The sequence below is a fragment of the Vigna unguiculata genome, chromosome 5 (assembly GCF_004118075.2).
Source record: "Vigna unguiculata cultivar IT97K-499-35 chromosome 5, ASM411807v1, whole genome shotgun sequence".
NCBI lineage: Eukaryota > Viridiplantae > Streptophyta > Magnoliopsida > Fabales > Fabaceae > Vigna > Vigna unguiculata.
In genome coordinates this window covers 8516379-8588467 of record NC_040283.1, presented here as the reverse complement: position 1 = coordinate 8588467, position 72089 = coordinate 8516379, and the positions used below count along the sequence as shown (strand labels likewise).

The 72089-nt window shown below is 30.1% G+C and overlaps 7 protein-coding genes and 1 non-coding gene across 12 annotated transcripts in view; 6 read left to right on the top strand and 2 right to left on the bottom strand.

The window, feature by feature from the left end:
* Positions 1 to 4511: 4511 nt before the first annotated feature.
* LOC114185551 (scarecrow-like protein 32) lies at positions 4512 to 6437 on the top strand. The gene has a single exon (XM_028073347.1). The coding sequence runs from the start codon at positions 4578 to 4580 to the stop codon at positions 5955 to 5957; it is 1380 nt and encodes a 459-aa protein (XP_027929148.1). The 5' UTR covers positions 4512 to 4577; the 3' UTR covers positions 5958 to 6437.
* A 2768-nt stretch (positions 6438 to 9205) lies between these two features.
* On the top strand, positions 9206 to 12258 carry LOC114185552 (cationic peroxidase 1-like). The gene is made up of 4 exons (XM_028073348.1): positions 9206 to 9483; positions 10664 to 10855; positions 10967 to 11132; positions 11708 to 12258. Exons 1-4 carry the CDS (start codon positions 9247 to 9249, stop codon positions 12091 to 12093), a joined length of 981 nt encoding a protein of 326 aa, XP_027929149.1. The 5' UTR covers positions 9206 to 9246; the 3' UTR covers positions 12094 to 12258.
* A 10069-nt stretch (positions 12259 to 22327) lies between these two features.
* On the top strand, positions 22328 to 24187 carry LOC114185916 (cationic peroxidase 1-like). The gene is made up of 4 exons (XM_028073871.1): positions 22328 to 22608; positions 23011 to 23202; positions 23334 to 23499; positions 23680 to 24187. The coding sequence occupies exons 1-4, from the start codon at positions 22375 to 22377 to the stop codon at positions 24060 to 24062; spliced, it is 975 nt and encodes a 324-aa protein (XP_027929672.1). The 5' UTR covers positions 22328 to 22374; the 3' UTR covers positions 24063 to 24187.
* A 622-nt stretch (positions 24188 to 24809) lies between these two features.
* On the top strand, positions 24810 to 24901 carry TRNAY-GUA. The gene is given in 2 exon segments: positions 24810 to 24846; positions 24866 to 24901. It is a non-coding gene; the product is annotated as a tRNA-Tyr (tRNA).
* A 12816-nt stretch (positions 24902 to 37717) lies between these two features.
* Positions 37718 to 38643, bottom strand: LOC114184069. Its single transcript, XM_028071307.1, has one exon. It carries the CDS (start codon positions 38541 to 38543, stop codon positions 37995 to 37997), a length of 549 nt encoding a protein of 182 aa, XP_027927108.1. The 5' UTR covers positions 38544 to 38643; the 3' UTR covers positions 37718 to 37994.
* Positions 38644 to 47718: 9075 nt separating this feature from the next.
* Positions 47719 to 54709, bottom strand: LOC114183081 (3-oxoacyl-[acyl-carrier-protein] synthase 3 A, chloroplastic). The gene is made up of 8 exons (XM_028069933.1): positions 54295 to 54709; positions 53940 to 54088; positions 49494 to 49630; positions 49129 to 49234; positions 48929 to 49047; positions 48674 to 48738; positions 48364 to 48589; positions 47719 to 48181 (listed from the first exon to the last, which is right to left on the bottom strand). The coding sequence occupies exons 1-8, from the start codon at positions 54450 to 54452 to the stop codon at positions 47960 to 47962; spliced, it is 1182 nt and encodes a 393-aa protein (XP_027925734.1). The 5' UTR covers positions 54453 to 54709; the 3' UTR covers positions 47719 to 47959.
* Positions 54710 to 63381: 8672 nt separating this feature from the next.
* Positions 63382 to 66798, top strand: LOC114183151 (WEB family protein At2g38370-like). 3 transcript variants are annotated; one of them, XM_028070061.1, is made up of 2 exons: positions 63382 to 63826; positions 65103 to 66798. In XM_028070061.1, the coding sequence occupies exons 1-2, from the start codon at positions 63626 to 63628 to the stop codon at positions 66591 to 66593; spliced, it is 1692 nt and encodes a 563-aa protein (XP_027925862.1). In that variant the 5' UTR covers positions 63382 to 63625; the 3' UTR covers positions 66594 to 66798. The 3 variants fall into 3 exon arrangements, with proteins under 3 accessions (XP_027925862.1, XP_027925860.1, XP_027925861.1); XM_028070059.1 differs by having other exon boundaries at positions 63383 to 63826; positions 65097 to 66798; XM_028070060.1 differs by having other exon boundaries at positions 63385 to 63826; positions 65100 to 66798.
* Positions 66799 to 71038: 4240 nt separating this feature from the next.
* The window catches only part of LOC114183229 (prosaposin), a 2559-nt gene continuing 1508 nt past the window's right edge, over positions 71039 to 72089 (top strand). Inside the window, exons 1-2 of one of the 3 annotated variants that reach the window (XM_028070162.1) lie at positions 71039 to 71228; positions 71858 to 71977. In XM_028070162.1, the coding sequence (XP_027925963.1) occupies positions 71863 to 71977 (115 nt within the window). In that variant the 5' untranslated portion in view covers positions 71039 to 71228; positions 71858 to 71862. Of the gene's footprint in view, positions 71291 to 71399; positions 71666 to 71857; positions 71978 to 72089 lie in introns of those variants that run through there. The other 2 variants (XM_028070161.1, XM_028070163.1) reach the window with 2 other exon arrangements.

Sequence of the window (72089 nt, the reverse complement as noted above, 5' to 3'; positions counted from 1 at the left end):
AACAAATATGCCTGAACCACTCTTGCACTAATGACCTGCACGAACTCATTGACAACGACAAAGTTTCCTAGTTACCAACCCTCAAAGTGTTGGACGGATGAAAATAACATGTCTTGAAAAGTCTCACATCGCCCAGGATAACCAAGGGGGTGGGTGTTAGTGACTATGTAATGGACTCTAAGTCCATGATGTTCATTGCCTCAATCAAACACCATTTAATCTTGTATTTGAATTTTCTTATACTCTTGTAATAAAGTGTTGTGATGTTTGAGTTTAATTCTTGCTTTGGAGAGTGTGGGTATACTTAGGATCAAAGGGCATAGGAGGGTAGTCTATGTGTTGTACAAATTTTTACATAATGTTATTCTCTTATGGTATATGGTATTTATGTGCGAGCATTGACTAATATTTATGCAAGGTGTGTGGTGATTATACATGGGTAGTGTGCATGGAAATTCTTGAGATTACTTAATTCGAAGTGGAAATTCTTGAAATGGTTTGATTCTAAGTGGAAATTATTAGGATGGTTTGATTCCAAGTGGACTTTCTTAGGATGGTTTGATTTCAAGTGAAAATTCTTCGAATGGTTTTAATTTCAAGTGGAAATTCTTGGGATGGTTTGATTCCGAGTGAAAATTCTTGGGATAGTTTGATTCCAAGTGAGCATTCTTGGGATAGTTTGATTCCAAGTGGAAATTATTGGGATAGCTTGATTCCAAGTGAAAATTCTCAAGACGAGTGATACTTCTTATGGTGGAATATGATTACTGGTATAGGAAATGAATATGTGTTTATTGTGGAGAATGTTGGACTGATGAAAATAACATGTCTTGAAAAGTCTCACATCGCCTAAGATAATCAAGTGTGTAGGTCTTAGTGACTATATAATGGGCTCTAAGTTCATGATGGTCATTTTTCCAATCAAACACATTTTAAGCTTGTATTTGACTTCTCTTATACTCCCGTGGTAGAGTGTTGTGAGGTTTGGGTTTAATTATTGTTTTGGAGAGTGTGTGTACTTGGGGTCAAAGGGCATGGGAGAGTAGTCTATGTGTTGTACAAAATCAATAAATTATTATTTTTTTTGTTCATTTGTTTATCTTTTATTGTCTAACACTTTTAGATTTATTTTTTATTGATTTTGTTTTAAACATAAATGCTATGCACTAAATTTGTGAGTTAATTTCCAACAAGAGTAAAAAATTGTAGTATTATTTCACTTAAATTCATATGAAATGCATTTGTTATTAAAAGATATTTCTTAGTAATAGAAAAACCGGATTTTGAATTGAAAAACTTAAAAGAGAAGTTTCTGATATTTTATTCGAGTTTTCTTCTTTATATAAAGTTCATGCTTTCTTCGGTGGAATGAATTTTAAAAAATCTTAAAAAAAAAATTAAATATGTTTTTGGTTCCTTAAGTTTATGTGAAATTTGGAATTAATCAATTTTTAAAACTTTTGATCAATTTAGTCCTACATCTTTAAAAATGCGAGAATTTAATCCTTTCAACCAAATTTTCTTAAGTTTATTTGACGTTTCAAACGTATTTTATGATAGTATTTAAATTGTTTACATTGTTTGACACACTTGCATTTTAATATTAACTCAAATAATATCATAAAATGCATTTAAAATGTCAAATAAACTTAATAAAATTTGGTAGGAAGGACTAAATCCACACATTTCTAAAGATGAAGGACTAAATTGTTATAAAGTTTCGAAGATGGACTAATTCTAAAAACCACTAAAACCTGATGACAAAAAACATATTTAACAAAAAAAAAAAAACTCATTTTCTTTCCATTCAAATATAGAGATTTGTGCGACAGAGCTTGCTGTAATATCTATAGCATGTCCATTGACTTTCCAAGTAATTAAAGGAACACCAAAATTCTAAAGTGAAAAAGACGCGTACAAATTTAAAAAATGTAGAGAAAAATAAGTTTTACTTCAATTTGTAAACTAAAATATTCGACTCATTTCAAATCAAGTGGTAATATATTCATAACTTTTGTTTTCTTACTTTAAATGATTTCCCATTTTAGAAGACTTTTTCCTCGTATGCATTATCAAAAAAATCATAGTTTGCATGCTCAAGGTGGGTACTTTATTCTCAAACGAACGCGTTATTGGTCAAGAAAAACAGGGTGAGTGGGTAACAGGTTGATTAGCTCACAAAATCCATAGAACATGTTGCCTTCATTCACCTGCTTTATAGTATATTCTACAAAAGTATATTTAACTTTCCACGTTATAATCCAATCAATGATGGATTTTTACCAAAAATTTTAGGAGGCAAAATAATATATTCAAAATTTATATATTTAATATTATCGTGACTAATTCAATAAAAATGAATACATAATCTAGTATATTTATAATTATAAAAAAATTACACATATATAAAAAAATATCTATCGTTTTTTCATATTTTTGAACTCATGGTAATTGAATTATAATTACATTTTTTAGTTAACTTTTATCGATGTAAATAACCATATTATCTGCAAAATATTCATCTTCCATTTTATTAACATGCATTTGATTCAAAAAATATTCACAAGCTTTCATTTCATTGTTATGCGATAAACAACTATATTATCATGTTTTCATCTTCACTAGTAGTTTCTCTATCAATTTTAAAAAATAAATTTATTCTTTTGTTTTACATTAATATACCTATTTAAAAAATAAGTTTATGACTAAAAAATAATTTATCATAATCTAATCAAAAGTTGAGAGACATAATTACTAAAAAAAACTATTATAATCAAGTTACAATTAAAAACCAACAATGAAAAATCACACAGTATATTGTTTCTTCTTCTATATTAATAAAATATGAATATACAAAAAGGTCATGAGATAAAAAATAATGCTAATTATTAAACAAATAGTTCAATATCAAGTCAGACAAAAAAAATTTACCTTATTTATTTATTTTAATAATGGAAGAGAAAATATGAAAAGATGAGGATAGAAATACTGAGTTTATGTCTAATTTTTTTTAGTAACAAAAGAAAATAAATAAGCATGAGAGAAGAATACAACATATGAACAACTCAAAAGACAATGAGAGAGAAAATAAAAAATATCTTAATAATTTTGTTTCAGTTAATTAGGTCGTATTCATTATTAACATGAATTAACATGAATGTTACATACTTAAGTAAAAAAAGTGTTAACTATTAGCTATAATTTTTATCTAATTAATATTAAATATTTCATGCAACAAAATTAATTATAAGTGTATTATATAATCTAGATGAGGCAATTTTTAGAGGGGTTGGATGCAGGTGAAAAGATATCCAATATCTCTCTCAGATTAGGTTAAAACTAAATGGATCATACTAGTAAAAAAATGGAATTATAAGACATGACATAGAGTTAAATGAAGGTGAATTAGGATCAAACTTGAGATCTCATTTATTCATGAAAGTAAATACGAGTAAGATTAATATTAAGACAATGATATTTTAATATTTAAAATATTTTTACATCCATTTGATATTATTTTTATTATTTTTTATTTTCTTTTTTTCTTTACAAATACAATTTTTTTTATGATTATTTTATTTCTATACGAGTGTCAAAATGGTTTGTCACAATTTTTTTTTCTAAATGTTATATATGCTTTCTTTTTATATTTTGGTCTTTTTATAGTCTTTGTTTTTTCATATCCTTCTTTTATTTATAACAGGATTGGAGTACTTTTAAGTGTTTCACGTGTGTAATCAATTTTTTTTTTCTGATGAAAAATTTATATATTCTACAATAGTTTATAGTTTAGTAGACTTGGACAAATTCATGGTTGGAACAAAAAAACTTCCGAACGTTAATTACAGAAGTGATTCATCAATGTAGAATGTTTTTGTTGACGATTTGTTTTAAAAGGTAAGCTAATGATTTTTTTAAGGAGTGAATCCAAGACACGATAAATTATTCGAATAGTTTATTACGGGAAGTGTTCTGGTTTGTCTTTATTTTTGGCACCGAGTTATATTTAATATTCTATGTATATTAATTATATGCATTATGTAAGAGTCAGGGAATGAAGGCAACAACAAATTCAGATTTGTTGCAGTAAACATGTATTTGATCTTCTTTAAAATAGCCATACAATGAAAACGAATTCGACAAGAGTGGGCCGGCTAGTACACCCCTTTTAACCTATTCATCATCTTCTGTTTTAGTTTCCTTATAATAACCATAATCATTACTACAAAACAAATGAAGAAGCAACCAAATTAGCCTTGCACGATCTTTTCATCACTCCAAAAATGCATGCGCCATTACTTTTCCAACATTCATCCAAAAGGGAAACGAAAGATACAACAATATTTATTCTGAAGAAGAGACGTAGCTGAAAATTCTTCTCTCAACTTTATATAACTAGAGCCAAAGTTTGACCATCCTCAACCCACTTTTGCCATTAATGCACCTCATAATTCACCAATCATGCCACTAGCTAAATCATTTTATAATCATATATATACCATCTTAATCTAGAAACCTGCCTCACTCTTCAACCACATCTTCTCCACTGTTTCTCATTTCACTCCACTTTAGGCTTCATGCACGTCACGTCCTCACACAGCCACATGAAAGCTGAGCTTAAGGGCACGTCCATTTCCTTTCAAAACCCTACCACTCTCTTTAACACACCTCACAACCCTCTCTCTGGAGCACTCAAAGGTTGTCTGGGAAGCCTGGATGGAGCTTGTATTGAGAAGCTCTTGCTCCACTGTGCCAGCGCTTTGGAGAGCAACGACATCACCTTGGCTCAACAAGTCATGTGGGTGCTCAACAACGTTGCTTCCCCTGTCGGGGACACAAACCAAAGACTCACCTCGTGGTTCCTAAGGGCATTGATCTCTAGGGCTTCAAGAATTTGCCCTACTGCCATGAGTTTCAAAGGAAGCAACACCATTCAAAGGAGGCTGATGAGCGTCACCGAGCTCGCCGGGTATGTGGATCTCATTCCTTGGCATAGATTTGGGTATTGTGCATCCAATAATGAGATTTACAAAGCAATAACTGGGTACCAAAGGGTACATATTCTAGATTTTAGTACAACCCATTGTATGCAATGGCCTACTTTTATAGATGCATTGGCCAAAAACCCTGAAGGACCTCCTTCACTCAGAATCACAGTTCCATTTTGTAGACCCCATGTACCCCCCATGGTCAATGTATCTATACACGAGGTTGGTTTACGTTTGGGGAATTTCGCCAAGTTCAGAGATGTCCCTTTTGAATTCAACATTATAGGAAACACAGGACCAACACCTGCGGAATTGAGCGATGAATCATATAGCTTCCATTTTGAAGCAATGTTAAGTCTCTTGAACCCTACTACGCTGAACCTTAGGGAAGATGAAGCTTTGGTCATAAATTGCCAAAATTGGCTGCGTTATTTGTCTGATGATAGAAAGGGAAGCCGCCAAAGTCATTCCCTTAGGGATGCTTTTTTAAATATAATAAAAGGTTTTAACCCGCGGATTGTGCTCTTGGTTGATGAGGATTGTGACCTTAGTGCTTCTAGTCTCACGTCAAGAATCACCACATGTTTCAACCATCTTTGGATACCCTTTGACGCATTGGAGACATTTTTGCCTAAAGATAATGGTCAGAGGGCGGAGTTTGAATCTGACATAGGGCAGAAGATTGAGAACATCATAAGCTTTGAAGGGCACCAAAGAATCGAGAGGTTGGAGTGTGGGGTGCAAATGTCCCAAAGAATGAAAAATGTTGGTTACCTCAGTGTTCCGTTTTGTGATGAAACTGTTAGGGAAGTTAAAGGGTTGCTAGATGAACATGCTAGTGGGTGGGGGATGAAAAGAGAAGAAGGTATGTTAGTTCTCACATGGAAAGGAAACAGTTGTGTCTTTGCGACAGCTTGGGTCCCCTGTGAAATAAGGGATCATGTTGGAATGGATGCAAGTCTGCCATAAACACACTTCATGAGAGGCAAGTTTGGACCTACCATGGAAATGATTCCAATTGCTTAATTCAGTGGTCCAAATATGAGACAGAGGAATTTCATCTCTTTCTCATAGGAGTGAAATTCATCTGCATGAGACAATCAGAAAAAATGGCTGCTTTTTGAGAATTATTTGTGGCAACTTTGTTACGGAGCTGAATACGTTGGATCACATGAAAGGCAAAGGGGAAAAAATGTGTACGTTGTCCTCTTGTATCAGACAAATTTGTCTCTTTCCTATCGTTTCTCTTTTACGCAGCTTTAACTTGTTTCTGCTCAGAGCTCTAGGTATAAGAAAAAGAACCTGTTGTAAGAAAATCCCTCTTTATTATTACCCAGTTCTAACACTAATAATTTTATGATTATCAGCGAAATTTGTGCCAAAATGTATGCATATATAAAGGTAAGGCTAACCATAACATTAACCTAGCATATCTAGTATGAAATGATCCTATTCCTACATTTAATGGCTGACTCAAACACTGTTTCCCAAAGGGCAATTTTCAAATACTACTGTGCAATTTAACCTTTTAAGGTAGTTCTAATATTACTTAGTACGTATCCAAATGCATGTAAAAGGACCACCCAAACTTTAATTTTATGAGTGGTCATGTTCAGTGAGAAGATGTACAGGCTAAGGCCAAAAAGTTATCTTTTCGAGTAGAAGGTGATAATGATAAGTCGTGAATAGCAGCGTCTACACAAATGAAATCCAGCAACTGCATTTAGGGTCCAGAGGGACCTTCTGTAATTTTTGTTTTCTGTTTTCGTGGAAATGAAATTTGATGTTAATCGGGAGGTGAAAAAGGACAACATGGTCCATGAGACAAAACGAATCAGTGCTGCCGGATTCGAACCAGCGATCTAAGGATAACTGAACGTGGTCCACAACACACTCCTCCGTGATGTCGTTGTTTTTAAATATTCCAAGATGTCATTAGGGTTAAAGACCTGATACGATAAATTCACTAGATTGATATATATATACGTGTTTGAAAAGAACTTCTAGATAAATATTAATTCGTTGATTTTTTTATTTTATAAATTTATAATAGGTTGTTAAAAAATGATTTATAGAAGTTATTTTTATAAGATTCTTTAAAATCTTATTTCAATTGATTCCACAATAACAATATTGTTATTGAATTACAGTCACATGTTTTACATGTATGATTTTTATATCTAACAGATTATTATGAATGTCACTATTTAGAATCAGAAAATAGAAATTAAGCAATATTCGCAAAATATATATATATATTTCAACCAAAACCATGTTGAATAAATTGCTCTATGATATGATTGATTTTAAAGATTTAGTGAACTGTATCCTTATAGCCGTGATAAAAAATCTCATATCAAACTATTATTAAGTGATAAAAACTCATAATTTAACAAAGAATTTGCACGCCATGTCAACTTTTGAATGACATCATTAACATGTGTTGGTCACCGTGAATCTAAGAATAAGCATTATATATGAACTTTGAATAACATTATATAAAGGTGTAATTAGTAACTAATTTGGTTCTTATATTTATGTATTTGACTCGTTTTAGTTTTTATATTTGTTTTTTACTTAATTGACTCTTTAATTTATGAAAACACTTATCCATTTTGTTAAATTAATGTTAACAACGTCTAAATTGATTATGTTTCAAAAATTTTGTAATGTTTTAGAATTTTTTTATTTTGATAAGTGTCATCTTCCAAATAAAAATATCTATATTTTGATAAGTGATATTTTCAAATACAATAACGTCAAATTAATGGATGAGTCACATCAAATTTGTTTTACAAAGATACAGACTTAGTTAAGTTAAAAAAAAAATGTATAAGAACTAAAACAAATAATAATTAAATCTGATATACAACAATATATTTCCTTTATTAATTTGATAGTATAGTTATGATATTGTCAAAGTAATACTTAAGAGATAATTATTGTAGTAAAGAGTTAGATAAAAACGACGTTAATTTTTAATGAGACCTACAACTTTATCTATGTAATCCATGTCTTTTGGACTTCAAATTAACTACTTCAACCTGTTCTTGGAAATTATATATTAAACCAGAGACGATATAAATGATTATGTGCATGATTAAATGAGGAATTTTTACACATAATTAGCTTTTATTAAAATAAATTCTTTACAAGGATACATAAGAGAAATCCACCACCTTTAAAGTGGATCGTATTTTTCGTATATATCACTCAATTTTGTTTTTCTACTCTGAGACTAGATTTTAATAGCACTGTTAAATTTTTTTATTAGAATAGAGTAGGAAGACCACTGCTGAAATATGAATTGTTTATATAAGAGACGTATCACTACTTCTAATATAAAATTTTAGATGTAATATTTGTAGGTCTTGTTTTTTTTTTCTCTCTTATATATTTGTCAAATTTTTTCATTTTCATTTTCATTTAAAGTGAAAATTTTAACTCATACTTAAATTCCTAACATTTACTGACACAGTTTTTAAAATAAATATGTAAGTTAACAAATAACATTTTAAAACTGATTTAATACTTAAATTTCTTTTAGAAGTGTATAAAAAGATTTCAACGACACAGTTGATCAATGTCTTCTTTTAGTATTTTGGTTTTAAATTTGTTCAATTATCGTACATCTTATAGATAAAAATTTATGTAGCACTAGAGAGGGATATAGTGTTCCAATACTACTATAAATGTAAAGTTTCACTTTATTTGTGTTAAAAAGTCTTTAACTTTTTTACTGTGATTATCAAATTTAGTTTTATGATTAAACTTTTCCATTATTGTAGACGTTTCCCACGTTTTTTTCTTTATGATTTCACTATATACTTATTTTCTTTCTCTTGTTTCTTTCTTTTTTGGTCAATGATATGAGTTAAATAACGGTAAGGATCTTAAACTCGATTCGGACATCATCGAATTCATTAGAAAACATTTTATTTTAAAATATGTATATTGGAAACAGGGAGGGGACAACAAAACCACACAATTTTAAAATTTTTCTCCGAAATGGGTCACATTTTACAATATTCAATATTTATGGGAAAAATACAGCTAAGCTTTTCAGCCTAAAAAATATATGAAACTCAACGATTAACACTAGATAACACCTACCACACATACATCACACTTTCTTAATAAATCCACTATGGCTGCACATGTTGACTTTTAGAAGCAAATACGAACTAAACTAACATAAATCTCATATATAAATACCACCTCATGCAAACACTACTCATAAACCCTATCTTCTTAGTTTATGTTCTTCAGTTTCAAAACTACAATCGCCATGAACACTTCGAATATCGTAGTTCGTTTTTTCTTACTCTTTTCCCTCATAGGGATAGTCTCAGCCCAGTTATCCGCTACCTTTTATGCAAAAACGTGTCCTAATGCACTTTCAACCATTAAAACAGAAGTCGTGTCTGCTGTTAACAACGATCGTCGCATGGGAGCTTCCTTGCTTCGTCTTCATTTCCATGATTGCTTTGTTCAAGCAAGTCAACTTTTACTTTCTTCTTTTTTTCTTTTGTTTTTTTGCTTGCTCTTTCCTACCATATATACATGCTTGAAGGCTTAACCTACTATATATATTGCATTTATTTAATTAATATAAATATACATGCACGTGTTTTTCTCATGCACAAAAATTAATCATTTTGTTACTGAAAACAAAATATATATGACAGGTTCACAAATTTTCTCTTTTCTTTTGACATACATATTACTATAGAGTCATGATAAAAGTTCACATAGCACATGCTTAAAAATAGAGATATTAAGAGTTGCTTATATAACAAAAGTAACATTTTAATTCGAGTTTTACTAACATGGATTCTTTTAAATTGAAGATAATTCTTATGAAAAAACTACTTTTAATTTTAAGTTTTGCGAGATTTATTTTAAATTATTTTATTCATTGATTATAAATTTATGTAAGTAAATTCACTCTAATTGAGCTTGAGTTTGGTTTCTTCTGTAGTATTTAGCAAAAATATTTATTTGCCTATAGAGTAAACCACCCAACACTTTATCAGGAAATTTGCCTAATATTGTATTGTATCTTATGTGATTTGACAAAAGTAACATTTAAATTAATGTTGGGTAATTACTATGTTAGGTAATATAATTTAACTAATCATAGGTCAATGATATATTATATTACTCCAAATAGTGTTCGGTTTCACACGAAAAGGATCCGAATTTTTTCATGTCTTTAGAAAAGTAAGGCAAATACTCATAAGATTTGACTCTGCTTTTTTTTTTAAAAAAAGAAAAACACTTCGGTTAAATGGTAAGTATTTTTAGTATAATTGTTCAATCAAAATTGACATTAATATAGTAATTTCCAAGATAAAAGATAAAATGTCATTTCTTTTGTAGTAGAACATCAACATCAACAATACATACATTTAATACGTTTTGTTTACTATTATATGAAGTGATCAACCCATTAGAATAAATAAATTTCATATAGAAATTTAACGTCACTTTTGATAGCTAAAAGTTGACTTTTATGGTAACAAAGTGATGTGAGACGAAGTCCAAATCATTCAGCATAAACAGTAAGAGAAAACTTGGCAATCGTTCAATTATACAAATAATAATTAAATGGATTTGTAAAATGTATAATTGTCATTGTGTTCATACCTAATATGGTTGTTATTATTGTGCAGGGATGTGATGCTTCAGTTCTCTTGGATGATACATCAAGTTTCACAGGTGAGAAAACAGCGGGTCCCAACGCTAATTCCCTCAGAGGCTTTGATGTAATAGACACCATAAAGTCTAAGGTGGAGAGTTTATGCCCCGGTGTTGTTTCTTGTGCTGATATACTTACCGTAGCAGCAAGAGACTCAGTAGTTGCAGTAAGTATATTTGTAAATATATTTGAATCTAAATTAAGATATTAATTATTAATTAATAGAGTAATGAAAAACATGGATATAATGAAAAAATTAATTTAATGTAATTTTCAGCTTGGTGGAGCTAGTTGGACTGTGCCACTGGGTAGAAGAGACTCAACCACTGCAAGTTTAAGTTCTGCTAACTCAGACTTGCCTGGTCCCTCTTCAAGCTTAAGTGCTCTCATCTCTTCTTTCTCCAACAAAGGTTTTACAGCTAAAGAACTAGTTGCTCTCTCAGGTAATATAGCTATATCTGAAACTGTTTATGACACATTTTTTTGTTCATATTTAAAAATAAAATTATTATTAGTTCAATTCAAATGGGACTTGGGAGTATAGGTTATTATTTCATGTAGTGAAACTGCGAGTGATGATAAGGGTCGGTTATTATAATTTGATTCTCTTCTCACTTTTTTAAGAATTTTTTTAAATAGGATGCTTTTCACACTATTCAATAATTAATCTCTCAGTCAAAGCTATGAATTTTTTAAAGTTACGTATAAAATAGATATTTTAAAATTAAAAAATAGAGACGGGTAAGAGCTGTTTTCTCATCTTTCTTTATTTTTTTCTTTAAGTATTCAGAAGATAAGCTTTAGAAAATATACTCAAAAACAACCATTTTTAGTTACATATAGAACACTTTAAAATATACTTAAAGGACAAACAAATTAAGAGAGAAAAAAACCATGTTTTTTTAAAGCAAATCACAAACGAGTTCTAAGTAAAACACATTTCTTGTGGAGAATTAAACATAAAACTGATTTTATAATGCTTATACATGAACTTTATTTGTTTGTAAACCCTATTTAGGATCGCACACAATTGGGCAAGCGAGGTGCGTAACTTTCAGAAGAAGGATTTACAACGACACGAACATAGATTCCTCTTTTGCAACATCGTTGCAAGCAAATTGTCCTAGCACAGGTGGTGACAGCACGTTGTCCCCTCTAGACACGACCACCCCAAACACCTTTGACAATGCATACTTCAAGAATTTGCAGAGCAAGAAGGGTCTTCTGCACTCAGACCAAGAGCTTTTCAATGGAGGATCCACCGACTCTCAAGTAAATGCTTATAGCACCAACCCTGCAGCTTTCAAAACTGACTTTGCCAATGCAATGGTTAAAATGGGAAACCTTAGCCCACTCACTGGCTCCAGTGGCCAGATCAGAACCAACTGCAGGAAGACCAACTAAGGTTTTTGGCCTTCTTCTATTCTACTATATATAAGTCAAAATTATGGGCTATTTTAGATATTGTAGCCATTGCAGTTTAGGAGCAAAGCAAATGATTCCTTAATTGTAATGATGATAATGTAATATCGGAATATTAATGTCAGAATGTTTCGACTATTAATGTAAGAAAGAGGTTGGTACCAACCCCTTCTTGTCCTAAAATTTCATCGCTCATGTCTGCAATCGTATGACAAAAAAAGTCGATCGAGAAGAAAATGTTACAATGTTAGAAGGGGAATCGGAAAATAAAATAATAATTTCACACACCAAAATTGAAGAAACACTTACTTTTACAACGTATTTTAACAATATATATTATTAGTTTAAATTAAAAAAAATATTAATATTGAGTTATTAAATAGTTTTTCTTTAGATGTTAAAACACAATCAAAATCGCTAGTCTTAAGTACGTGTTGAAAATATCATAAAAAATTATCTACAGTAAAAAACGTAGTGAATTTCTGCATTGAGTCCATTTGTTGGACTTGAACAGTATTAATGCTGAACAGACCAATAAAATTTCGGCATTTTCTTCCATCATCCGTACAAAAATAGAAAATAAAATAATTTAAAATAAAATAAATTCACATTTAATACATTCAAAATTTTAAATAAATTGTTAAATATCTTATGTAAATACTTTGTATAGAGGTGTCAATTTTACTATGGTCCATGGGTTACTCTTAACCCACCCTAATAAGTTCTATTCTATAAGACTAATAAATGAAGGGGCACAAACAAGTTTAAGTCTCAAAGATTTTTAAAGACTTCTGTGAAAGATTTTTTTTCCCACTCCCCTAACCTAATTTTGGATGCTATCACATTTTTCTTTATAATTCCTTTGTCGTACTATTTCTTAAATCTGATAAAAATATTATTGATGACATTTAATTTATCTCAATCCAATTAAGTTTTATATTAATTTTAAATTTTAAATTTTAAATCTTCACTTGCTATAATCAATTCAGATCTTGTTTTTGTATTTTAAAATTTGCGTAAATTCCAATTTATATGTAACATTTTAAATTAAAATTTTGACTCCCTCTCAGCTTTTAATATTAGGATATGTTTCAATCTATCATCAATCTCATCTGTTGAATATGTATTCACATTTCTCAATCAATCAATCTAAGTTAGTGAAAAAGAAATAAGCGCGTCTTAAAGAAGCACGTCAAATTTATTTTATAAGATTCTTTTAGTGAATACAAATATCATTAGTATTAGTCATATAATTTCATAATAAAATTGCACAAATAACTTTGTGACGTTTTCAACATCGCATTAATCTTATTTATTGTTTGCAATTCTCAATCAATTTAAGTTAGTGAAAAGAAATAAGCGCGTCCACATAATTAAAGACAACACATCAATTTTCATAGAATTTTTTTAGTGAATAGATTGTGATATTTTCAATCTCGCATTAATCTTATTTGTTGAATTTATGTTTACATTTATTAATTAATCAATCTAAGTTATTGAAAAAGAAATAAGTGAGTCTTCATTAAAGAAAACATATCATTTTTTTTTTATAGATTTCTTTTGGTGAATACAAACATCACTGATATTATAGTGTGATAGGTGTAGTGATGACAAGTAGGAATGGAGGAGTAAAAGTCATTTGTTCTTTAAAATCAAAATTACTCATTAGGTATGACAAAGTATGACATTTCAACCATTTAATCTAGTGGGTCTTAATGCTAAAAGAAATGGAATTTAGAGGCCAATGTGAATTGTTGTAGAGCGAAATTATTTTCAAAGATAAAAAGTATAATGTAGAGATTTTTAGTAAGGCTCAATTGAAAGTTTGGGTTCACTAAAGCACAAAAATCCAAAAGTAATAGTATCATGTAAAACTAGTGTGAAAAAAAAAAAACCTAACCTTCGGTCTTCACTCATTGTCACTGTTAAAAAAATCTTTTAACATGTTTTTTTAGTTTCAAATCCTCACTCCCTAAATTTTGATGGTAAAATGATATAATATAATGTAGAAAAGAGCATATTTGATAACACACGTAAAATTTAAAGAGTTCTATGTCATAATAAATTGTTGTTAATTATATGGGATTACGATATCAAAATTTATGCAATAATTATAAAATTGATTGACAAATATACAACATCTATGAAAATAATTGACGAATATCTCATTATCTTATATATCACATATTTGAAAATTTTCCAACATACACCCGTACAGGAAAGAGTTTTTACTGTGGCTATTTTGGTTATTTGGCGTTAGTTTAAGACCCGAGACATCTAGTTGAGGCAAAAACGGGGTCACCTTTCTGCCTCATTTCTTAATCGAGGCATATCTCATCAATACTGCCTCGGTTCTGATGGCAACCGAGGCATAATATGCATTAAAAATAAAAAAAATACAAAAACTCCTCTACCACCTTCTTGAGCCTTCTTTGTTCTTCTCCAGTCCTCTACTCTCTCAACCTTCTGCCACCCGAAGCCTCCCTTTCCGCCTGTTGAGAAGAAAAAAATGAAGATTAAGTATACACATATTTAAACTAAGATTCCATAGCTTCCTTTATACATAGACTATGGTTTCCATGTTTCTTGTATCTCCCTTTCAAGCCCCCTGATTTATATTTAGCTATGTGTTATCTACCTCATGTCCTCTTATAGAGTCATATTTGATACATTAAAATAGACATAAACAATCATTAGAATATGAAACAATCACATTTGGAATCTTATACTTCGTTCATACCCACCCTCTTATTTGTAAGTTATTATTGGGAATTAAAGTATGAGTTTAAGTTTCACATTGAGTAAAAAAAAGGTTGAGCATCATACAATGATATAAAGACTCATAAAATCGTTTTCTTAAGGTTTTGAATTGAAGGTGGTATCAATCCTTGCATGTATGGGTTGGACTCATGTTTGGTATCAATCGTTGTATGTGTGGGTTAGACTCTTGTCTCATTAGTGTAGTATCTCTCTGGTGATCCTCTCTCGAAAGATTCATCAATGATATCATAACCATATGTCATATAAGGATGAAATTTCATAAACTCATTACCTTACGATTTAAAATTGATTTAAAGTTAGAAATGACGTTAATTTCTTACGTGTAGGTTGGATTTATGTCTCATTAATATTGTGTCTTCCAATAATCTTTTCTCAAAGTACTCATCACATACAAAACATTTTCTTAGTATCAACCTTACTATTCCCAAAAACAACACTATTTTTTTAATGTATAGATTCCATATGAGTGCTACTCACGTACCTTTCCTTATCATATTATGCTTTATTAGAAGGTTCTTATACAAGTTTTCAAAATGGAGCCTAGGTTGGATCAAAATGGGCCCAGAGTGTTCGAAAGATATTTATAGATTTAGGCTAAAAAGAAATGGCTACTCACTCGGGTTAAACGAGTAGAGTATTGACAAAAGGATTTTGGATGGCACGTGAAAGGACTTAAGGGGATATCGACGCAAATACTTGAGCTGTAACATGACTTACTTGCCTTCCTTCAATTCACTAACTTCCAATAAACCATCGCTTGCGCAATGCATGCTATGGACTGTCATCACCTTCATTTGTGGCCAAAAGAGGTTATGTGCACTTGATTCAAGAACAAAACCCTAGTAAAGCAACTCAACTTTGACTTCTCTTTGTACTTATATAAAGCTCACAAAATAGGTTTCATGCCATAAACTACCGTAATAGTTCTTTAAACAGGTTAAGTTAAAATAAAATGAACTGATTTTGATTTGATTATTTGATATTTAGATTAAACTTACATGTAAGCTTATGATTGATTTATTTTTAAATTAATAATTATAATCTAAAAAATAATATTATTTTATGCGATCATACAAATTTTAATATATATACAAATTTTTTATGTGGTTTATGTTTTCTAAAAGGGTTAAATTGCTTTTGTCCTTCAATTTATGGTAAAAATTAGAATTAGTCCCTTTTTAAAATTTTGATCAAATTTAGTCCCCTATCTTTAGAAATACGTGAATTTAACAAAATATTGATTGAAATTATTTGACGTTTCAAACGTATTTCAGATAGTATTTAAGTTATTTATACCGTTTAACATATTTTCGCTTTAATGTTAGTTGAAATGTTATCATGAAATGTGTTTGAAACGTTAACTAAACTTAATAAAATGTGGTTAAAAGAACTAAATTCATGCATTTCTATATTTGGGGGACTAAATTGGTTTAAAGTTTCAAAGATAGATTATTTCTAATTTTGACTGAAAGTTAAGGAACCAAAAATATATTTAACCATTTTTAAAATACATATATTTTTGTTTTAAAATATATTTATTTTGTTATATGTTGAGTTAAATTAAGGGTTAAATATATTTTTGGTCTCTGAACTTTGAGGTGAATTTGGGATTCGTTCTTATTAAAAATTGATACATTTTGGTTTCCAAAGTTTAAAAATTAATGAATGTAATCATACCCAATTACCATATATATATATATATATATATATATATATTGTATGTGTCAAACGTATTTTTTAATTAATATTGAAACGGAAACGTGTTAAACGATGTAAACGTGTTTAACAAAACTGAAATCTTCGCAGCATGACACAACTTCAGTTTATTTCCGTGTCAAATTGAAGATTTTGGTGAGTGATTAAACTTAATGAAAGTTGTCTCCGGGTACGATGACTTTCGACTATTCACATAAGGCATTACTACTTGATACGATTTCAATTTATCAACAATGAAATTGTCTTAGCTTGATATTATTTTTTCATTTCAAGATTTGTCAACTTGCCACAACTTGTGCATATTCAAATTTCTTTTAAAAGAGCACCATTATGATAATTTCATAATGAAATTACACATGAATAATAAATTTCCCTAATAAATGCCAAGTATTAAAATAGATTAATTTCCAAAGCTATCTTAATAGTAAAAAAATTATGTAGGCAAGACTCACTCTCCATATATAAGTTCCTTTTAGAAAAAAAATATATATAAAATTCATTTTTTCATAAATTAAACTTATTACTGATTTAACTTATATGTATAAACTAAATGTATAAATTTCTTATTTTTTTAATAATTTAATTTTTAATACTTAATTTTAAGTTAATAATCTCTAGACAAGTTAGTTTCGAACTTATATTATACCAATCGGACACTGCAATTTGTTTTAAACTTATGTAAGCTGTGTTATCATTTTATTCTTTATCTCCTAATAAAATAAAATAATTTTACATTAATAATCTAACGTATTCCTTTTTTGTATATTATTTTTTTATATGTTTTAATTAAGTTTTAATAAATTTATATGTTTTTAATTAAATTTATTTTAAAATTTGTATTATATTCAGTACTTAAAATTTTATATTTTTTAAATAAATATTTATCATTTGATTTTATTGTCAAATGTGGTAATGTAATGTGTCATTTTGTACTGCTTATGTGTCTGGATATTAAAAAAAATAGTTTAATTAAATTTTGTTTCATAAATTTGAGTAGTTTAAATTGAATCTTATTATTAAAAAAATATGTTTTATAATTTTTTACATTTTTTTTAATTGAATATATATAGTTGATTAGGTTGGGTGACTTTTTTTATTTGAAAAAAAAATTAAGGAATTGAGTGCTTTAATCCATATAAAAATAAAACATTATATGATTGGCTGGATCTTGACCTTGGTGGTGAATCTTTCTTCCTCTTTCACTACTTGATATAACAGTTTGATTTTTCCGTCTCAAACAAAACACTGAATTTAGACAATAAAACCACTAACATCAAATCAGTCCTGTAAACCTCCAAAGTAAAGACAAGGGTTTTAGAACTTTCTTAATAAATACTTAATTAAAAATACTTAAATTTATAATAAACTTTAAATTTTATTAACCTACATTTATTTTTATTTTCATATAAAAACACATAAATAACGATGATACAAAGTAAATCAAATTAGTTGAAAAATATATAATTTTTGTTACTCAATAAAATATATTCCTTTAATAGATACTCAAATAAAAATATATAAATTTATCACGAACTTAACGAAGTATTTCATATTTAATATAATTATGTATTTTGTACCATTAAATTTATCATATCATATTCTCTTTCTATATATATATATATATATATATATATATATATAATGTATGTAAACATATTTTCTATTAAATCATGAATTTCAACGTTTGGCTCTCCTTATAATCCAAAATTACGAAAACGAAATACTATTGGAACGAAAATAAAAAATGATTTAGCATGCACATTGTTCACTTCATATGGTTTCAAAAGTTTGAAAGAAACCAAAATAAAGAAAAAAAAGTTTTCAAATATTTCGGTGAGATAATAGCTGGAATTGGAAAATTGGTGGAAGAATTGTAGGGAAAATGCAGCTATAAGAATAGTAGCGAAATATGAAGGCATTTAGAAGTCAAAGTAATGTATGAAAAGGGGCTTTTTCCACCCTAACATGCCAAAAAAACAATTTCATCATTCTTATTATATGCATTCGGTCCAAATGATTTCGTTGTATCCTACCCAGAGGACATTTCTGTATATATTTAGAAATACACATTTCCGACTCATAATCAATTCTCAAGTGATACATAGGTGTTGAAGAATTAATTCTCTAATACAAAAACAAAAACAAATTATTTTTTATTTAACATGAAACTTTTATCCTTTAATTAATTTTAAAAATTAAACACGTAATGATTCTACATTAAAAAATTAATTTTAGTTATTTTTATCTTAATTTGACGCAAAATCAAATAAGGATGTAATCGATTGTCTACCATTCGATTCTGTCTTGCAGTGAACTCATTCAAAATCGATTTCTCCTTCACCAGAAACAATCTTCTCATGCGACAACCATGCCATAATCGATTTTCTCCCTCACCAAAAAGACTCACTCCACCTACTTCAAGGCATAATGAAAATTCAACATAAAAATAAAGGGTAGTTGTGTAAATTACAATATGATGACTTATTTTCTTTTCTCATCCTCAAATCATCCCTAACAAATCAATGATAATCAGTAGAAATAAATGGGCACATCACGTACTCTTCCATTCACGGAAACAGTAAATTACTAGAAATAGTATAACATCAGTAAACTAAGGAATATGTGTAACCATCAAACATAAAAGAAATATTTAATAAGCCATATTTAAGAACTTGTTACTGCCACAAATCCAATGTTTTTGAATTTCAATAAAGATATAATCGCATTAAAAGAGTGATGTACGTAATTTTGAATTTTTCTTCTTTTCAAACCTTTAATTAGTTATACATCTTCTTCGTAAACTTAAATATGTGTTGATTAATTCATGATTTTTCTTTTCTTTTGCTAATAAAAAAAATAAATATTCATGATTTTTCAAATTTGAGTTGTTCATTATGAATATTTCTTAACCTTTTAAATTTTTAACAACTTTCTCTTTAATTTAATTTTATATATTTATTAAGAAAATAGATATTTAGTTTGGGTCAAAATTGACTTAATAAATAAAATTCAATGTTAATTAGTTAATTACAATATATATATATATATATATATAGATATATATACACTTTACTGATTAAAAAAACATTGAATTTGTGTCATACGTGTAACAAAATAAAATCAGAGATTATAATTACAATTTCTAAATATAGTATCGATTAAATTGTAATGTTATTAGAATCTATTTAACTAATTCTATTACAATAAAAAATTAAAAAAATTTAAAAAAATTAAATAATTATGCTACTAATAAGTTAATTTGACCAACCATAAGACAATGATATCTATTTTTAACATTTTTAATAAATAAATATTGTATTAGTTCATTGACTTTAATAGAGTTCATTTAATATTGAATGTTAATAAAGTCGGTTTAGCCAATTTTATGACAACGGTAACTATTTTTAACGTTTTAATAATTTAATAAATTTTTGTGTTATATTGGATTAGTTCCGACTTATGTTAGATGTTAATAGGATCATCTTAACCAACTATAAGACGATATTAATAATTTTTAACCTTTTTTAAAATATAAAAATATTTCTGTTATTATCAAACTCAATGCTACATAAAATAAAGATTAAATAAGGTTATTATTGACATAGTTGATATTAATTTTGTTTATTTTAATATTTATATTAAGTTAGTATCAGTTAAATTGACAATAATTTTATTATCTTATTATTTATTTAAGTTAATTAGTATCAATTACACAGACACTAATGGAATATATTTTTAATATTTACTCAAGTTAGTTTTAACTAAGTCAACACTAATTTATATGTCATGAATACATGTGTCTCTATGATTATAATTAAAAACTATAGACTGTTTTAATTCAAAAGTCCAAATTTGAATATGACAAATATCATTACTTACATTTTTTTTTTCTATATAAATCTCTTTGTACTCTTCTACTTCATTCCCACTCATTTCATCGTATCGTCTATTTGATTCATACTTATCTTTCTTGCCCACTCATATCATTTATCCATATTAATCTCTTACGTCCCTTACAATTTTTTTTTTCTATTTTTTGCTTATATATCATTTGGTTGGAGATAGGACATTATACAATTTTTTTAAAATTATATTATTGACATTGACTAAGCTGAAAATTAAATTAATGTCAAAAATATAACATGTTTAGTGTAAACTTAACTTATACTAAATTAAATAAATTTTAAAATAAAAACACATTAACGTTGACTTGCTCAACACCAAATTGCTTTTGTTGTAAATTAATTTAAAAATTAGTGTTAATTAGAATCGGCCTTCAAAAATCGAAACTAATAAATTAACATTTATAATTTTAGAATTTGTTACACTTGTGGCACAAATCCAATGTGTTTTTTTTTGTTTTGTATCACCAAAGTGTATATATCTATATATAATGCAATTAACTAATTAACATTGAATTTTATTTATTAAGTCAATAGAATTAAATTAAAGAGAAAGTTATTAAAAATTTAAAAGGTTAAGAAATCTTTTTAATGAACAACTCAAATTTGAAAAATCATGATTTTTTTTATCGGCAAAAGAAAAAAAATATAAAGAATTAATCTACACATATTTAAGTTTTCGAAGAAGACGTATAACTAATTAAAGGTTTCAAAAGAAGAAAAATTCAAAATTACGTATACCACTCTTTTAATGCGATTATATCCATATTGAAATTACATCACTTTCAGAAATTTTCTTTCAGTTGAAAATTTCGTTAACCCATCCTTTCGACATGTTTCTAAATTTCTAAAAAATCTATGATGCATCGATACGATATGAGTATTAGATACGACATGTATCTATACGTCGACATGTTTATTTTGAAAATAATAAGATACGATACGTCATATATGAATATTGAAAATTTTATAATAGTTCTTAAAAACATAACAAATATGTGATTGTTATTATCCGAATCCAAAATAAAAGTATATTTACTAAAGTTGTTAATATAAAAAATATAAATTATTATCATCATACAAGTATCACTACAAGAAAACTCTCAACTAATAATCAATTTTAGTAATCAGGAGTATTAGAGATTAATTTCCTAATTAGAAACCAATTTAGAGATCAATTATTTTGTTAGCCAAAATCTTGATAGCTAATTTTATTGACCAATTTAGAAATAAACTATTTTGATAGTCAAAACCTTGGTCGCTAATGTTAATGTTAATGACCAATTTAGAAACCAATTCATAATAAAAACTTTTTTAATTATCAATTTAGAGCCTAGTTATAAGTTTTTGTAACTATTTTAGTAGTCAATAATTTTTAATTTATAAGTTGGTATCTAAATTGGTTACTATATAGTGATTAATTATTTTTTGTCATTAAAATTTGTCATTATTCAAATATTTTTTTTGTAGTTTACTACGATTTTATAAATTAGATACTTCACTACTAAGTGTCAATAAAATATCCTAAAGTATCGAATACAAATACGTGTTGGACATAAATACGTGACCCAAGTTTAAGGATCGGTGCATCCTAACTAAAAACATATAATAAACGTTTTATTAATTTAGTATTTTCAATGAATACTAACAAATTATTAGTAATACATAGAAAAAACTCTTAATATATATTTGATGAATGAGTCCTGATTGGCTACTTGCGCATGCATATATTGACTAATAAAGAAAAGTAGAAAAGAAAACCTCTTATATAAAGGTGACGCATGTTAAGCCCTAATCATAATCAAAATCCTCTCTCTATCTGTTCTATACTTCGAATTTCTACTCAGAGTTTCCATTTACAATCATGGATACTACTCTTTTCTCCATGAACAAACCAACAACCTTAAAAATTCACTTCTTCTTATTCTTATGCTTCTTCATTGGGATAGTTTCATCCCAATTGTCCTCTGATTTTTACTCCACAACCTGTCCTAATGCACTTTCAACCATTAAGAGTGGAGTGGATTCTGCAGTCAGCAATGAAGCTCGCATGGGGGCATCCCTCCTACGTCTCCATTTCCATGATTGCTTTGTTCAAGCAAGTCAACTTATACCCTCATCAATCTTCTTCTTTTTTATGTTTTTCTAACCTAAACTTTCATGTTCCTCATGCACACACGCATGCATGTTTTTATCACAGAAAAAACCTTGAATTATATGACAGTGCTAGTTTACTTTTATTAAGAAAAATAAAACCATCATGGTTGAAAATTCGTAGCAGACTTCGTAGGTAGTTTTTATCCTAATAAGGTAGCAGGTAATCACCAAGTCAACGTAGAATCTTCTCTCTTGAACACATATATAACTGGATCCACTGTTATATAAAGTATTATAGCTGTCACCAAATTACTATAATTATAGATGTCTACAACAATGTGTACCTACGCTAATATTTACATGATCTAATTTGTTTAACACATAATTTGATTAATTTGTTCAGGGATGTGATGCCTCAGTGCTATTAAATGATACATCAAGTTTCACAGGTGAACAATCAGCAGGACCCAACGTGAATTCCATAAGGGGTTTTGGTGTAATAGACAGCATTAAGTCTGAATTGGAAAGCTTGTGCCCTGGTGTTGTTTCTTGTGCTGATATTCTCGCTGTAGCAGCAAGAGACTCAGTCGTTGCTGTGAGTAGTATATATCATAACATAACCCTAGATAATAAAAATACAACTTTTTTTTTCTTCAAGTTTACAATTTTCAATAATTAATAAAGTTAAATATGCAGTAATATTGAAATATGTGTGTCTTATTATAGCTTGGTGGACAAAGCTGGACAGTGCAACTGGGCAGAAGAGACTCAACCACAGCAAGTTTCAGTGGTGCAAACTCAGACTTACCTGGTTTTTCTTTCAGTCTACAGCAACTTATCGATGCTTTCTCCAAAAAAGATTTCACCACAGAAGAAATGGTTACCCTGTCAGGTATATATATATATCTACAATACTAAATTATTTTGGACCAAATATATTTATAACCTACCAAAATGCAACGTTTATTTCATACATGTAAACTAATTATCAAACACTTTGAACAGTGAAATATTTCATTATATATAGTTACCATGCACTTCATGTTCTTCCATTTTCTAAAACAAATTTCAGGAGGGCACACAATTGGGCAAGCTAGTTGTTCAACTTTCAGAACAAGGATTTACAACGACACCAACATAGATTCCTCGTTTGCAACATCGTTGCAAGCAAATTGTCCTAGCGTAGGCGGTGACAGAAATTTGGCTCCTCTTGACACCTCTCCGACCACCTTTGACAATGCTTATTTCCAGGATCTGCAGAGCCAGAAGGGTCTCTTGCACTCAGATCAAGAGCTTTTCAATGGAGGATCCACTGATTCTCAAGTAAATGGTTATGTCAGCAACCCTTCAAGTTTTCAAACTGATTTTGCCAATGCAATGGTGAAAATGGGAAACCTTAGTCCACTCACTGGGTCCAGTGGCGAAATCAGGACCAACTGTTGGAAGACCAATTAAGATATTGGGCCTTGTTGTACTAAGTATTGTCACTGTTGTTAGCAGTTCAGGGATAATCCCATTATGTTTCTTCAATTGTAATGTCAATTTTATAATATGAATCATCAATGTCTAGTTTTGTTTAATTTTGGCTGGGTTATCTCTATGATACAGTTTGGTTTCAACAAAACAATAATTTGATAACTACCAGAGAAAAAGGTTGCCAATTTTTGTTCTTAAAATTGGAATTTTCTTCCCTTGTTTGAGTTTTAATTAATTAGTTTAGTTACTTTAGATTGATGAAAGTTTCACTTTAGTCTTTTAAAGTGCTTATAAATCAAATTAGTCATGTTATCAATTTTCTACAATAACAGTGTTAATTTTGACTTACACGATATATCGAACTAACCAAATTAATATAATAAATCGATAAGAGACGAACTTCATCTATCAGAAACATTTTAAAGGATCAAAACAAAACTTTAGACTTAAAGTACCAAACTAAAATAAAATAAACGATCAAAAAAATTAATATTTGGTCCAACTTGCAAAATAATTTTTCAACTGAAACTAAATGCATGTTTTGACAGCATTAAAGTATTGAATCCATTTCCAAAAAATTTTAACACGAGTAAAAGTATAATATCTTTGTAAATTATGTTAATGGTATGAAATATGTGTTCGTGTTTTTTTCTTTTTTAACATGTGTGCAGAAGTTAAAATAATTAGTAATATCCAAATACCAAAAGTGTGGAGTCAAATATACATCCGACCTTAGTTTAGTTGGTAGAGCGGAGGACTGTAGTTGGTGATACCAAATAGTCATCCTTAGGTCGCTGATTCGAATCCGGCAGGTCGGAAACCTTTTTTTTATGTAGGACTTTTCTTATTTTTTTATTATAAGATTTTTTTATTTTTTCTTTATTAAATTTAGTATATTAAGATTCTACTTAATAATATAGTTTATTCATTATCTTTATTATTAAAAGGTGTTGTGATTAGGGCAAAGATCTAATTATATATCTCCACTATTTTAATGTTATATTTTATTTCATCTTTAATTAAAACAGACCAAGTATAAAAAGAAGTCGTAGGTTGTTTTTGTTTTAGCATATATTCATATATTGTGGCAGCCTCATGCATGCATGGTATTAATACAGATGCATGATGCTTTCCTTTGTCGGAGTATATGGCTCCACTCTACTTAAAAAAACAAATCCAAACGTAAATTAACACTACCCCAAACATTATCCACATACATGAACCACATTCTAAACCATACGTGAAACCAGACGGGAAAAGGAGGGAACTCAACAATAAACATATGGACGAAAAAAAATTATAATAGCAAGGATTAAGAAAATTTTTAAAAAATAGGTATTTTATTTAAAATTTATTTTTTGAGTTTTTTTTATGTAAAATTATTTATTAATTTTCATAATTAATTTTATTTAACATTTCTTCTTCAAACAATTATAAGACTAATCTATTTAATCTTTCTTGAAACATCGTTGACACTGGAATTGTTAACATTATTTTATAATTTATATATACATTTGGAAGAGAATATAATCTTTTTATATAATTAAGAATGTCAATTGGTTTATCATTTTTCCAAACCTATAATTTCTTTAAAGATATTTAATTATGAAATTAAATCAAATTCATCACTATCCAACAAATTGTCATGTTTTAAAATTTTTGAAGGTTGGATAATTTTTTATTAAAAAATGTATAATCTAGTGACTTTAATTTTTTAACACTACATTATAAAAAAAATTCTTCATATATTTTAAATTGTTCAAATCTACCCTGAAGTGTGGTAATTTAGTTATCTACAATATAAAAAAAGTAATCAATTCTAAACAACGATTCTTGAAGAGATTTTACAATCTCATTCTCAATGTTTTTCATCAAATTGTTTTTTTTTCCGACTAATATGTTTTTCACAAAACTTAAGTTATTCTCAACTTGATAGTAAGTTTTTTTCCCTAAACTTGAGTTATCTTTCTACAGAAAACCTAACTTTGAATTATGCTACAATTAATAAGAGTAACCATAAATCTAATTAATAGTTTTGTAGAAAAATTTCAGCTTTTCCTCAAAATATATACAAAAAAACTCTTGAAACTCGTAAATCTAATTTTAGTACAAATTCAAAATAGAATAAAAATTACAGCAACACAAATAGAAAGGAAAAACATATAACCATAAAAGAGGATAAAAAATTGGTACATACGAACAATATAAAAGATTAAAAGAATATAATCTGCCAAGACCCTAAAAGAATTACTCTTAAAAGAGAATAAAATAAGGATAGACAAGAGAAGTTACAAGGAGATAAAAAGAGAAGAGAATAAAAATAATTAAGTATTCTCTTATTCATAAACAAAATTATAATTTACTAAAAGAAAATTTAAATAATGTAATTTTCTCAAGTAACATAGGGACTATCTATATCAACTTACACAAATCATTGACTAAATTCTAGTTCATGATGACAATTCTTTTTATTTTTTTTAATAATTTTAATGTTTTTAATCTCAAAAATATCAAGAAAATTCCAATCCACAATTTTGTATACATTTATTTTTAATTCATCTATATCTTAAATTTTGATGTATTTTGTTTCCTAAACTTTAAAAATAATAAATATACTATTTTTAACTAATTGTGTTAAACTTTTTGACGTGTTTCAAGCTTATATTTAAATTGTTTCCATTACATCGTTTAACATATCCTAACTCAAATGTTAGTCAAAATGTTGTTTAACTCGAAAAAAAAAATACTGTAAATTATTAAGAAAGCTTACACCAATTCATTTTAGTTTGAAAATAAAAATATATCAAATTTTAGAAGAAAAATAAATTTTAATTTTGCATCCAATTTAGACACTAAAAACTTATTAAACATATTATTTTTATAGTTCTTTAAAGGAATGAGGAAAAATCGGACCAAAAATTTTATATATATATATATATATATATATATATTATGTGTATAAATTTGGAAACTAAACTAAAATCACTAATTTACCAAGATGTAAAGACAAAAATTGCAAAAATAAAGTACCAAAATCACGGTTCAAAAATGAAAAGATACCCAAAATTCAGAACCATTCAATTCAATACTTTTCTGTAGCTTTTTGGTTGGAGTATCTAAGTATTTTGCCTCAACTTAATTAGGAGGGGACCTAAAACAACAATAGATGGGTTGTCAAATCTCACAACTTTCTTTCTACTTTAGGATCAACCAAACTTCTTTCTCCAATATTTAAATACATCAACCTACTCTTTCTTTCAATGTAAAAACTGTCCTATGATTTGATTAAAACAAGAAGAAACAAAATAAACAAAATACATATATAAATAATAGTAATAATAATAATAATAATATTATGATATTGTAAAACCACTTTAGAATTGTTAACCCGTTTTCATATTTTATTTCATGATTAAAAGGAAAAGAAAATATGGATTTAAGAACATTATATTTTTCTTCTGTTTTTTCTTCCATTTAAATTTGTTTTTATTTTTATTTCCTCTTAATTAATAGTAATTAATAGATTTTTTTTAAAATGATTAATAATTTGAATTCTAATGATCATATTAGCTATAGAATAGATTATAATTGGAAAAGGAATATCCAAAAATGTGGGTTATTTCTCTGAAACAAGTATAGCATATATATTACCAAACACAGGCTATCACACAATGTCTTTTACATGAGTTGTGAAACAGTTAAGGAAAAGAATTTGGCTCTGCAATTGTATCTCTTGTTCTATTGCACCAGAAATTATTAGATGCTCTTAAACTATACCTTACGCATCATTGTGATCAGTTTTTACAAATGCACACGTGGTTAATTAATACTATAATCATTTTATTTTTAGTTTAATAACTTAAATATATATCACTTACAAATTAGTCGAAATAATGAAACAGATGGTGTTCCATACTAATAATTTCCTAATTGCTTTCTCTTTTCTTGATTTATCAATTATGAAATGTTCAATTTATTAGGTGAAAATTAACTAAATATACAATATATTGACATCCACATATATATTAAATACAGCTGAAATTAATGCATTGCAGCATTTCAAATGTTTCTGCCCTCTAGTCATAATTTTGTCTGCAATACTTGAATATTTCTTTCCATTTTTTAGAATTGTTGTTTACTGTAGTTAGTTATTAATTTGTAGTTTTGACACAGTGAACGTGCATCTACCTACAATATCCATAACTGTATCTATAAATCTATATCTATGTTATATATATTTTTATTTTTTATAAATATATTTATACAGTGGTGCAAGAGTGGTCCATGTGCTCGTGGGCAACCTGGCCAGGTCAAGTCACCACAGTAGTTCCTCTGCCGACAGATTAGATTAATGAATGTTGGCTATCCCTTAATCTTTCCTTTCTGCCAACAACAGTTTCTTCCCATTTTTTTCATCATAATAAAAAGGGTAAAAATATTTAAGTTATTCAGCTTTTACGAATATATTTTAGACCATCATATTCAAACTGCTGCAACTCCTTTGCCCATAGTTTTCTATGAAATCACAAGAATTTAATGGCGTGTAATTTGGTCGCACTTATAACCATTGTAATGCAAGTATTAATTAAAGTCAAGCAACTTAAAATCTACTCGCAACTTCTCGTTGAATGTAAGTATGATTAGACGTGAAACCAAATAAACTTAGGCAATATTTGTTTTGTTTAAAGTTTAAAAAACTATTTTTGTGAATTTCTATGTATGACGAATTCCAATGTATAAAAAGAGGGTTGCTTCTAAAACAAAAAGTAGTTTTGTGTCTTCTGTACTCTAAGATAAAATCTCGATAAAAAAATTACTCTTAAAAAACATCATATTGCTAGAAGAGTGCAAATTTCTAACAAATGTTGACGTATCTGACATATATAACAGAGTCAAACGAATTTCCAAAGCAAAGTTTCACCCTTTAGTTATTTATTGCAGAAAAGCCATATATATATATATATATATATATACACACACACATGCATGTTTCTCTATGACTAAGGATATTTTGTATGAGAATCCGTGAGACACGAGAAAAGTTGAAGAAAAAAGGTAACGCTAATACACAATTGCGTCCTTTACAAACACGACAGTACCACAAACGAAGCCACTTTGAAACGGAGTAGAATTCGTGAGCTACTCCGGCCAATTTAATATAGCATGATAGTTACTTTTACCTGAATGTGCTTTTTGCAATGAATAATCACTTTGAGAAAGACAAAACTGAGAAGTAGTTGATAGGATACCAATATTGGCCTTATTTGGGAAGACAAAAACAAAATACAAGCTTTTTATTTATTTTTCTTCTCAAAGATTCATGTTTCTTCTGTTCTCATCCGTTTAGCCTTCTGAAACCACAACACATGCATATATAAAAGCTCTCATGCAGCATACCGATTTGCCTACAAATCAGAATGCTGACTTTGTTTGACCCAACTCAAACTCATCACATGTGTTCTTAATTATAATCTCCGTTTTTTTAAGAGACAAATAGTTCAGGTTAATTACAAAAATAGGCAAATTTAAAAAGAAAGTTGAAAATAGACAAATCGTGTAATCCTTACGATTCCATCGGAAAGAAATCATGTACCCCTTAATGTTTTCTTTAATTTTGGTGGGTCAACCAGTCAAATCTATAAATTGTGGGAGCAGACGATCTTCATCCAGAAATCGCATGGGGCAGATGTTTTCGGTGTTGTAATTGATTACAAAAAGGATGTAATCGATTACCAAAAGTAAAGTTGTTGTGCTGAGTTTTTGTAATTAATTACATACTTAATGTAATCAATTACGAGAGAGTTTAGGACATTTTTATTATTGATTACATTTTCAATCTGATCAAAAGAGTGGTAAGAAGCGTGATTAATGTTTTATAGATGATGAAAGTCGTAAGATTTAAGATGAGAAAAGTGGCGACGAACATTACCCATGTCCCATGTCTTCTTCGAATCGATCAACCTAAGTATCTAGATTTTCAAATCAAATACCAACAAAAATGCGAAGATCGTAGATCTCATACATTTACTTGAGGCCAAATCTTAATCTCGTTTAGAGATGGCAAATAAACTCGTGCCCGTGGGTATCACCCGAACCCGTCCCCGTTTTGACGGGGAATCCCCGCTTTGACTGGGTATTGGTATGGGTATGGGTAATACCCGAAATTTTCAACTAGGGATGGGGATGTGGATATATATATACCCGCCCAAATACCCGTCCCCGCTTAAATTACTAAACTATTTATAATTTATTAAATAATCTAAAAAATATATATAAATAAATAATATATTTACACATAAAATATAATATAATATAATATAATATAATATAATATAGTATATATACATATAAATAAAATATACTTTTTATATATATATATATATATATATATATATATATATATATATATATATATATATTTACACATATACATGTAATATAATATAATATAATATAATATACATATAATATATATATACATAATAATATAATATAATATATATAATATATACGTATAAAACAAATTAATCATTTAACTAGTGAGATCTTTTATAAACAAATTTATAACATTACAAATTTATAAAAATTTAAAAGAAATATATATATATATATATATATATATATATATATAAAAGCATAAAATATCTACGCATATACATATAATATATATACATAATAATATAATATATATTATTATATTTATATTATTATATAATATAATATAATATATACTTAAAATAAATATATATCTATAAAAAAAATAAAAAAAAAAATATATATATATATATATATATAAACATAAGATATCCACACATATAATATATATACATAGTAATAATAATATAATATATAATATAATATAATATATATAAATAATTATATATATATATATATATATATAAACATAAGATATCCACACATATAATATATATATACATACTAATATAATATATAATATAATATAATATAATATATATATATATATATATATATATATATATATATATATATATATAACATATTTCTCATTCTCTTTGTTTTTTGTTATATAACATATTGGCAATTGCTTCAGTTTTAGATCCAAGGTACAAGATGGACATGTTAGAATATTATTTTTATAAATTGTATGGTAATGATTTTGATCTGAAACTTAGTAGGATTCGTCAAATGTGCTATGATTTGGTTTTGGAATATCAATCAAAAAAGAATGAAACTTCTTCTTATAGAGCTACATCATTGGAGTTGGGAAAGGATGTTGATAATGATGCGAATGAATTTTTAGAGTTTATGGCAAAAAAGAAAAAATCTAGAACTACAGTTATGAAAACAGAGTTGGATTATTACTTGGAAGAAGATAATTTGCCGGTTACACAAGAATTTGATATCCTATCATGGTGGAAAACAAATGGGTTAAAGTTTCCAACCCTTCAAGCAATTGCAAGGGATGTTTTAGCTATTCCAATAACAACTGTAGCTTCTGAATCTGCTTTTAGTACTGGTGGTCAGATATTAACTTCTCACCGTAGTCGACTTCTGTTAGAATTATGGTGCTTGATTTAGTCCCACATCGCTTAGAATAGTGAGATGTGGTTCTCTATTTTACTATATAAGAGACTCTGTGTAAAGCTTTAAGACACACCAAAAAATATACAAATACTTCCTAGTGTAGTCGTGGACGTAGGCATACACATTGTAGCCGAACCACGTTAAATTCTCTGTGTCTATTTTTCTCTCCTTTATTCTTTCCTTTATTGCCTTGTTCCTAACAATTGGTATCAGAGCCATTTTTTCTTAGTATGCTCTGTGGTTGCAGCATTGTCTGATCTTCCACATCAGAAAAGATTTGGTTTCTTTTTTTTTCTTCTTGGGGATCTCAGTTTAGAGAAGTAGTGGGAGCTTTGGTCAAAGGCAGCAGGAGCTTTGGTCAAAAGCCGCAGCAGGAGCTTTGGTCAAAAGCAGCAGGAGCTTTCGTCAAAGCAGCAAGAGCAATGGCATTGGAAGAAGGGAAGGTGAGGATTGAGAAGTTTGATGGCAGTGACTTCGGGTTCTGGAAGATGCAGATAGAGGACTACCTGTATCAGAAGAAGTTTTATCTACCCTTAACAGGGCAGAAGCCAACTGACATGGCGCAGGCGGAATGGGATTTGTTAGATCGGCAGACACTCGGTGTGATCCGGTTGACATTAGCCAAGAATGTTGCGTTCAACATCATGAACGAGAACACAACCGTAGATTTGATGAAGGCATTGTCAAATATGTATGAGAAGCCATCTACAGCCAATAAAGTTTATTTGATTCGCAGGCTAGTCAACCTAAAAATGGGTGAAGGTAACTCGATTACTAATCATATTAGTGAATTCAATACAATTATTGCGCAGTTGACATCAGTGCAGATAACATTTGATGATGAGGTGAAAGCATTAATTTTATTATCATCTCTTCCGGAAAGTTGGAGTGCAACTGTTACTGCAGTTAGTAATTCTGCAAGTAATAGTAAGTTGAAGCTTGATAACATCCGTGACCTGATCTTAAGCGAAGATGTTCGCAGGAAAAGTTCAGGGGAATCTTCCAGTTCTAGTTCCGGTTCAGCATTGAGTACTGAAACTAGAGGAAGAAGTAGCCAGAAAGGTCGTAATCAAGGCCGAGGCAGATCAAAGTCTAGAGAGAAATCAAAACCAAAATACCGGAATGATATCACTTGTTGGAATTGTCAGAAAAGGGGTCACTTTACAAATCAATGTAGGGCTCCAAGGAAGAACAACAACAACAAGAGGCAAGATATTGATCAATCAACAAATGCAGCAACTGATGAAATTGAAGATGCACTATTATGTAGTCTAGATAGTTCTATTGATTCATGGATTATGGACTCAGGTGCGTCATTTCATACTACACCTTCTTTAGAACTATTATCTAACTATGTTCCAGGAAAGTTTGGGAAGGTCTACCTTGCAGATGGAAAATCTCTTGATATTATAGGAAGAGGTGATATCAATATCAGAACCTCTAATGGAAGTGTGTGGACTTTAAAGAATGTCAGACATATTCCAGCCTTAAAGAGAAACTTAATATCTATAGGGCAGTTGGATGATGAGGGGCATTACACCACCTTTGGAGATGGACACTGGAAAGTAATGAAAGGTAATCTTGTTGTTGCTCGTGGAAAGAAGCGAGGATCTCTTTACATGATTGCAGATGAGGATATGATATCAGTTGCAGAAGTTGGCAACAGTTCCTCTTTGTGGCATCAAAGACTTGGGCATATGAGTGAAAAAGGAATGAAGCTCATGGTCTCAAAAGGTAAAATACCTAACTTGAAGCATGTTGACGTTGGACCTTGCGAACATTGTATCTTTGGAAAGCAGAAAAAGGTTAGCTTCTCCAAAACAAGTAAGTCATCTAAAGTTGAAAGACTAGCACTAGTGCATACAAATGTTTGGGGGCCAGCTCCAGTGAAATCTCTTGGAGGTTCACAGTATTACGTAACCTTCATTGATGACTCTACAAGAAAGGTATGGGTTTATTTTCTTAAAAATAAATCTGATGTGTTTTCTGTGTTTAAAAGGTGGAAACAGGAGGTTGAGACTCAAACAGGTTTAAAGATTAAATGTTTGAAGTCTGATAATGGTGGAGAATATGACAGTAATCAATTCAAGGAGTTTTGTTCAGAGAATGGGATCAGAATGATCAAGACGGTTCTAGGAACGCCAGAACAAAACGGTGTGGCAGAAAGAATGAATAGAACCTTGAATGAGAGAGCAAGATGTATGAGAATCCAGTCAGGATTACCCAAGGTATTTTGGGAAGATGCAATAAGCACAGCAGCCTATCTCATAAACAGAGGACCATCAGTTCCTTTAGGCTATCAGTTACCTGAAGAAGTATGGTCTGGAAATGAGGTAAACCTTTCACATCTGAAAGTTTTTGGTTGTGCTTCATATATTTTGTTGAACTCTAATAGTAGAGATAAATTGGACCCTAAGGCAAAGCGATGCTATTTCATTGGCTATGGATCTGACATGTATGGCTACAGGTTTTGGGATGACCAAAACAAGAAAATTATCAGAAGTAGAAATGTTACTTTTAATGAAAACATGTTCTATAAGGACAGGACTGCAGAATTTGCAAATGCAAATAAAAGGCCAGAGCAGGTATCACTAGAAGAAGTTTCAGAAAGTGATGTAGCCAACAGAAGGCAGAATACAGAAGTAGAGCCTGAGTCAGAGTCCGAGTCAGAGTTTGGGTCAGAACCTGAACAGATAGTAGAGTCAGTAACTCCTGAATTACCGACTAGAAGATCTAGCAGAACCATTGTAGCACCACAAAGGTACTCCCCTTCATTGCATTACTTGTTGTTGACTGATGCTGGTGAGCCAGAGCATTTTGCTGAGGCTATGCAGGGAGGTGAATCTATTAAGTGGGAGCTAGCAATGGAAGATGAGATAAAGTCTCTTCAGAAGAATAAGACATGGTCTTTAACCAAGCTTCCAGAAGGAAAGAAGGTTTTGCAAAACAGGTGGGTCTATCGGTTAAAAGAAGAACCAGATGGCAGCAAACGATATAAGGCCAGACTCGTAGTGAAAGGGTTCCAACAGAGACAAGGAATTGACTTCACAGAAATTTTCTCTCCTGTTGTCAAGATGACTACCATCAGAGTTATCTTGAGTATAGTAGCTGCAGAAAATCTTCATCTGGAGCAGTTAGATGTGAAAACTGCATTCCTACATGGAGATCTTGAGGAAGAAATCTTTATGGCACAACCAAAAGGTTTTGAAGTACAAGGCAAAGAGAATCTTGTATGCAGGCTTCATAAAAGTTTGTATGGGTTGAAACAAGCACCGCGACAATGGTATAAGAAGTTTAATGAGTTTATGAGAAACTCAGGATTTCACAGATGTGAAGAAGATCATTGTTGTTATGTGAAGAAATATGTTGATAGTTATATCATTCTTGCCTTGTATGTTGATGACATGTTGATTGCTGGTGCTAATATGACAGAAATTGACAGGTTGAAGAAACAATTGTCAGAAAATTTTGAAATGAAGGATCTTGGTCCAGCCAAGCAAATTCTTGGTATGAGAATTTCCAGGGATAGATCTAAAGGTATTCTAAATTTATCTCAGGAAAAATATATTGAAAAATTGCTTAGCAGGTTCAATGTTGGAAATGCTAAAACCAGGAATACACCTTTGGGAACTCACTTAAAGTTCTCAAAAAGGCAATCTTCTCAGACAGAGGAAGAAGAAAATCACATGTCTAAAGTGCCATATGCATCTACAGTAGGGAGCTTGATGTATGCTATGGTTTGCACCAGACCTGATATAGCACATGCAGTGGGAGTTGTGAGCAGGTTTCTATCCAATCCCGGAAAGGAGCATTGGGAAGGCGTGAAGTGGATATTGAGATATTTGAAGGGCACTTCAAAAATGCATTTGTCCTTTAAAAGAAGTAATCTCACTTTACAGGGGTTTTCTGATGCAGATTTGGGAGGTGATTTGGATGGTAGAAAGAGCAAAACAGGTTATATTTTTACGTTGGGTGGCACAGCTATCAGTTGGAAGTCCAAACTTCAAGGAAGAGTCTCCCTTTCAACCACTGAAGCTGAATATATAGCTATCTCAGAAACAGCAAAAGAGATGATATGGTTGAAGAATCTTCTAAAAGAATTAGGAAAAGGGCAAGATGAACCTTCATTGTTCAGTGACAGTCAAAGTGCCATTTGTCTTGCTAAAAATCCAATTCTTCACTCCAGATGCAAACACATTGAATTGAAGTATCATTTTATCAGAAACTTGATAAATGATGGAGATTTGATTTTGTTGAAGATTCCAGGTGCAGAGAATCCAGCTGATATGTTGACCAAGACTGTCACAACAACTAAGTTGAGGCTTTGCATTGCCTCAACTGGCCTTCGAGAAAATTGATGATGAAGGCACTACACTAGGTGGTAATGTAAATCAAACCCCAAGTGGAAGAATTGTTAGAATTATGGTGCTTGATTTAGTCCCACATCGCTTAGAATAGTGAGATGTGGTTCTCTATTTTACTATATAAGAGACTCTGTGTAAAGCTTTAAGACACACCAAAAAATATACAAATACTTCCTAGTGTAGTCGTGGACGTAGGCATACACATTGTAGCCGAACCACGTTAAATTCTCTGTGTCTATTTTTCTCTCCTTTATTCTTTCCTTTATTGCCTTGTTCCTAACAACTTCATCATATTACTATAGAGGCTTTGATGTGTACAAGAAGTTGGATATGGAACTCAAACCATCTAGGTAAGTTACTCAAATTTATTAATATTTTTTGTTAGTATTTTTTGTGAATTCTCATCTAATATTCTACATTTGGTGTTTGTAGGTGTTAAAAAATTAAAAGGAAAAGATGTTCTCATGAGTGAAAATGAATCTGATGAAGAAGGTACATTATATTCTAGTAATTAAAATTTTCAATTTCAATTATTATATCATATCTAATTTTTCATTTTTTTTCTATGTGTAGGTGGATCGAATGCAAATGAAACCACTGATTATTTGTAAAATTAATAAATATTTTGGTTATTATAAAATTTTAGTAATGTGTAATTTTTTAGCTTTTATATAATTATTTGAATTTTATTTAGTTGTTATTTGATACTTTAATTTGAGATTTATACTATTATAATATTTTTCTTAATATTTGACATCATGAAAATCAAAAAGAGTATGTTATTTTAATATTGAATATTTTGATAGTATCATGATTCCGTTGGTGTGATTTTTAAATTTTTTTTATAAAAAATATTTAATTGATATATGGAACAATAAAAAAATGGGTATGGGTATGGGTATAAGAAAATACCCGTTACCCGGTGGAGATGGGGATGGGTCAAAAGTTGTATACCCGTTGGGTTTGGGGATGGGGATGGGGATGAATTTTTATTATGGAAATGGGGATGAGATCATAATACCCGTACCCGCCCCGCCCCGTTGTCATCCCTAATCTCGTTCAACTAAAACCACTCACTTTGGAGTGACAAACCTAAATTACAATATTATATACTATTTCGTACAAAAATTGGTATTGTAATCAATTACATTTAATTCATAATGAATTACAGAAAACATATTCAATGACCAAAACTCTCTGCTAATCGATTACAAAAATCCAAAATCTCAGTTCTAACATTTATAATTGATTACATATATTTCATAATCAATTACAACTGAAATCATTTAGGTGTCACACAATTTGAGTTCAACATGGTGCTGGGCACAATTTCTTCTTCTGAAAATGTGAGGACCGCACAATTTGTCCATTTTCAAAATTTTTTAAAATCTCCATTAACAAGACAGATTTGCCTAAATTTGAAAAAAAAAATTCCTATAATATCCTTTGTTATCTCTATGATGAAGTTTTTTTAAAAGTAAAAAGAAAACAAATTTCTCTTATAAACTGCATTCTTTCATGTCTATGTTCAAATTAATTTTCCCGAAAAAGTTTCTAAGCTTTTCAAAAGTACTTATTTTACGTTATTAATTTACCTTTTTCCTATAAATAGAGATGAAGATCTTTATCTAAACAAACTACTTACTGTCACAAAGCGGTAACAAAAACCAACTTAACAATAACCCACAGATGATACTGTTGTTCTTACTTAAAACTATGAATTTTTTTTTTCGCCGCATTCTAAAGGCAAAGAGAGGGTACATGTTTTTAACTGCATTATGAGTTTAACATGGTACACCTTAGAAGCAAAACTTTTATTTGGAAGAAACAACTTAAGAACAGTTCTATCCTAAAAAATTGGCTGCTCCTTAAACATGCATGAACAGAAGAAGAGCACAGCAAAAAAACATTTACACATAAAACTGTAACCAGAGAGCAACACAGCACCTTGGCGAAATCAAAGGCTTAATTACAGTAAAATTCATGACCTCCTGCTTGAGCCACGGAAGCTAGCCAGAGTGCTTGTGGAACGAGAAAGGCCGAAGCAAAGTGTTGAAGTGGGTGAAGAGGCACCCTCTTCTTCGTCCTCTCCCCTGAGGTCAAAAGATGAACCAAAGCTTAAGAACCGCCTCCGAGCGTGCTTCCCGACAGGGACAACCTTGGAAGAATCAGAGTGTGACCAGAGAGAGGGTGATGGAGAAGATAGAGAAGAAGATGATGAAGAGGGTGATTTCTTGAGATTTATCTTTGGGAAGAGTGCGAGGAAAAGTTTGGATCTTGAGCGTTTTTTGAGAGGGTTGTTTTTGTTGGTGGAGTTGGCGTAGTAGGAAGGTGGAGGAGTGAGAGGAGGGAGAGTGTTTTGGGAGAAAGTGTACTTGGGTGTGCCGGGTTGAGACTCCCACACGAAGGGAACTGCAACGGCCATTCTGAAAGAGGGTTTCGACAGTGAATTTTCCTTTGAGAGAAGCCTGCTGAAGAACTTGTCATCTTGCTTCATCTCCAGCACTGTCTCGCCTTTGCCACTGAACATCTTTCACTATAACTGTGTCACCTGTGTTTCACTGAATCTAAATGGGTTTTCTGAGAACAAAAAACTAAGTATGTGGAGGTTTTGGACCATGGTTTTTGATTTAAATAATAGTATTGTATACGTAGGTGAAGTCAGCATTTGAATATATCTTTTAATATCATGCTGTTTAATATCAGCAACTGCATTATTGACAGCAATTGATATTATATCATACTGTATATTTCATATCACAAACCCCATTTTTTTACCTTTTTCCTTAGCTTATTCCTGAATTCAATATTGCTAAATCGTATTCTAGAAAAAATTGACCATTATTTAAGAAGGTTAGTTCCTTTAAATAACTTACACTTGTTGGCTAACAATATAAAAAAAAGGCACTAACATTCCATCAAATTCCGTGGTAGGCATGTGCCTAGAGCAAGTAAATTAGTTAACAAATTTAATTTAAACTCTTAACTTCAATTGGGTCCATTTGAGAGGCTCATTAAAGTTATATATGCATAAATATAGATATAGATTATATAGACATTTACTTCCCTAAATGAAGTGCTTGATCAGGCACGAAACAGCCACAAAACATGCTACATTTACGGCTGCAGATCTTCTACCTCCAAAGTCAAACTTGGAATTGGCACTAGAAAATGCATAGCCCTTAATAAGAGAGACAATGTTTGAATAAGTAGTAAATAGATAGACCTAACATGGGGCACACGTGCCACATTAAGGGACACCCCTTCTTCCTCTTGTATTGTATGCATTATTGTACTGTAATTTACTTGTATTTTTTTTCTTGTACTACGAGCTATCTCACATGGTGCTGGTTCCAGGAATTTACGCAATTTATTGCAGAGTGAAGAAAGCTATGGCCAGTAACAGTTTATTCAAAATAAGGAAAAAGAAGAGGATACTAGACAAACATGTTTAATAGGTTGTGACTATGAATGGGACTGAACTAAATGAATTGTGAAGAAGATCACCTACCCGTGTGGTCCAAGTTCATCATTTATGACACAAACTGTGTGTCCTGTATCAGAGAGTATTATATAGGGTGAAGGGCATTGCTCATTGTGTTTGAACGTGACACGATTGTCTTTAGGGTTCTTGCAAAGTTTATGAGTGTGAATGTCATAATTAGCTTGCGAAACTTCGTAATTAATAGATAGGGATATTTTGAAAATCCTTCACCGCAAATCTATTTCCTTTTTCAAACAAGAAACAATATATAGATATGCAATCACTCGAATCTTTTTCCTTCTTCTCAAACACTTTTCTCTGTCAAATTTACATTCCATCACTGTGATTGTTGGTTCAGTCTTTCGAATGTTGCAATTCATGGATTTGGTGATTTGAGATTTTGGTGAAAGGTTTGTAACTTAGCTGAGTAATTGGGATTAAGAACTGTCAGTGGATAAGTTTCCCAAATTTTATTTTGGACCTGCCGATGAATGTTATTTAATATTAATTTCCACACTAGTTAAATATATATATATATATATATATATATTTATCAATATGATACATTTTTATTTATTTATTAAATATTTATTCGTTTTAATATTCATAAATTCTTTTTCTTTAATTTATGGATTGGACTCGAAGTGTATCAAAACTTTCATTGGAGAACAGTATATGTACGGTGAAATACTCTTTATAGAGAGAGCAGTCACTTCAGAAAGTAAATTGTGTATGTATAGATAGGGATGGCAACGGGGCGGGTACGGGTATCATTATCCCATCCCCATCCTCATAATAAAAATTCATCCCCATCCTCATCCCCAAACCCAACAGGTATACAACTTTTGACTCATCCCCATCCCCACCGGGTAACGGGTATTTTCTTATACCCATACCCATACCCATTTTTTTATTGTTCCATATATCAATTAAATATTTTTTATAAAAAAAATTTAAAAATCACACCAACGGAATCATGATACTATCAAAATATTCAATATTAAAATAACATACTCTTTTTGATTTTCATGATGTCAAATATTAAGAAAAATATTATCATAGTATAAATCTCAAATTAAAGTATCAAATAACAACTAAATAAAATTCAAATAATTATATAAAAGCTAAAAAATTACACATTACTAAAATTTTATAATAACCAAAATATTTATTAATTTTACAAATGATCAGTGGTTTCATTTGCATTCGATCCACCTACACATAGAAAAAAAATGAAAAATTAGATATGATATAATAATTGAAATTGAAAATTTTAATTACTAGAATATAATGTACCTTCTTCATCAGATTCATTTTCACTCATGAGAACATCTTTTCCTTTTAATTTTTTAACACCTACAAACACCAAATGTAGAATATTAGATGAGAATTCACAAAAAATACTAACAAAAAATATTAATAAATTTGAGTAACTTACCTAGATGGTTTGAGTTCCATATCCAACTTCTTGTACACATCAAAGCCTCTATAGTATTATCATGAAACAAAAAATAAATAATAAATAAAATTATCATAAAGGAGTAAAGATAATTAAATGTGTGACCCAAATTTGAGAATATCCATTTGAACATAACATAACGGAAAAAAAAATGTATAATTAAGATTATGATAAAAGGAAAAGTACCTTGAAGATCTGCTTAAACCTTAAAGAACAAGCCAAACAATTAAAAGAGAGTAAAAAAGTGTATAACCAAAGTAACAAAAAGAAGAGCTACAAAATAAGAGTCAAACATTTTCATGAAAATAAATAAATAAATAAAGATAATCAAATGTGTAACCTAAAAATTATTTCATAGAATGAAATTGAGGAACACCTATTTCAACATAACCATGTACAAAGAGTAAAAATTATGTAATAAGAAGAAGAAAAATTACCTTCAAAATTAAATCTTGAAAAACAAACCAGACAATTGAGAGAGTAAACAAAGTGTATAACAAAAAACAAAGAGAATGAGAAATATGTTATATATATATATATATATATATATATATATATATTATATTATATTATATTATATTATATATTATATTACTATGTATATATATATTATATGTGTGGATATCTTATGTTTATATATATATATAATTATTTATATATATTATATTATATTATATATTATATTATTATTACTATGTATATATATTATATGTGTGGATATCTTATGTTTATATATATATATATATATATATATATATATATATATATATATATATATATATATATATATATATATATATATATATATATATATATATATATATATATATATATATACTTTTATAGATATATATTTATTTTAAGTATATATTATATTATATTATATAATAATATAAATATAATAATATATATTATATTATTATGTATATATATTATATGTATATGCGTAGATATTTTATGCTTTTATATATATATATATATATATATATATATATTTCTTTTAAATTTTTATAAATTTGTAATGTTATAAATTTGTTTATAAAAGATCTCACTAGTTAAATGATTAATTTGTTTTATACGTATATATTATATATATTATATTATATTATTATGTATATATATTATATGTATATTATATTATATTATATTATATTATATTACATGTATATGTGTAAATATATATATATATATATATATATAAAAGTATATTTTATTTATATGTATATATACTATATTATATTATATTATATTATATTTTATGTGTAAATATATTATTTATTTATATATATTTTTTAGATTATTTAATAAATTATAAATAGTTTAGTAATTTAAGCGGGGACGGGTATTTGGGCGGGTATATATATATCCCCATCCCCATCCCCATCCCTAGTTGAAAATTTCGGGTATTACCCATACCCATACCCATACCCAGTCAAAGCAGGGATTCCCCGTCAAAACGGGGACGGGTTCGGGTGATACCCACGGGCACGGATTTATTTGCCATCTCTATGTATAGAAGAAATATCAGTGAGTTTCTTTCTTTCTTTTTTTTTAATAAAATCTATTTAAAGTTTCTTTATTGGAACTTTTTTTTATTGAATTATCTAAAATAAAAAATAAAATTATTTCAAATAATAAAAGGGTATAAAATATTATAAAAACAGTATTAAGCAACTCGCATAAATATCACTAGCGTCTACACAGGCGCGAGTGTGTATGCATCTTTTAAATATGCGTGATATTATATTAATAGGTGATGATAATGTAATGTTATTAAGTTAATATATAAAATAAAATTATAAATTTATTAAAAATAAAGTGAAATATATAAGAAAAGATGACAAAATAATTGTTGATAAATAGGAAAAAAAGTTTGTAAAAATAACGATCAATTTTCAAAAATTTAATAAATAATTATATTAGAAAGAGTAAAATTTGTATTTTGAAATGTGGAGACAAAATAGGGAATCCTCTTTATTATTGTTATAGATAAAAAAGCTCTACTATATATGACAATTCAAAGACTACTTTGAAATAAATAAGAGATACTTTGACACCAACTTTTCAAAGTACATTCATTTCATAGTTATGTCATATATATATATATATATATATATATATATATATATATATATATATATATATATATATATATATATATATATATATATTCATGTAAATATGTAATATTTTGAACAACATTTTACTAAATATAACAAACCAATCTAGTAAGATTATTTTACTAATTATAATTACATAATTGATAAAAAGAACAAGCTTAAGTATATAAGTTATATATTTAGAATCCTAAACAAAACAAATTAAGCATTCAAAATATAATTAATCATTTATCAATTAGGAAAAATCTTTACAATATGAACATTACCAAAGTAACAGTTACTCCCTATCAACCTTCAACAATATCATCCATGCTCATTATTTTTACCTGTATTATTCTCTCTTCAGGCAAAATATAGGTGGACAAACCATAACATAACACACAACAAGGTAATGTAGAATAAATTTACATACTACTAGTTTTAAACACTAAACTGTAAATAGGCATACACCTCACAAGTCATACATCACACTCAATTAGGGATGTCAAAGCGGGGGCCGGCCTGCCAAAAAAAGGGCGGGCCGGGTTGGAATTTCCAACCCGTCAACCCGTTGTAACCCAACCCGCCTAACCCGCCAGTTTAGTGGGCCAAAACGGTCAGCCCATCCTGGCCCGCCAACCATTTTTTTAAAATTTTTTTATGTTTAAAATTAAAAATAATTAAAAAATAGTACTTTTTTTTGTTATATATATATATATATATATATATATATATATATATATTAGATTTATAACAAAAATTTAAAAAAAGTTAAAAAAAATTAAAAACAAAAAATAGGTGAGTCAACCCACCCTAAGACGGAACGAGTTACAAGATCCAGCCCGTTTATTGGAGGTGGACCAGCTTGGCCCGACCCGTTTTTGGCGGGCCAGGCCAAAACGGGTCGGGTTGGCCCGTTTTGCCACCCCTACACTCAATCATCAATGTCTAAAGAATATCATATCTACAAAGGTCATCATGGCTCTTTCACACACAAATATACATCTGTCATAACTCACTCATACCTCTCAGGGGCAACAACTATATCATGGTTGGGCGGCCACATCCCCTACCAAATAGTATGACAGGGTAAATCCTATATCTGTAAGATTCAATCTCGTGCCAAATCTACATACATATAATAATATCCTCCAGCTCTCGCGTATCTTTCTATATGAGTCCAATATTAGTTGAGTCAAGATAGTCTTACTCCAACTATGATGTCAATACACTTCACTCATCATCACACATAATAGTATTCCCACCCTATGAATCATTACATTCTCATTCCACATCATTCATATCAAACCATAATACAATTTTCAATTATTTCAAACTATATTAAGCATTCCAATCATCCTCTTTTTCACATATAAACCATCCATTATTAATTGATCAAAACATATACAACATTGTAAAAGCTAAAATATGAAAATTCGTCCATTACACAGCTAGAGGGAACTCCTTGGTGCCCAACACCCTAAGCCTTTGGCACCCCTGAATTAAATTATAGGTGGTGCCTAGCATCACAAGGCCCAACACCAATCTCTCTAGAACTCACTGTTAAGTGAGTGCCCAACAATTTTAAGGTGGCGCCCAACGTCCTGGAGGATTGGAACTCACTGTCAAGTGAGCATCCAACAATCAGGAGGTGGTGCTCAACACCTTAATCAATGGTGCTCATTGACTTCAAATTTAAACTTAGCACATGATAGTTTTGTGATACCACACAACACCATACCCCAACATATCTTCTCTACAATAGGTTATCCAATCTTCCTATCTAGGTGATTCCATATCTTCCTTTGTTCATAATATCATGTTCAGGTTTAAAACAGACCTCGGGTCGAGCAAATTGGATAATCCTATATAAATGAGTTCCACAAATAAAAGTTTCCAATCAATCAAATAACTAAATCAATTCAATATACAAAAATCTCAAATTCATACTCAGAATCCACATGTCAAAAATAAATCAATCAATATTAATAAACTAGTTTCTCTTACCCAGCGTATAAAAATCCTTAATTCAAAGATACTTCTAAAGCTTTGGTTCTCATAAGATGCTCTAACTACCTACAAAGATATCAAATCACAATCTAAGGATATCATAACAATCACAACTAAATAGATATTCACTTTGAGTTATTTTGAGTCACATGCATAAATCCTAAAATCAATGTATCATAAAATGCTAAACTAAAAAATAGAGTAAAAATTGAACTTATCTTATTTTAGATTTTGATCGATCAAAAGTGCAGATATTCCATTGTGGATCTACTAATAATCTTTGATCGTTAAACATCAAACAGATGATATTCAAGTTCAAAAAATTAGAGAGAATGTAGAGACCGTAAAAAAAGAAATTGTGGAAATATAGTGATTTTTGTAAAATAAACTCAATTATCATAAAATATATTTATAATTAAACTTTTTATGAAAATAAATACAGTTAAATATTTTCTTTTCTAAGTTGACATGACACTAAGAAAAAAATATCAACTTCATATTTTTTTCAAGGATGAAAAGAAAGTAAGTTATTTTATAAAAACTAATGATTAATTAACCTTTAACTTTTAACTTAGTATTTGTCTCCCGGAAACTCTTAAAAACATTAGTTAATTTATTTTCGTCTTCTTTTATTCATCCTTGAGGTTAAGTCTAACTAAATTTTAACCGGAAAAGATTATCGTTTAAGTATATATTTCCTTTTTAGAGTAATAAAAAAAGTATAACTTCAATACAAAAAGTTTAATTTTATTAAATTCACTTAAATTATTTTAACAATTGAAAAGATAATATTTTTTATTTAATTAAATGTAAAATATATCAATAAGTATTATTCTCATATGATTATTATACAAAAGAATAATTACACAACAAAACACGTAATGGAAGATATTGAGTATGCCAGTGAGGCAAATGTCAGAAGTGTCCCACAGTGAAGTACCCCAAACAAGTCCTCAACTACATTCAATTTTAATTCGTAATATCACTTTCACATGAAATATATGTACGAGACATAATGTCTTTCCAACACTTATTTTATTTGCAGTTTATACTCATTTATTTTATCATATATAGATATTTTTGTGGGTGTTTCAGAAAATTTATGAAAATGATTATGATATGTTTCCAAATTTTCTTAAAAGAAATTTCAATAAACTCTTCGAGATAGTTTATGAAAACAATTCATAATTTCTACACAAATGTATTATTTAAGGAGGACGAAGAATTGGGTGGGTAGTATCTTAAATAATTAAAAGAGCTATATATCTTAAATTAAAATGTTGAGTTGAAGTTTTATATATCTCAAATTAAAATGAAACATTTAATAGTTAATTATAAATAAATGTGTCCATATTCATACGAAGAAAAAAAGTTCTAGAAGGAGAAAATCGTTCTCATGTTCATTTTCAAGCTCCTAATTTCACACACTTCAATGTTTCTGGAGGTCGACAAGTATCATGCCACTATTAATTATATCTTATCTTCTAAGCTCTCATGTCTTATTTCTTCAACAAAAATTATTGATACTAGCTGGAGCATAAGATACGACAAAACATACATTTGAATTGAAAAAGGGAAAAAAGTTAATGGAACAAAACTTTAAAATTTGTCTCTTCAAGTTGACTTTTCTTGTATTTTTCCTCCGACCAAACACAAGAATTTATATTATACATTATTGGATTTTTTCCACCAATTATGTTAGGTTTTTAAGGAGTGGTATCACTGGAGGAGATACAACACCAATGATATCTGAGTCCAATCACATAAGACATTGACACCACTCTCAACCTAAAACCTTAAGACAATGGGTTTATGGACCTTGATTCTTATATAGTGCTCTACTTTTTCATTTCTGGTCAATGTGGGACTTAGATTCACACTTAAATACCTAACAAATTAAGCATATTGTAAAATGAAAGATGTGATGAGAAGATTAATATATATATATATATATATATATATATTATAAAGGAACTGAAAAGAAAAGGATAGCCCAAAACAGAAAAAAAAAATACAATTTTATATTAAACCCAAAGTATTACTCTATTTGAAAATAGATAAGATTCTGGATCCAAATAATAAGGTATTTTGCCTGCACACATTACATAAGAATGATTTATGTATTGAAAAAAAAAATCGTATGATATAAAATTTTATTGAGCTAATCACAGTTCCATTACCACAGTTAGCGAATTAGGGAAATTCCATAATAATAAAAAAGAAAAGAGCTTCTACGTCATGTGCAGTAACTGTCAACTAACAACTAAATCGGTCACTGTACCTTCATTAAATTTGTTAAGTCCCTTTTGGTTTATGTTTTTCTTTTTTTCTTATTTAAACGAGGATAACGATTTATGACAATGATGAATGGTCCAATTGTTGCAAACATTTAAATTAACGTGTTCAATTTCTATCAATGAAATAGTGGAAACTTTTTCTTGAATAAAATGAAGATATTAACTATATTTCTTGAGTTTCTTGAATGAAAATGGCAGGCCTTTTAGCAAGTTGCATGTTTTCATAAGTTGACGATTGATGTCAACTTAGGCATAATTTCTGTTCATTCTGTTTTTGGAAAAGTTATTATGTATTTTGTTAAATGATTTAATAATATTGGAATCACAAAAAACAGTATAGAAACTACAAAAAATTGTTTGAAAAACTTAGTACCATTGAGAAACATAAATAGTGAGCCTCGTTTAAAATAAATCTGAATGACAAATACATGCCTTGGTAAAAGAAAAATTGGTAGTTGAGAAAAAAATTACACCAAGGAGAATGTAAAAAGTAAAAGACAAAATAAATTGATGAGAAAATGTTAATGATATCTATCCTTTGCTAAATTCCCCAGAACTCATGTTCTACAAATGTGTAAGAATGTGAAAGAAAAGCATTCAGCACCAACGAACAATCGCCGAACCCCAAGTAAGACCGGCGCCGAAGCCGGCGGTTGCAATGGTGTGGCCTGGCTGAACCTTACCACTTCGAACTGCTTCATCTAAAGCCAAGGGAATGGAAGCTGCACTTGTGTTTCCATAGTTAGCCAAATTTGATATCACCCGTTCTGAGGGGAGTTCTAACCGAGTGGCAACTGCATCAATGATCCTCTGGTTTGCCTGCACTTATTATCAAGGAAGTCGCGAATGTAACATCGTCTTAAACAACTATATTCATTTATTTTTAAAGTTTGAAACCAAAATGTATTAAAGTTTCGGACACTAACAAATTTTGATTTTACATTAAAGTTCAGGACTAAAAACTTATTCAAGTATTTATTTTATAGATAATTTCGGCGTACCTGATGGAGAATTAGCCAATCGATGCTAGATGCAGGAAGACCAGCCTTTTCAAGGGCATATTCAATTGACTGTGGTACACATCGCACAGCAAAGCGAAAGACCTCTTTGCCGTTCATTTGAATGCATGAATATGAGGATGGCTTCGGAGGAAAGCTTCCAAGCACAGAACCGTTTGAATCCAATGCATTATCTGACTCGTTTTCTCTGATGGCAGCATTCAAGTGCCTAAACCAAGGAAGAGTTTGTGCTTGATTACATAGCTTAGAGGAAGATAGAAAATCACTCGAGAGTAATGTGAGAAGCACAAACCTCTGACCATTGCCATCACTATGCAAATCAAAACCAAATAAACCATCTTCTTCACTGTTGCAGCCCTGCAATGTAATGATTGTACAGAGCAAAGGCGTAAATTTTTAAAAAGATTCTAAAAACTAGTATTTATCTTGAATAAAGATAAGACAAACATAAGCAACAAAGCTAAGTGTAATAACCAAGAAACAAGATCCAAATTTCTAACTGACATTTGCCACAACTTTCGAAAATACCACGAAGATATACAATTACCTGTAGCAGTACAGCACCAGCAGCATCCCCAAAAAGAATACAAGTCCCTCTGTCAGTCCAATCAACATATCGTGAAAGAGCGTCTGCTCCAATAACTAGAACATTATTAAATCCCCCTCCTGCATTCACACAATAAAGGGCAATGGTTATTTTCACCATATTTAGGAATGATTAAGCCAACAAAAACAACCAATTCATACCCCTAATGTGACAAGCAGCTGATATTAAACCCAACACAAATCCACTACATGCAGCTGTAATGTCATAAGACAATGGATTTGTTTTGCAGCCAAGTTGTTTTGAAATCTGCAAGTTGTAACGACAATAAAATTATAGGAGAGGTTCCATAAAAGAAAAGAAGACACCCATCTTGGAGAGACGAGTACAATAATAACATAAAATCATTTCCAGAACAATTCTGCAGCATCATAATTGCTCAAATATGCCACTAATCCCTTAACATGTGCCAATGTACAGACACACACATAGAAATTACAAGCAAAAGGATAAAGATGATAGCAGAATGTAAAGAATTATTTTCGATACAATACATCTTAACTCCTACCTGTGGAGCACTACCAAAAAGATCCTCTGGCGTTGATGTGCACATCAATATTAGGTCAAGATCATCAGAGTCTACCTTTGCCATCTCAAGTGCTTTCCTAGCTGCCTCTACTGCTAAAGTTGTCAAGTTATCTTTGCCTGCAAGCACAGCAACAAGCAACAGAAAGCAAGCATATCAATATACTATAAATCTTCCAAAACTAAGCAAGTTTCGACAGGATTATCTTTTGAAAGCAAGAATTGGATTTATGCAGAAGGCAAAGCAACATAAATTGAAGCTTCACCCTCTTGAGATGCTAAACTTTGCCTGGCCAATTTATCATAAAGAGACTAAGTTGAGAGCAGCGAAGTTATCAAATTAAATTCTAACCACTGAACTGTACCTATCATCTGTTTATAGCAACTACACTAGAATGAAAGATGGGTCTAATGTCATTGCAATCTGCATGTGACTAGCCTAAAGTGCATGTGGTATAGTGATGGCATATGAGACAAAATAATAGCACATTAAAGAAAACCTCTCCAGTCTCATCCCATCTTCATGTTTCAACAATTCAACCAACATCAGTAATGCCTAATAATAATAATAATAATAATAATAATAATAATGTAAAGATCCCCCAAGTACAAACAGTATCATACTTTCAGTTGTATTTAGTATCCCTTTCCTTTTCCCTCCCTCATCTAAGTGATCCAAACCAATCATTTTACTTCAAAACTTCCTCTTTAATCAAAGGCAACTTGGATCCCAACCAAATACTTAAAGATGGCAACTTGGTTGCTGTTAAACATGTTGTAAGAGAGCCCCAAAATGAGCTTCAGATTCTCGGGATCACAATTTTTTATGACCCTTTTTGGTTACAATGTAGAAATTGTTATATGAGTATATGTTGGAAATTTCATATGGACTAGTAATAAGGCCGAATTATAATATATAAGTTAGGTGCGGTTCTCAACATAAGTTGGTTTGTGAGGCTGAATTAGACATAAGCTCACTTACTAAGATGGTATCAGAGTCATTCAGAGCCTATCCTAGTCAAGTTCTTTGGTGCTATTGTGATGTTATCGGACTCCTCCTGTTAGATCACTCATAAATATTTAATCTCATATTTATTCTTAGATGTGGAGGATGTGTTAAAGATCCAACATCGACTAGGAATAAGGTCGAATTATAATATATAATTGGAGTACCATTCTCATCTTACAAGTCAATTTTGTGAGGTTGAGTTGCCACAAACCCACTTACTAAGATTTTGTTTTCGTTTCCAACTATATATGCCAAACAGCTGATTGCAGTAGTCCTCATTTGAACTAGAGGTTGAGAATAGATGGAACTAAAAAAATTATGTAGATAAAGACTACGTAGAAAGGCTTGGTAGTGCTCCATTTCTTATTTGGGTACAAGGTTTAAACTTAGCAGACATAACAAGTGTGGAGAGGAGGGTTGTAAGGAACCTCCAAAAACAGAATTGAAATTTATTGATATTTTTCTCTCCCCTTCATGTCTGTTCAAGGCTTATATAACAGTTCAATACATCACCCATAAAAGGAGGAACAAAATAACTGAATGCCTATGTAAAACAAAGTTAGCAAACTAAGAATCATACAAAACTTAATCTCTATAACATATGGGCTTCACTATGGTTCTATTGGGTCTGTTTTAAACTTCAATCCCGACACTTCAGTAAATTCTTCAATATTGGCAACATTTGTCTCTCTATCAAGGGTGATAATGAGAGTGATCAAGATGGGGAGTTCAGCTACAAGAGACTGGAAGAAGAAAGTACTCATCGAAAAGTGACAGGAGAAGTAGAGATCTTTTCAGCCACAAGCTCCGCAGAACAACTAGCATGAGAGAGACACCAAGTTATGTGGCACCGAAATATGATGGGAGATATGTATAGTTTTGGAGTTTTAGTTCTTATTATTGTGTTAAGGTCCATGTCATTGTGTCAGGCAGGAGTCTAAAACATATTCTTGCATCGCCCACGATACTAGAGAAAGGTAACTTATTAAGTTGGTATAAACATTGGGGTCAATCTGCAACATTATAGAACTAGCAGATGAACTTGAAAGAAGATTACAAGAAGGACCAAGCAAGCATGCTCATCAACTTGGAATTCACTTGCTTCCAGAGCTGCAGCAAGATATGGAGGATGTTGTTAGGATTACGAAGGAGGAGATGGACCTTCCCTCCGTTTCATTTTAGTTCTTCCCTTCTCCACCTTCCAAGTAAACAGAAAATCAGAGAGAAAAGATAAGGGCAAGGCAGATAGATTTTGTAATGATGAAGGTTTCTTCAAAAGTCCCCTGCTCATCATGTTAGATCAGGTATGATGAATGCACTATGGGATGGATCGCTCAAATATGTTTGCATTTGGTGTCTGAATACTCTTGTATTGTTAGATTTATGTTGAATGTATATTGGATAAGTTATTTATGATTCTACAACAGAAATTGCATTAAAATGATTTGATGACTCAATTTCCACGGATTTCCTCAGAGTGGCTAAGAATACTAGATTGTCTCCCCTAAGCACAGCTGGATTGTGTATATCACGGATACTGGTTAGCTTAACTCTTCATTGTGATGGATAAGGGGAAAAGGTACCTCTTAGTTACTGTTACTTTTTAAGAGACTAAGTTATTTGGTAGGTTTGCCCTGACTTCTTGACAAAAATATGTTCTTACAGCTATAGCTTAGCAGAGATGGACTGACCTTGTTTGTTTGTTTTCCATATTTAGAAAGCATTTACTTTTGTTGTGATTTTTACTCTTGTCAACATACGTATCCTATTTAGCAAATTTAGAAGCAGTAGTTCATTTGAATCAAAATTCTAAATTCCATGATCCACCAAAGATTTAAACAATTCCTCTTGATGAGGCTGGAAGCCATGCATACTTTTTGTTATCTTTTGAAAAAATGGTACTTTCTAAGAAAAAGGACTTAAAATTAATTCAACCTCACAAAATTCATTTGTGAGGTAAGGTTTATACTCACTTATATATTATAATTTAATCATATCTCTATTCGATGTCAGGTCTCCAACACACACCCTCATGTAGAAGACTGAACTTTCGAGCATGATACTAGATATATATGGGTGGTTTGATAATAACCCAATAGCAAATGACACAATAGATCAAACAAACCTCATTAGGATAGATTTTGATATCATCTTAGAAAATTAACTTTCAGTCTAATTCAATCCTTGCTCCAATATTAATGAGACAATACAACCCAACACAAACCAAATTTATTTAATTCACATCATGATCTTTTAAATGTTCGGGAACCATCTCACATCACACACAGATCACCCCAACTTAAAAGCACCCATGGAAATGTGGGACAACATGAAGGGTTGACTCCTTCTATATATCACAATCAGCAAGGGTCCTACCATCCTCCAACTACTTCCTTTAACGATCAACCTCTGTTGGTCTGGTGGGATGCCCTCCTTACCCTGAATTTTCCCTTTCACATTGTGAATGGTGTCAGAGAGCTCTGGTCTTATCCATCAGAGTCTTAAATGGCAATCTACATTCCTCCTTTGAGATGAAGGACACGGTACTCCTTCTGAATCTTATAGTCAGCAAGGGTCTTCCCATCCTAAAGTTGGCGCCCAGTGAAGATCAACCTCTGTTGGTTTTGGGGAATAGCCTCCTTATCATGGATCTTGGCCTTGACGTTGTTTGGAATTGAACTAAATTATTGTGTTAAGAAGATGGTATCCTATCAAGAAGTCCATTTTCTAAGTCTATTAAATTGGCAGTTTATGAACCGCTAATTATAACAATTGTTTATGAAATGCTAGTTGTGACAAGAGGACAAAACAGTTGCACCACACCACTTTGGATTTGATGATCATCAACCAACCACACAAAGATTCATTGCAACAATGGTCTGTCTGATATTAGGAATTCAACAACTAAGCTGGTTTTTGGTTAACAAACAATTCCAACACCTAATAAATGGTATGAAACTGGCTGACGTTAAAAGTACCACGTGTTCATAATCGATTCATCGCGTAGTAATGAACCACAGAAGTCATAACAAAGACTAAAGCAAGCCACTATTGAAGCAGCAACATTAACTCCCCCGCCCCCAAAAGTGTGATTGTTCTAATCCTAAGTAAAAGTATGAGTCACAACATCGCTGAAACAGCAGTCTTCTCCATGATTTTGCAAGCCATACGATTGAAGTATTGAAATCCCTAGGCTTCCCATTTTAATTCATTAGATCAAAAAACAAACAACTACAATAAAGTAGTGAGCACATGTTTTTTAAAGTACAACCAAGCACACAACTTGCATGCAGCACTTTCAATTGCAAGCAAAGCAGGCAGTGTAATCTAATCAAATCCTAACCCCTGTACCAACCTATCTGTTCATAGAACCAGAATGAAACATTGGACTAACCACTAACGCCATTGCCAATGACTAACCTGAAAGAACCCGTCGTCTACGAATCCCGGTTCGAACAGATATCCATTCATCAGAAGTATCAACAATTTGCGAAAGTTCATCGTTAGAAATCTCAAGAGCTGGCACAGCAGAGCCACATCCGACTAACTTGCACCCTTTGCTGACAAGCCTGCACACTTCAATTATACGAATGATAGGAAAAACAAACAAACGAATTATTGTGATCCCAAATAGCAATAACAAACCTAGAACTAGAACCAAGGTTTCAAAGTCACAATGGTGCTAGCCTCTACAGATGGTAAAGAAAACCGAGTTGGGTGTGATTCAAAATCGAAACTTTAACCGAAATAGATCAAGCAGAGAGCAAAAATCGACCTGGGTGTCGAAGATTTGGAAGTAGCACGATTTTCAGCTCCTTCGATATTTCCAAAGCAAACAACTTTGGCGGAGAATCCATTGGCAGTAGCGAGTGGCCGAACCCTGACTCTGAAGTGGGGAACCGAAGGCGTGAAGAACCCAGATGCATTCGCCATTTACAACAACACGAAGAAGAAGAAGAAGCAAGTATATGTGTGGAACAGCAACAAGGGAATATGCGTAAATAAATGTGTTGAGATTATGGCTTTGTAGTATATAAATGAAGCTGTGAAGAAGAAGAAAGAAATGAATGCATCGCAGAGAGCGAGACGGGCAAACAATGATCTTCGGCAGCGAGCGATTACGGATTGGATTTGAGGAAACTCCAATGTTGTTTCTCTATATTTGACGGTAACTCCAATGTTCTTATTCTCGTGTTGTCTGCCAATTTTATTTTCACATCACTAAATTCTCCTACTTTCTTTTCATCAATTATATTATTATAATTATAATTATAATATTAGTGATAGTAAATAAAAAAAAATGTTATCATAATTATTGTCCGATTGCAACCTGACTGAAATTTTTATGTTTATTTTAATAACTATGATTCTCATATCAAATTTTTATAATTTGTTTGATGGCTACATCCTCAGGTTAATATGAAGTTATTTAATTTGGTTTTAGTTGAAAAATGTATTGGAATTTTAACGTTACACAAAAATTAAGTATTTTAATTTTAATTATATATTTTTTTAATTTTATTTATGGTTGCTCTCACATAACTAGCTGATTTTTACCCCCAATAAATGTATATATCTAAAAGCAGTAATAAAAAAGTTCTGAAAAGAAAAGAATGGTTTGTATTGGCATATTCTAAAGTAGTTGACCGGTGAAGCCGTTTAAAGTTGGAGTTCGTGAAATTTATATTGAGGCGAACCAACTAAGATCGCAACTAATTAAAGAAAATTAAAGTGACGGAATTATTGGTGTGTGAGGCTTTGAAATTAAAGTTTATTAAATTATTAAGAAAATCGAACAGAACAAATAGTTGGTGAATTACAAGATCTGGGAGGTTAAAGACTGAAGCAATTTGAAAAACCCAAAGATTGATTTAAAGAGAAATTTATTTTCTTATTTAGATTTTTTTTTCTTAATCTTTCTTACATAGATTGAAAATTAAAAAAAAATCAATCAAAGTCACTTACTAAATATAAATATAATTATGCATATTGACAAATTAATTAACAACTAGTATATTTATATATATATATATATATGAATATTGTATTTTTAATTATTTTGAAGTTCGATTGTATCCTAGCTATGATACTTATAATATATTTTTATTTATTAAAAATATCATAATAATTTTTTAGTGTATTTTAAACAAAAAGGGGATTGTCCTTTATCAATATCTTCTTCTTCTTTTTTTAATTCTTTCTTATTTTGCCATGTAGAACATATTCATGAAAACTTTTAAGAAGATATTCAACACATTCAATTAAGAAGTATAAAAAAAACAATAGTCTCAATTTGTGGTGCATGAAGATGGGTGCTTTGTTGAAAGAATATGAATTTTAAATACTTCTCTCAAACAAAATGACACATCTAAAGGAGATTGTTTTGAGAATTCATGAGAAGATTTATTCCCTAATTCTTGACTCTCAAATGAAATTCTTTATAGGATTGTGAAAGACAAATCTACTTATAGATTGTGTTTAACTCTTCATAAATACTTTGTGACCAATTTTTTTTATAATAAGTTGCTTAACAATAATTGACTATTTAGACTTCATATAAAAGACAATTAATTTTTGAATGAACACATTGATGAGATGAACTTAATGGATTAAAGAGATCAAGATGGAAGATAAAGATCTTGCAATGATCCTTCCATTATGGCTTTCCCTTTGTTTGAGAATTTTGTTAACTTTTTTTAGTATGAATGAAGATTTGCGTTTGTGATAGAAAATTTCAACATAGGATTGTTAAGGATGGTGATGAAGTTGGTTCGTCAAGGTTAACAATGCTTATTGTTGTCCAATGGTAGAAAAACAAGAAGATAAGGAAGGACAAAATCAATCAAAAGGGACATCTACAATTAAGGTAAAAAATTAGGTTAGTGGAAGAAATATTTTCCCAGAAGAATGGTCAAATATTTTTTGACTGATTTAGCATCTTTTGAACATTAGTTGTACTTTACATATGTGCCCAAAGAGGAATTGGTTTGACACACATGAGAAGATGTTTGTGGTAAATGTTTTGATGACCAATGATAATACTTACAAATTCATAGGCATCGATTTGTCAAAATTCGAATGCATGATAAAATACTAAGGAAATTATCAAACGTTCATCATATTTCATAATTGATGAAAAACCTTGTTTTAATGGGTGTATTGCATGCTAAAAGGTTCAAGTGCAATGTTAAAGTTGGCGATGTGAGTGTTGGGGAAGTTGAAGGTTGTGGTAATGCATGGGAACAAGGTTAAGAATTCATATATCCTAAAAGGTTCCACTATGACAAGTTACATTATGATAGTTTCCACATTATTTGTCTCCTTTTGCATTTGATAGTATTGTGTAACATTTATTTATGAATCACTTAGGTGAGAAATGGATGGTAGTTTTGGATGAACGTACATTATTAGCCAAGCACCATGTGACAAGAAACATAGAAAGTATTTTCCAAAGGCAATACATAACATGAAGATCACATTAAATTATGTTCATTCTAATTGCTAGAGTTCTTCCAAAATTTCATCATTGAAAGTAGAGCTGTCAAAACGGGTAACATGGCCTAGTCTGGCTCGACCCACCACGGGTTGATCACTTAGTAAGCCAACCCAACCCAGATCACTTATTAGCGAGCCAAAAAAATTTGAACCCGATCCGGCCCACAACAGGTTGGTGGGTTAAACGGATTGGCTCACAAGCTTACTTAATTAAAAAAAATACAATTTTTTTAAATTTTTTTTAGTCAAAACTAAATTATAATTATAATTAAAATCTAAATAAACTTAAATACAATCCAAATACAAACTAAAATTACAAAAATACCAAATTATCTATGTGTTGACTAAAAAAACAACCTAACTTGACTTAAATGCAAAGTCCAACTTAACAAAAAATACTTGTGTAACTCTTTATTTACGGGTTGGCTCACCAACCCGGTTCACCACGGGTTCAACCCGAGTGAGTCGAGTTCTAAGTGATCCAGGTCAAAAATCAACCCTTATTAAAACTTATAAAAAAATTTCAACCTAACCCGGCCCAAACCCATGGTAGGACGGGTTGGCTCACAGGTTTTAACCCATTTTGACAGCTCTAGTTGAAAAACATTAGATTTTCCTTTCTATCGGTGATGATTATTCATGGATGATTTGGATCTTCACAATAAAGTAGAAATTTGAAGCTTATGTTTGCTTCAAACATTGGTCTACTTTTATGCTTAATTATATTCATAAGAGGGTTTGATGTTTGAGGTCAAACAATGGATCAAAACTTTGCTCTAAGGACAATGAAAACATTTATAAAAATAAACGCATTGTAAGGCAAGACATTGCCCGTCATACTCCACGATAGAATGAGATAACTGAAAATATTTAACAAAGCCTCATTTGAAAGAGCAATGTGTATGTTGTTTCGTTCATGTTTGGATAAAAAGTACTAGATCAAATAATTATCAAGTGAAAAATGGTAAGTTAGAACGTTGCCCAACATATTATCATTTAGATAATGATAAGAAAGATCATACATCCAATAAGGAAGTTCTTATGGGCTTTAGTAGGGGTGTCAAAGTGAGTTAGCCTGATTCACATGGGTTGGCTCACCACAGGTTGAACTAAAACTAAGTCAACTCAAACTTAACTCACTTTTTGGTGTACCTAAAATTTTGTAACCTAACTCAAACTACCATGCATTAGTGAGTTAGTGGGTTGACTCACTATATTTTTTTATTTTTTATATATTTATCATAGTATAATCATAGTAGATTGACTCAATTCATTTTTGTATAGCAATACAATTAAAGTGTTCACCTATTTCACCAAACATTATTATAAAGATAGTAGTTGAAAATTAAAGTGTTAACCTATGTAATTTGGCAAACAAATAAATTAAACATCCAAAATATTAAAACATTATTGAACGTCATTATAGTATTTTAAAATATCAAATTGTCAACCTACATAATTAGAAGTAGTAAATAATTATAATAAAAAACTTATGAAAAAAATGGTAAAAAGCTAATAAAGGATCGTTGTTCGTGGGTTACGGGTAAACCCACCTTCAACCCAAATCAAACTCATTTAACTTGTGGTTAAGTGAGTAAGGTTTAATTTGACCTGCATTTTAAAAAAAAAATGAATTTTTCCAACCTATCACAACTCAAACCCGACTCACAAGATCGATTCTGGTTAACTTACGAGTTATAACTCATTTTAACATATCTATGCTTAAACGAATACTTTTCTAACAACTTAGGCACCCTTATTTATAAAAATCTATTACATGAAATTAGGGATGAACAATGGTCGAGTTAGATCAGATTCGGATCTAACCTGACCAATCTAACATAATCCAAATTTATTATATTTATATCCAGTACACCTTTAAGAATAAGAGGTCATTATCCTATATACAACACATCTATTATATTTAAATAAACAAAACTTAAATTATTCCTATCTTTCTTCATTGATTTATGATTGAGCTTCACAATTTAACTTGAGGATCTAAATTAGTTAACCATATTTATATACTTAAAATTCAATATTTTTCGATACTTATGAAGTCATTGAATCAACCTAATCTAATTAAATAACAACAAATAAGTTAAATTAATTATAAAAAATGCATTTTTTTCTTAGATCTAATTTATAATTTGTTAAGGTCAATATTATCATAAATCATTCTTTCATGTTTGATTGGAGACAAAAGAAAACACTTGATAATGGCATGGATTCTAGTTCTTAATCATGAATACACATTTGTCGATTCAATTGAATAATGATAACAATTATTACTTCCCAAACTGATTTCACGTGAACTAATTAACTTCAAATATATTTAATTAAAAAAGGCTTAATTATTCGCTTAGTTTTAAGTTTGGTTGGAAAGTTTTAATTGTTTCAATTGAGTCCTAAATTTTGTTAAAACGCTTCAATAAAGTCCTTTCCAATAGATCTTCAAAAAATGACGTTAGGAGGGTGGTGATGTGACAAAGTGCAACATATACATGTCTAATTTTTTAAATTTGATATGCAAAAGCAGTTGTTACGTGTCAACTTTTTTCACTTTATGAAGAGAAGATGTTTGCCCTAATAAATGATGTGTCCATCTTGCATCTCAATCAACCTTTTTTTCTTTTCACGCACATTCCCCGCTTTCTTCTTCCTCATTATACAACTGACACCAAAGCCAAACACCCATGGCTTCTTCCTTGCTCAACCACTGAGCCAATGTCGTACCCTTGCAGATTTAGCTCATATCCACTTAAATTATGGCACCATTTTCAATTTCCCACCACTTTGTCGCCTTCGTCTTCCTCAAAATCCAAGTTTTTGATCCAATTTCTTTCTTTTCTTTCACAAATTTTTAAAAAGACCTTGAGTTTAAGTTAAGTTTGGAGCTTTATGGCAATGCAAAAGTTGTCAATTGGGGTGTTGAAGTCCTTCTTCATGGGAATGATGGCAGTCAATGGAGTTTTCCGTAATAGTTCATATGGGTTTTCTTTTGGATCGCATGAAGAGGAATTTAAGATTGTTGGTGTTCAGTTTAGTGATGAGTGATGGTGTCTGATGAACAATGGAGTTTATTAGAGAGGATAATGGAGTGCCACTAAGCGTGGATGAAGGGCTCTTCTATGTGATTTTATGTGTGAATTGATGGAGAGGAATGGCGTGGATATAAAAAATGAAGGTGAATAATGGAAGTATTTCTTGATGAAGGATTCAAGAGAGTGTGGTGTAATGGGATTGTGATAATGGTGAATTGAGGTGCAACCCTAAAAGTATGGAGGCATTGTGTATAGGGATGACAAATAAATCCGCCACGTGGGAATTGTTCGAATTCATCCCCGTTTTAACGGAGAATTCCCACATTGATTGGGTGTGAGTATGGGGAATACCCAACTTTTTCAATTCAGTATGCATATGAGGATGAGGATGTACATATCTGCCTATCCCCGTCTCTATACTCTCCATAATACCCGTCCCCGAATTATTTTGGTCCCCGTTTAAATTATAAAAATACTTATAGTTTATTAAGTAACCTTACACACACACACACACACACACACTACACACTTTTTATCTTTTATTTCTTCTAATTGTTTGGTTTGTCATGAAATTTTTTCGCATCTCCAAAGATATTTTTCGTCTTATCATATGTTTCACACAATTATGTTTAAATGATGTATGTCAATTAAATATTTTTTGTCTCACATTTGAATATTTGTACTTTGTTTTAATATTTTTATTTATTGTATATTTTTCTTTTCACATGAAAATGTTTAACTCTGTCAATTTAAATGTTCAATAACATAAACCTTTCATTTATTAGGTTATATAAAAAATTTATCTTCTTTATTATATTATTATTATTTTCATTTGAAGAACTTTTTTATTTCGTTAAAACAATTTTCGTTATCTCTTACCATTGCTAAAACAATTTTAATTTTATCATTTTTCTTTGTACGATTTCATTCAATGGTCTCTCAAATTGTTTCTAAGACACATTTGATAATTTTTTTAATATTTTTATTTGTTATTTTTTTTATCATGTAGAACACTATTTTTCTATTTTTTATATAATTATTTTTATTTTCTAATTCACTATCATATATGTAATTTTATCACTCTAATTGTATAAATAAATTTTATTTACTATAATATAATAATTTAATGTAATTGTCATGAATTTTTTTTATCACCATTCAACATATATTGAAGCTCAAAAGATGAAAGATATATACTAAAATTCTATTGTTTTTAAATCTTTAAATTTTGTGTGATTTTGATCAAGTGATGTATTATTACTTTTAGAATTTTAAAAAATTGAAGTAAACAAACATTTAAAATATTTTTTAATTTAAATATTTATTTTCTTTTTATATTTTTTGAAAAATATTTTTAAATTTTATTAACTAGGTTTCATTAACATTTGTAAATTTAATAAATGTTTTTGTTCTCATGAAATTTTATTTGGTATTTTAATTTGAAATGTATACAATTATAATTTCTTTCTAAATATTTGAAATTGAAGAAACAAGTCTCCTTTTAATATTGAATATTTGACTATATTATGTTTCTTTTACCATAATTTTATATTATTTTATAAAATTAATTAATTGATTTTGAATCGGTGAGGAAGCATGTACGGGTACGGATACAAGTATATAATCCTCAACAACAACAGCACTGGCTAAACCAGGATATCGGATTTCATCCCAACCCAAATTAAAAATCCTTACTCGAAAATAACGATCTCCACAAAACAGAGTACATATATAATGCACGTCATCCAAATTATATAAATCTTCAAAATCAGCCGATATACGAAACAATTTGTTCCTAATTAACTTTTCTTCAAAATCCATATGAAATACATTCCCTATTGGATCGGTAAACTAATTAGTTCCAAGTGACAACTTAAATCCCCATTCAATCATAAAACCTTCTTCGAAGGAAAGATATTCCTAAATAAATTAACAAAAAAAATATCACCCGAATATACTGAGTGAAATCAAAGAACGAAAAGATCTACACAAACAAAAAATACGAATCAATCACGCAAGCAGGATGAAGAACAATTAACCTTACCTCACCAGGATGAAGTAACATAATCGAATTTTGGAAGAGATTTTTGAAACTATATTTACCGGTGGATGAAAAAGAAGGAAACATCTCTGTTTTTCAAAATAAGGGTGCATTTGTTGCGATTAAACTAGATTGCCAGAATCATAGACTCCTTAAACGTATTTTGAAAAAAGCATTTATTAGATTTGATAACTTAACTTTTACAAAAACCCAATTTTTTTTTTCAAATACTACAAAGATATCTCGAATTTATTACAGGAATATTTTACTTTTTACAAATAATAAAATATTATTAACTAATAAACCTACCTAAAAACCAAAGTTAATATACTCGATTATTATAGATAAAAATCATCTCTAAGTAAAAAAGAAAAGAAAAGATCCGTACGTATACACGGTCAGGACCTAGTTTGTTTTCTGAAAATGTGTAAGAGATATCAAAATATGTCCCGTCCCACTTTATTGCAATCCCTACTTCTAGTTATGTATGAAGTAGAATTTCACTCACATTTTTTAATATTGTTATTAACCCAAATTTCTGTCAGAAAATATTAGTATGCCACATCCGCAGCTCAACTACAAAATAAGCATGTCTACTTCCACACCACAGTTGATAATAATTTTGACGTCGTTACCAAAAAAGTATATGATTGAAACGTTTTAATAAAATTTAAAATTCAATTGAAACAAAAATCAAAGTAAGAATCGACTTGAAACTTCTTAATAAAAAATAATGCTAAATGAAAAATCAAACCTTAAAAAGAATAATATTTCTTACTTACAGGATCACCGGCCAACTAAAAAAACTAATCACAAACTGAAAAAGTCAACTTTTAGAATTGCATCCCCGAAACAGCGTTGACTACACCAATTTGAATACCAATTTTAAATTTAACAATCTAACCAGCGTAATCAAATTTTCAAAAGCACGCACGCTTTAAAGTTGCAACGTCAAAATTTTCAAAATCAAATTCAAGTAAACAAACACTTCTGTGTTAGTTACCGTTCACACACTTCAACCGTTGAAACTGCGTGGGTGTGGGGCCCACACTACAACACTCACATTAGTTACACGTCTATTTTATTAACTTCAAAAATATTAAGCTTAATCTTTTTCCATCGATTATTTATTTGTCTATTTAGTCTCTTATCAATAAATATTTAATTCAGATTAATTTTAGAGATTCAATCAAGTTTTCAATATTTAAAAATTAAATAACATGATTTTTGTTTATAATAATACTTTATGGGTATTTTGGGAAATTCATTCTGAAACGTTCACTTGAACCTTTTTTCTGATTTCTCCCTCTCACTCTGATTCTACTGTTCGTTGCCAAGCGCATGAGAGCGACAAGACAACATCTTTGTGTACTAAAACACAACACAAACACTCACCTTAGTTACTTGTCGCTTTTCTTCACTTTGTGTTTTTTTGTCGCGTGCTACAAATTCTAGCAAGCACGAACGAGGCTGTTTTTGTGCTGCTTCTCTTCTGCTTTTGTTTCCGTTTGTTTGTGCAGGTGGCGATGGAAATGGGAGGTTCTGACGTGGCCGAAACGACGACGAATCAAGGAGAACGGAGTTCGGAGAAGAAGAGTTTGAGAACGGAGGTTGATACTTCAGCACCCTTTGAATCGGTGAAGGATGCGGTCACAATGTTTGGGGGTATTGGTTACTGGAAACCCCTCCACAGTAAGATTAATACGTGTGTGCCTTCTCATTCTGAGGTAGTCCCTCCCTCTCTCTCTCTCTCTCTAATTGAGTTGTGGCATTGCTACGTATAGCACCACACAAGCTGAAAAATACTGCCATTTCGTTGTTTTGGTATGTTCCTCTCCCTTTTCAGTGGAAAAGGTGGTACCTTTGTTGATGGAATTTTGATGGGTGTCTCTGTTGTTTTACTTGCGTGGAGTGGGAGAAACTGGGGTTCTTTTGTTTTTCGTTTGATTTTTGTGTGGTAAGTTGTGATATGTTGCAGTGTATGGACTCATTTGTGCTGTTTCCTTAATGTTTGCTGTCGAAAAATTGTTTTGTTGTTGTCATTCTAGGTTGTTTCTCCTTGTTTCCTTTGGCTCGTGGGTTAAGATTAAGGGAAAGGGACTCTTAAGATTGAGGTTTCAAATTATGGCTGCAGAGTCTATTTTTGTGGAGTTCTTGGTATTGCAGGAAATTGCGGCTACAATTGTGGTCGGAGGCTTCAAACACCTTCACATTACGTTCAAAATTGTGGTTGTGAACTGTTTTTAAAAACCTTGTTCAAGGTTTAAAAGATCTAGAGACTTTTTCAAGGTTTTAAAAATGATTTGCAGCTGCAACTGTGGCACAATTTCAAGGCTTTTTGGGGTCTCTGGTCATAAATGGGGCCGCATTTGTTTTACTTCTTTTTAGTTTTGGGCAAAATCATGACTGTAATTGCAATTTAGAACCTTGGACTTACGATTTAGTTTCCAGTGAGGAGAGGAACTGGAAAAAATAAAAGCATCTTGTTTTGAGAAGAGAACTCTTAGTTGGAGGGAAAGTATTTGGGGTCCTTATTTTCCCTTCCCTCTAAACCTTTGAAGCAAACAACAAATTTTATTCAAATCCCTCTCTCCTTCCTTCTTTTTATATCTGTGTTGTACGAGGATTGGATCCCATGAACTGTTGTTTAAGTCATTTATGGGGAATGCTGTTAAAATTCAAGGAAAAAAGTTAAAAAGGCTATCTTTGTATTAATTTCTTGATTGGTAAATTGGAATGAAACTATTGGAGTTTTAAGGACAAAATTTAAATACTTCAAGTGCTTTGGGTGTTGTTAGCCAATTAGAAGTGAAGTTTCACTTCAGTAATGTGTTGATCTTTAACCCAAACCAAAATTATGCTAATTACCATCTACGTTTTGTCCTTGGCATTATACTTACTATATTTGTTAATCTTGGGTTTTTCATTAAATTTCCTTTTCAAGTATTTGGTTGAGCTAAATTTTCAAGTATCTCACCCATCCCCATCTTTGGTTAGCAGCAGCACTCAGCAGAGCTCAGCGCTGAAAAACTGGAGGAGCAGGCTTCAGTGTTGGAGAAAGAACTGATCTTGAAAGAAAGGGAAACTCTTGATGTGTTGAAAGAATTGGAAAGTACCAAAAAGCTTGTTGAAGAATTGAAATCAAAGATACAGAAGGAACAGTCTGAAGTGAATTTGAATCTTCAGCTTGGGGAATGTGATGGAAAATCAGTTGTTGAAGAGAATGAAGAAAAGGAAAACCAAATGAGTCAATTGAATGTTTTTCAACCTTCCAACCAAGGTTTTGCTTCCCATCTTCCATCTGCGCCGGGTGTAATATTACAGGAACTGAAGCAGGCCAAGTTGAATTTATCCAGAACTACTGTTGATCTGGCTGATGTTCGAACTTCTGTAGAATCGCTTAATAAGAAGTTAGAGAAGGAAAGAATCTCACTTGAGAAAACTCGTGAGAGGTTAGCTCAAAATACTTCAAAAATATCTTCTCTTGAGGAAGAGCTAAACCATACCAGATTGAGGCTGCAAGTAGCAAAAGGTGCTGAAATCAAAGATGCTTCAGAGGATCCTTCAGTTATTACTAGAGAGCTCCAGCGACTGAGTTCTGAGGCTGAGAATTTCAAAATAATGGGAGAATCTGCAAAAGCAGAAGTTCTGAGAACTATGTCTGAGATTGAACAGACAAAAACCATGATAAGAACTGCTGAAATCAGATTGGTAGCAGCCAGAAAAATGAAAGAAGCTGCTAGAGCCGCAGAAGCTTTTGCCCTTGCAGAAATTAACGCATTGTCTCATCATGAAAATGAGAGTTTACCTGGAAATCAGATTACCCTTTCATTTGAAGAGTACACGGCTCTGAGATGCAAAGCACGTGATGCAGAGGAACAATCTAGGAAGAGAGTTGCAAATGCAATGCTTGAAGTTGATGAAAGAAATTTGTCAAACATGGAGATTTTGAAAAGGGTAGAAGAAGCTGCAGAGGAAGTTAAAACCAGCAAGAAGGCCCTTGAAGAAGCTCTGGAAAGGGTAGAAGCTGCAAATAGAGACAAGGTAGCGGTTGAAGAGGCTTTAAGGAATTGGCGTTCGGAGGGTCACAAAAGACGCTCTATACAAAACTCCACCAAGTTCAAAAACTCTTGTTCGTCTCATCATTGGAGAGATCCTCGGTTACTCGATGTTAATGGATTGCATCTGGTGAATGATGAAGCCAAGCCAGTTCTAAAGTCAACCCTATCAATAGGACAAATACTTAGCCGAAAGCTGCTTCAACCACAAGAGTTTGAAGCCGGAGAAAGAATCTCAATGAAACAGAATGTGTCTCTGGGTCAGATGCTTGGGAAACAAAACATTGATCCACCAATTGACAACAGACAAGTTGAGAAAGTAACTGGTCGTAAGTTGTTTTCTACCAAGAGAAATAAATTTGGATTTGCACGATTCTCTCACATCTTGTCAAAACAGCAGAAGAATAAGAAGAAGCCAACCCTGAATTTGAGGTGATACATTCATCGTTTGAAGCCAAAAGCTAGACTCTAGTTGCATCTTTTATCAGTGCTTGTCGGATTTGTAATGCTTGCTTAAATAGAATCTTGTATTTTAACTGTGTTTAACTATTTTTAAGGTTGCAATTCTGCTTGTATAATGTGTATTGACTTGTAGAGATGATTCATATGAATTCATAACCTCTTCAATCGTGGTGTTGTAATTTTTCATTTGCCTAATGTTTTTTTTACTGCTATATTTATACACAGTTCTATAAAAAGCTAGAGTAAGAATAATAAGGCCTTCATGCATTGAAGCATCGTTCTCACAATAATGTCAAGCATTTGATTGAAAACGAAATGAGATCAAAGATTGTGAAATGCTTGGAGATTTTTCTTATCTGAATTAAGAAGTAACAATAATGGAGAAATAACGTTTTCAATTATTTGTGAGTCTAGCTGTAATTTTTCATATTTGTGAGGATTTTTAGCTGTTTACAATAATTCACATAACTTTTTTAATCAAACATGAATTAACTTCTTTGTTAAAATTTGTTAGGATTCATGATTATGCTTTTTGGTAATTACTTGATGATGCTAGAGTGATTCTTAAACTGTGGATTATTTGGCTTGTGGTTTTACTTCACATTATCGAAATTTTTTCTCAAATAATACTTTTTAAAAATAAATTTATCAAATTGTTAGAAGTTTCATATAATATATAAGTGAAGTGCAAACTTCATTTTATAAATTGATTTTGTAGAATTGAATTAGATTTAAAATTCGTTTCTAATATGATATAAGAGTCATTATTTAAACAAAGTTATATAAACTTCACATTTTTACTTCTTTTTACTTTATATTGTTTGAATATTTTTTTTATTATCTGAGCGTTATTGTTTACTGAATATTAAATAAATCTTTATGACTAATATTTTAAATAAGTGTTTTTAATAAAATGTCATGTGAAGATAAGTTATTAACGAATTTTAAACATTAACCTAATTAATCAAAGTTCATAATCATTTAATAAAAGTTTATTTGGAACTGATATTTTTTTTTCAACAGTTAACTAATGCGTTTTGAAATTGGATTGGTAATCTATGTTTTGTAGTTTAATGGATAGTAAAACCTTGAATATTATAATTAGTGTTCCATTAGAAAATGAGAGCGTTTAAAATTTTGAAAAGATCAAAATTACGATCATTTTAAGATAAAGGGAGAAATTTGCTTACTCTGTTGTCGATTTTTTTTTAGTTTATTAAGATAAGTATGAATGTCATCTAACCATAGTGTTATTAAATACAAATTTTTCATTACATAACTCATTCAAAACATAATTTTAAAGTGTCTAACCATGACCCAATTTGTTTATAAAAAACATTTTGCCTAACATATCTTAGATTATAAATTTGAAATTTACTACTAAGCGATTTATTGAAATAAACATCAAGAATATATGTAATGCTTTTCATATAAAACAGTCCCTTAATTTCAGGCAATTTAATGAATTTTTTACTTTAATGAATTTAATTAATTTTTTACTTTAATGAAAATGTCTATTAAAAAATTATTTAACTGACAAATATAATTTTTTTAACATCTCACATTCTTTATCTTATATTTAATATAGATGTTAAACTCTATAAAAAATATAGTTAATTATGTAAACATTTTTCTATAATTTTAAACTACTCAAAATTATGAATGTGGTTCGAAAAAACATTATTAATAACCAGTTCATCTAATATAGTTAAGCAACTTTTGTGCAATTAGAGCTAATAATAAAATTTGAACAACGTTTTTTATGTATTAGATATACTGTACTAGGCTAAAACTTTTCTATGGCATTTAAAAAAAATATATATAATTATTGATTTGGTACCCCAATTTTTTATTAAGTTCAATTTGATACTTATACTTTTAGTTTGTTCAATTTAATACCCAAATGTCTAAAATGATTCAATTTGGTCATCTCCGTAAAGTTGAAGTTAACACCGTGTCCGTACAGGACATTGTCAAGCCATGAAATTTTTTATTTTTTATTTTTTATTTTTAATTTTAATTTAAAAAAAAAATAAAAACGGCCACATGTCAGATTATCATCGTGCCACGTGACAGCTTACAATCATGACACATGATAGTGGTAATAGTTATTTTTAATTTAGTTCTCTATTGAAATTTTTGGTTCAATTTAGTACCTCAATTCTTTAAAACGATCTAATTTTGTAATTTTCAATTTGAAACCAAATTAGTAACTAAGTTTAATTATAACTTATATATACATGTTAAAATAATTGTTTTGAATTTATACACCAAATCACTATACCTAAATATTCAAATTATTTTATTTTTTACAAGTGTAAAAAATTTCATGTGTAAAAAATTACAAAGGTAAAAAATGTAAAAAATAAAATAATTTAATTATTCAGGTGAAATGATTTGATGTATATATTAGAAAAATTTATGGTAACATGTATATATAAATTGTAATTAAGCTTATTTACTAATTTGGTCTCAAATTGGAGAGGACGAAATTGAATCATTTTAAAAAATTGGGTACTAAATTGAACCAAAAATTTAAATAAATGACTAAATTAAAAACAACTATTATCACTACCACGTGACAGGATGATAAACTAACACGTGACAGTTTTTAAATTTTGTGAAAAAAAATTAAATTAAAAAAATTAAAAATTAAAATTTTTACGGCTTGACATGTGTCCTACACGGACACGATGTTATCTCCAACTTAACAAAGAGGACCTCCAAATTGAATATTTTTAGATAATTGGGTACTGAGTTAAACAAACCAAAAGTATGAAGATAAAATTGAACTTAATTAAAAAATTGGGTTACCAAATTAGTAATTATAAAAAAAATATATATATTGGATCAAACGGAAAAGGAGTAATTAGTAAAGTATACCACACCAAACCCTTTCATTATGAAAAAAAACAGATAAAAAAAGTGAGAACATTTCAAAATTTGAATTAAAACATATAAGAATTGAAATTTTAAAGGCTTTGTAGTGAATTCACTAGATAAAGTATTGACCTGTTTGGTTTTTTTTTATAATAAAATAAAAATTCAATCTTAGTATGAAAAATTTAATTTTATTAATTTTATTTGAATTTCATTAATCATTAAGTTAATTAAATATATATTTAAATTTTAATAATTATCAAGTATATTTATTAAAAAAAATAATGTTAATTTTTCTTTAATAGTCACACTGAACCATTATTAAAAAATTCAATTACTTTAACTATAAATAAATTTTAAATAAAATTAAAGAAATTAAAATTTTTATATTAATACTATAATTTTTTATTATATTAAAAATAAAATATATTAATATTTATTAAATTAACCAACCATTTATCCAATTCTTAGTTATTGTTTGTAAAATTTTATTTTATTTTTTCTATTTGATCAAATAAAAAACACACTTTGTATTTCTCTATTCTTTTTCCCTTGTGTCCAAACATTGACAGTTAAGTAGAACGAACATTCAAATGTAAAAATAAACAAAAAAATTCAGCTATTTGTTATGGGTAACTGAGAAGGGTGTTTCTACATAAAAAATACCAAGTTTGGTAAATTTCTAATGTTTCACACTTTTGTCGGATCTCACGATGTTTCCTTTCATTGTTTGAACAATAATTTAATTTTTTCATAGCATATTTTCGTAAAAAGTACTAAATATTTTTTAGAATTTAACTAAAATATATTAATGGTGGAGATTTTATTTTCACTAATGTTGAATCATCAAGCACAGTAATATTATTAATTTTCATCGCATCTTAAAAGTTAATTATTCACAGTATACAACTTAATACTGATAATACATAAAAATATAAAAAAACTAAATTTTATTTTTTAAAATGTTACCACATTAAATATATATATATATATATATTCTTATAAATATTAAAATAATTAAAAAATATTTTTTACTCTTTCAGTGAATACATGATTAATTTCTTCTTTTTTCTTTCTTGGGCCTTCTTAGTACGTATACATTTAAATGCATGGCCAAGAAGTACAATAATTTGTTCTTTCTTCACATATAAAGAAAATTATTGCCTTTTAATCTTTGATCTATGCTATATTAATTCAAACCAGCGTTTTTTAACACATTACGTCTGATTTTGTCCATCAACATTGGATTCTAATAAACAATTGCAGGGACAAATTTTCTATTATTCGAAAAAAATAAAGTGTACATTTTTCAAATATAGAAAATATCAAAGTAGAAGGAAACCCCACTCCTAGTGATTGCGTAGAAATTAAGATTAATGATGTTTTTCCCTTCTCACCTTTCAGTTATCTGGTAGCAGTTTTAGACAGATATTTATTTTTGCACACGAACATAGCAGATCACGTCCCTTCATTTTTTTCATCAGAGCTAGATTCCCTCCTTGATTATGGCACGTAACGATGAAGTGTGAGGCACACATTCTTCTCCTGGGGGCTCCCCACATTGGAGTTTTTTTGTCGATTTTCAAGAAACTCATGCTCAATTAATATTGCTACCTACCAATGCAAGTGAAGATAGCAAACTAATCGCTGCACCAATCAACACGACACTCCAAGTTTCTTCAAGGAATCACTACCATTTAATTTCCATTCACTTGTTTTCAAATATAAGGTAACCTTTCTTCTCTTCATTCCTTGCTTGCTCTTTGCTTCTAAGGAAACCACTCAGAAAAAGTAGTAATCTTTTTCCCCTTTAGTTACCACCCACTAATGACTAATCCTCAAAATTTTTCATTTTCCCCGTTAGTATTTTCTTTTCTATTTCATGTGATGCATTAACTGTTGTCTGTTGTCAAGTTAATTGGCCCTGCTTCAGTTTTCTATAACTGTGTCGGATGACAACATGATTGTTTTTTGGTTCTTTTTCAGTTTTGATCATTGGTTTTCAGGCTTATCATTGCCGACAAAATATTCTCAACTGGGATTTTTCTTTTCTGGGGGAAGGATGAACTGAATTGCATGTTTTGTTGGTTTGATTATGCCGATTTAATTGAGAATTGTGTTGTCTTTGTAACTTCTGAAGTACATTTTAAGAGTTTCACAGAGAAGGTTTATGGTCTCAACTCTTGATATGCCTTTTTCTGCTTTTGTGCGTGTGTGTGTGTAACTTTGTGCTAAACCCCAATTGTGTGTGTTAATGGCATTATATTTTGATATGCCCTTCAGTCAGGTTTTATTTCATTTCATAAATATTTGAAATATCATGCCTTTGTGATTTAAAAAACAATTCTTTTGCTATAGGAACCATGGAAGGGAGGATGGGACTGTTGTTTCTTGTTGTTGTATTGGGTGCTGCTTGGGCTTGTGATGCAAGAGAAGTAGCCAACTTTGATCAAACGAAAATTTATACTGCAAACACTGGTACTTCTGGTTCACTAATTTCATTCTTGGCTTTCTTACTCTGAGCTTGACTAATGAGCTTCAATTTTATCAAAAGCCTTTTTCCTTTAGAAGCATTATGTTAAACCCTTTG

Coding starts and splice junctions, on each gene's coding strand:
- LOC114185551 (XM_028073347.1), top strand. CDS start 4,578: ATGCACGTCACGTCCTCACACAGCCACATGAAAGCTGAGCTTAAGGGC.
- LOC114185552 (XM_028073348.1), top strand. CDS start 9,247: ATGTTCTTCAGTTTCAAAACTACAATCGCCATGAACACTTCGAATATC. Junction 9,484..10,663: donor TCCATGATTGCTTTGTTCAA/GCAAGTCAACTT, acceptor ATTATTGTGCAG/GGATGTGATGCTTCAGTTCT. Junction 11,133..11,707: donor AGAACTAGTTGCTCTCTCAG/GTAATATAGCTA, acceptor AACCCTATTTAG/GATCGCACACAATTGGGCAA.
- LOC114185916 (XM_028073871.1), top strand. CDS start 22,375: ATGGATACTACTCTTTTCTCCATGAACAAACCAACAACCTTAAAAATT. Junction 22,609..23,010: donor TCCATGATTGCTTTGTTCAA/GCAAGTCAACTT, acceptor TAATTTGTTCAG/GGATGTGATGCCTCAGTGCT. Junction 23,203..23,333: donor CAAGAGACTCAGTCGTTGCT/GTGAGTAGTATA, acceptor GTCTTATTATAG/CTTGGTGGACAAAGCTGGAC.
- LOC114184069 (XM_028071307.1), bottom strand. CDS start 38,543: ATGTTCAGTGGCAAAGGCGAGACAGTGCTGGAGATGAAGCAAGATGAC.
- LOC114183081 (XM_028069933.1), bottom strand. CDS start 54,452: ATGGCGAATGCATCTGGGTTCTTCACGCCTTCGGTTCCCCACTTCAGA. Junction 49,048..49,128: donor AGCTGCTTGTCACATTAGGG/GTATGAATTGGT, acceptor GTGTGAATGCAG/GAGGGGGATTTAATAATGTT. Junction 48,590..48,673: donor AGTGATGGCAATGGTCAGAG/GTTTGTGCTTCT, acceptor TCCTTGGTTTAG/GCACTTGAATGCTGCCATCA.
- LOC114183151 (XM_028070059.1), top strand. CDS start 63,626: ATGGAAATGGGAGGTTCTGACGTGGCCGAAACGACGACGAATCAAGGA. Junction 63,827..65,096: donor GTGTGCCTTCTCATTCTGAG/GTAGTCCCTCCC, acceptor ATCTTTGGTTAG/CAGCAGCACTCAGCAGAGCT.